This window comes from Myodes glareolus, chromosome 1 (genome assembly GCF_982192425.1).
Source record: "Myodes glareolus chromosome 1, mMyoGla1.1, whole genome shotgun sequence".
Lineage (NCBI taxonomy): Eukaryota > Metazoa > Chordata > Mammalia > Rodentia > Cricetidae > Myodes > Myodes glareolus.
The window spans coordinates 15,327,692-15,397,962 of NC_142026.1; the positions used below are offsets into that span (position 1 = coordinate 15,327,692).

The following is a 70,271-nucleotide window of genomic DNA, read 5'->3' on the forward strand; positions in this document are numbered from 1 at the left end:
GCATTTGTTTTCTGATTCCTAACAGTAGCAGAATTACTGCTATGAAGTGGTAATGGAATGATCTCATGGTTGGGGGGTCACCACAACACGAGGTCACCTGAATCAACGAGTTACAGCCTCAGGAAGGCTGAGAAACACTGAGTTAGAGGCTGCATGCTTTAACTCGGTTGTTTCATTTATTCCTTGCAGTACTCCTTGGGAAAGGTACTAGAATTATCACCCTGATTACAGAGGAGGAAACTGAGCTTCAAAGTTTAACCTGAAGCGCTTTCTCCTAACTATAGGAGTCTGAGCCTTCCTAGTGTGGCTTCAGAACCCAAGGCCCACATTCCCACTCCTCCTCCCTTTTCTTTGTGTCTTCCCATCTTCTCCCCTCAGGGACCCCCACCCTGTTTCAGGAGCGCCTAGAGCCACACTAGAACCTGATGTAGCATCCAGGAAGAAGCACGGGTTAAGATTTCCGGGGAATGGTGAGGACGGTCACCAGATTAAGGGCTTGGCCGGGCACTTGAAGCTTGTAGCCTTGATCTTAGCAATCCTCCTTCTCAGTCTTTCCCATGGTGATGTTCTTCATCCTTTGTGGAATTCCCAGCCAGATACCCGAGTTGTTCTTTTGTTCCGGTGCTCACCAAAGGAGGCGGTGCTAGTCTGTGGCCCAGTCCTCAGGATGGTAGGAGGGGCTATAGAACACCTCTCTGCTCATTCTTATCCCTTGTGCCCATTCTCCTGCACACTCAGAACAACTCCACATCTCCACATAATAAGAGAAAGTGTATAACTTGCGCGCAAAGTAATTTGATATGCTTCCAAAGAGCAACCCGTGGCACGGCAGAGTGCAGCAGTGTATGACGGATTCTTCTGATAATCCCTCCAATTCTTATTCCATCATATAAAGACACACTCAGCGTTTCCATTAGTCATCAGAATAATTCCCTGAATGAGATACAAACATGTATTCACCAGAATGAGTGAATAGAGACTGAAAATGCTGAACCAGTGGCAGGGATAGGAACCTTCACTTACTGCTGACGAGTGTATACACTCATCACCTACTCGGTGAAACTTTTTGACTATCCCTACTACACTGAACATATGCATTCGCCATTCCACATCCAGGTGTAGACCTATCTTGGTGACTTTTCTCACTGCCGTGACCAAATACACAGGAAGCAACTTAGGGAGGAAGGACTGATCTTGGCTTATAGTTTAAGGAGGCATACCCCATCATGGTAGAGAAGGCATGGTGTCAGGAGTGTGAAGTAGCTCTCCTCGTTCCCTTCACAACAAGGAAGCAGAGAGATTACAGGACGTGGAACTGGCTTTAAACCTCCATGCCTGCCCACCGTGACCTATTTCCTCCATTAAATCTGTACCTCCTAAGGTTCCACAGTCTTCCCAAACAGCGCCACCAGCTGGGGACCAAGTGTTCAGACACAGTGGCCTAGAGGGGACATTTTACCTTTAAGCCACAAGACCCTTTAGAATAGATTCACATGTTCAACAAATGACGTAGGACATGTTTTAGGAAGTTTGTACATTCTTGTTAAGTGTATGTGGACGCGTGTCTCTGTGTGCTGGTACCTGTGGAGGCCAGAAGAGGGTGTCAGTTCCCTTGGAGTTGGGGTTAGAGGTGGGCCCAATTCTGGTCCTCTGCAAAAGCAGCGAGTACTCTTAACTGCTGAACTCTCTCTCCAGCCTGCTGCTGGTTCTTGACAGCAATAAGCTGAAAGCTACTTATATACCTACCAATGACAGAATGGATAGGTACATTTTGGTGTTAGTAATGCCGTGAAACATACCCACTAGTAAGAAAGAATGATGTACACTACATGCTGATATCTGGGTCAATCTCACAGATAACACGGGGCAAAGACCCCCCCCCCCAAAAAAAAGACTGTACACTGTCTTTTCTTTACATATGAAGAAATAAAAAGCAGAACAGGCAAAATGTATCCAGGTTCATCAAAGTGCAGGTAATGTTTATCCTGGTGGAAAATGGAGGTACTACCTACACAGTACATGGAGGATGCTAGTTAGTGCCTTTCTTGATGCGGTTGCTTGTTATATGGCTAGCACTTTGCAAATGTGTTACAAGTTTATGATATGTGTTTTTCGGCTTGCAAATTATATTCCAGTAAAACATCTAGAAATACATCCCCCACCTTTCTGATCACTTGGTGAAAATAAAATCTCAGCGTGGGTCTGGCTGGCCCTTAGCACTCCTTATACCGGCTCACCCAGAGGAGCGCGTTCCAGCACTAGAGGCTTCAACAAGTGACAGTATCCAGCCCGAATTGTTTTTATTGTGTTTATTTTTATGGTTACCATCTGTATATGGCTATCCTTACTGGGTTTCCATTTATGGTAATGATATAGCGTTTCCATTTGAAATAGCCTCAAGTCAAGAAAAAGCGAACTAGCTTCCATTAAAAATTACGTAAGTAATAGTACAGACGGTGCTTAGTGATGGGAAGCTGTAAGAGGGTGGGGTTTGGACAGTGTTGTTTAGTAGAAAGAAAGCAGGGATTAGAAGGGGAAAGCCAGTCTCAGCTTGTCTCCATCTCTTCACCAGTCCACACTGCCCTGCAAGCCGAAGAGCGTGTCATTTACAGGGGCTTTCTGAGAAATTTAAAGTAAGGAATATTCCAGGAACAATGGTCAAAGCAAGAGACTAGGAGTAGAGACTTTAGTATTAAAGCAGAAACAAACACTAGTAGAAATGAAGGTAGAAACAATATTAGTAGACACAGATATGATTATCGAGTCTCTGTGTGGCAGGCAATGGTGGAGGCTCTAGGCCTTGGGCAAAGTAGTGGAGAACCAGAAGAGCCAGTAAGTTGATTTGATGCCATGGTCAAGCCCCTCCACTTCTTTAGGTTTCAGCGGATTCAAACACAGCTTAATTCAAATACAGGGGTGATAAACATCTAAAGGCTTGAAACTGTAGGAAAGGATCATATGGATTTCTTGGGACCTTAGGAACCGTAAGAACGGTAGGAACTGTAGGAATTGTAGGAACTTGGAATCGTAGGGAAAGTATCACATGGAACACAGAGGCTGTGTTCCCAACTGGGACTGTGACCAAACCAACCCATGCTTGACCATGACTGTGCCAGAAGATAATGTTTTTTCTTTTTTCTCTTTTCTTTCTTTCTTTCTTTCTTTCTTTCTTTCTTTCTTTCTTTCTTTCTTTCTTTCTTTCTCTCTCTCTCTCTCTCTCTCTCTTTCTTTCCTTCCTTCCTTCCTTCCTTCTTTCTTTCTTTTCTTCCTTTCTTTCCCTCCCTCTCCTCCTTTTCTTCTTCTTCTTCTTCTTCTTCTTCTTCTTCTTCTTCTTCTTCTTCTTCTTCTTCTTCTTCTTCTTCTTCTTCTTCTTCTTCTTCTTCTTCTTCTTCTTCTTCTTCTTTCAGAGACAGGCTTTCTCTGTAGCTTTGGAGCCTGGAGACTGTCCTAGAAAAACTCATTCTGTAGACCAGGCTGGTCTGGAACTCTCAAACTCACTGAAATCCTCCTGTCTCTGTCTCCCGAGTGTTGGAATTAAAGGCATGTGCCACCACTGTCCAGCATGACCACAGAAGATAAAGACAAGAATGCACACACTTAGTGTACACCCAACCCACAGATGTTTAGCTGCTCCTCACCTTAGCACACCCTTCCACAGGCCATCAGATGCAGGGTGAGGGTCACCGAAGTTCACTTTCTTAAGCAGCAGGTTAGGCTGTGCAGAAGTCTTGTTCCCAGCCCTCCCCTCTCCTTCCCTCTCCTCCCCCTCCCTCCTTTCCTCCTTCCCTTCATTTCTTCTTTTTCTTTTTTTTTTTTAGAATTTATTTTTATTTTATGTGCGTTGGTGTTTTGCCTGCATGTATGTTTGTGTGAGGGTGTCAGATCCCCTGGTCCCCTGGAACTGTACTTAAGGTAGTTGTGAGCTTCCACGTGGGTGCTGGGAATTGAACCTGAGTTCTTTAGAGGAGTGCTCCTAACTACTGAGCCATCTCTCCAGTCCCCTCCCTCCCTTTTTTTCATTAATAGAATTTTGTTAGGCAGTGCCGGCTAACTTTGAACTTGGGATCTTCCTTCTTCAGCCTCCCAGGTCCTGACCTGACCTTGCAAAGGTTCACCAGGATACCCTGTGTCTTGCTTCTACAATGGCTGCTGACTCCTTTTAAAAAACTCTGCTAATTCTGGTCATGAATTTCCCTTATATTTTACAGCTTGTATAAGGAGCCTGTGTTGGCAGGCTGGTCTGGAGTAGGACACGGAGGTTATGGGAGTCAGAAAAGGTCTGAGACGAGGGTGCTTTTGGGGGTGAGTATTTGGGGTTGTGCAGGGTAAAGCTACTAACATGGGGATTAGGGGAAAGGCACCAGCGATGAGATTTCTAGAAATTCACAGTGGCTCATGTCTGTGAGCTCAGCACTCTGGGGACGAAGGCAGGAGGACTGGGAGTTCAAGGTTGTCTCTGGATGTGCTTGGATAATCTTTCTTTTATAATTTTTCATTTTCATTTCTGATTAAATGATACAATTTTGAGTAAACAGAATTCAAGTATATTATTAAAATGGATGGTACTTATCTTTTTTTTTTTACAACCCCCCCTTTTTTTTCTGAGATAGGGTTTCTCTGTGTTATCCTAGCTGTTCTGGAACTTTCTCTGTAGGCCAGCATGGCTCAAACCAAGTGCTGCCTTCCAAGTGCTGGGATTAAAGGGGTGAGCTACCACACTCTGTTCATTACTGCGTTTTAGTGTGGCTCGCCTAGCAGTTTGCTTTAGATGTCAATGGCACACGAAGGTGCCGAGTACTATTTCTTCTCCAAGGGGATACTCCGTGGGCGAGGCCAATAGGAACATATTCCAAGGTAGGCACAAGACACTAGGACACCTGGAGACGATGTGCAGGAGACTCTGCCAGCTTTGATCGCTTTCCTAGGGTCTTCATTCTGTATAGATTCCCGTTGTTGTCAGAGGTCCATCTCTCTGCTCAAACACTGAGGCTGTGTCCCTGCTACGCCCCAAATTAAGCCAAATCTCAACACAATTAACTGATTTTCTTGCCAGTTCCCCATCTCCCCAGGGGTTTTGATCTCTGGCCAAAGTGACTTTCTAGTCTCACTCTTCCATTTCTGCGTCCTCATTTTGGCTGGTCGTTGTGTTGAGTGCCCCCTTACCAGCCCTCCATCTCCCTCTATGGAATCGCCAAGCTTTAGTTTCGCACACGCGCCCGCCCGCTTCGCTTCCATCTGAGCAATCCTCTTCCACAAAGGTTCCTACGATGGCTAGATACTTACCTTGCCCAAACTCTCTCCCACAACTCTTTTGCTCCTCATTTCTTAAAATTAGAAATTTGCCTTCTAGCAGGCATGAAATTCATGCCCCTTTGGGGCCCGGCAGACTTAGGAGCAAATAATGCTGAATTGAACGAGATAGGCTCTGAGCCTTAAAGTTAGTCAGGATGGCTTTGGAGAAATCTCATGAGGGAAGGGAGACACCCACCCAGCGAAGGTCTTTAAGGTCACAACCCTAGGACGTGAATGAATAATTAAGGTCCCGTCCAGGCTGGAACGGAGTTTGGGGGCAGCAAGGCTGGGTGATTCAGTCAATTGGAACAATAGAGGTAGCCACTCTTTGTCAACTCTCTTACCTGAGCGAGGGCTTCAGCCCAGCGCTAGGGCTTTCGCTCACACCTGGGGGTCTAATCTGACCTTTACGAGACCCCCTTCAGTGGGTGTGTCTTCCGACCTTCTTGGAGCAGGGGTGGGGGTGGGGAGAGAGTGTGTGTAGGGGGTGTGGTGGGCAAATACAGCAGGGTTTGTGGATCGTGGTCTGGGTGTCTCAGAAATTGGAGGGCTTGGAGGTGAGGCGTGGGAAGGGAAGAGATTTGTCAGGTACCGGGAAATACTTCGGGTTTTTATTCGTATCCGGGAGCTCTGGTTTGGGAAACTGAAGTTGTTGCTAGGAGGTGCTAGGACGAGCCTGATCTAAAAAGACCGAACTTCCTCGGGACTCACTCAAGGTCATTGTTCCTAGCAACACGAGGACGGCGGGGAGCCGGTGTGAGCGCCGAAATCTTTAAGGTCAAGACTGCCTTTGTGTTTCCCCAGCAGTCAGTTCAGAGCCGGCCACGTGGGAAGTGCACAAACTAAGTCCTTCCAAATCGAACTAAACTGAAAGACAAGAGACAAAAAGCACCGGCACTTTCCCACTCCACGCCGATTCTACCCACGCTCGCAAGTTATTCTTACTCTCTCGGAGCGGACGAGCCAAGGCTGAAGGGTGCAAAGCCCTGGTCACAGAGCAGTGGGGGACCAGCTTAATGCCCTAGTAACGTAGGGTGGGCTAGTGGGCGTGTGCGCAAGCACGTGCCCGCACGCAGGAGTGCCTTGGGGGGAAGGGAGTGGTCTCTAAAAGGGGGAGGGGAGAAGGCAGGGGGGGGCGGGGAGAAGCAGGCTTTTTAGGACCCGGCAGAGACGGGGGAGGAGGAAGAAGGCAAGGAGGCGTCCCCCGCGCTCTCCAGGACCGTGCCACCTGCCCGCTAGCTCACCTCACTAACGCTGCCCACAAGCCAACATGCTGCCGAGACTGGGCAGCCCCGCGCTGTCGCTGCTCCTGCCGTCGCTGTTGCTGCTGCTGCTGCTAGGCGCGGGCGGCTGCGGCCCCGGAGTGCGCGCCGAGGTGCTGTTCCGCTGCCCGCCCTGCACGCCCGAGCGCCTGGCCGCCTGCGGGCCCCCGCCCGACGGGCCCTGCGCCGAACTGGTGCGAGAGCCCGGCTGCGGTTGCTGCTCCGTGTGCGCACGGCTGGAGGGCGAGGCATGCGGCGTCTACACACCACGCTGCGCCCAGACGCTGCGCTGCTACCCCAATCCTGGCTCTGAGCTGCCCCTGAAGGCGCTGGTCACCGGCGCGGGTACCTGTGAAAAGAGTCGCGTGGGCGCTACCCCACAGCAGGTTGCAGGTAATGCGGACAGTGAGCACTAGTTTGGGGGCGGGGGAAATCTTTCAGCTCAGCGGGATCTCCTGGCTAGGCTAGCAGCCCTCACGTGGGCAAGGAGAGTCTGACTGGACCCTGGGACTGCTGTAGACGAGAAAGAGCCCAGTCCTTGATCTGATCCAGGGAGACTGTTGAGTGCCAGAACCCGAAAGACAGGAGGGAGACTGGAGGTTGAACAAGAGGATTTTGATGGAGTAAACGAGGAGGTGTCACCACGGTCTTCCCTTGGTGAAAGTGACCCTCACCTCTACTCTGGCGGTACTTAGTGGTGAGGAGAGTGTTGGTCAGATCTAGGGGCGGCGGGGTGGGGATGGGGGTTGTAGGAACTTGAAACTTATTTAGAACACATGTTGAGTCACCGACCACCGGTCGAATGTTCCCCGATGGGAAAACTACTGGGAGGCGAGGCCACCGGGCGCAGGTGATACCACAGAAGGTGAGAAAGGATCGCGTGGAGGGATTCTTCCTTCTGGTATTGGGAGGTGAGAAGAAAAAGACTTGTGCCTTTTAAAGGGTAAGGTTGCACGTGGAGAATGGAGGGGGCTCCATCTGTGTAACTTTAGCCGGGTCGCCAGCTGCATTCCGGCACCCTGGCAGCCAAGCTGAGCATCTGGGCCTCTCAGGTCTGAATGTTGGAGCAGCTTGGGAGCCTGGAAGAGACAACTCTCAACGTGGGTGGGTGTCACACCCTACCTCCTCCTGAATCTAGGGAACTCTTCCCATACCACAGAGTGGGGAAGGTGGGGTCCTTTGTTAAGGAGCCCCTCTTTCCCAAGAAGTTAACTTGAGGGACACAATCCGGCTGCGAGGAATTCACTTTTTTTCTTCTTTACAAAAGCCTCCTGCCCTTTCGGTCTGGAGAAAGTTGTAATTGTTTTATTTTGTCTTGGAGACAGTGCTGAATTGTGCCCGCTCTTCGCTAGTGTTTAAGAGGAGACCGTGACCAGTTTCTCAGAGGTGTTGCTTTAAAAGAGAGAAAGGGAGAAAGAAAGGAAGAAAAAAGAAAGGAAGGAAGGAAAAAGTACAAACACGCTCGCCGCTTTTCGATTTCTTTGTGCGCCCCACTCTTTCCCTTGGTCTGCTTATCGCTCCGCCCCGTAGAGTTAGAGGTCAGCTGAAGTCTTCTAAGCCTTCTAGCTGTTGGGGGCATTTTTGACCTTGAGTACGGAGTAAGGTGGGGCTTCCTCTGATTGGAGTCCCAGGGTTTCATTCTTCTTTCTCAGCTTGCCTTGGGATTAATCCTTGCCTCTTGCTTCTAAGTAATTAAAAAAAAAAAAAAAGAAGGAAAAAAAATCCATTCTCCATGCCCCCCCCCACCCCCGCCACGACCCCAGCATCACCTTCCTCCGCAGAGTAACCCAAAGGCCTTGCAGAATTTTTCAGGTTTTGACCATTTTATTAAATCGTGGTGTACTTTCCCCTCATGGTCTTAATACCCCCCCTCCCCCCAGTCGCTTTCATTCTAAGCCTGAAATTCAGCCTTTCTGCTTCCCAAGACAAGGTTGGAATCTCTCGCAGGCAACAGATGTGGCAGCTTCCCTGGGTCACTTTTCCTTACAGGAGGCGGGGGTGGGGTGGGGTGAAGGGGGTTGTCAGGGGAGCTCGGGGACAATGAGGTGAGTTCATGGGAAGAATGTCACTCTGGATTTTCTGCCTGGATATGGGCGTCTCTTCCACCAACTCATCCCAGCTGCTGCCTCAGCCTTCGCCCAAGGGACAGATGCCTTCCACGTTTCCCTCCCGTGTTCCCGTCTGGAAGAGGGGGCATTAACCAAGGTAGGGGTTGGGGTGGGAGTGGGAACTGGAAGCTGGGTAGGTCAGGTACTCTTGAAAGCACTGGTCGGCAGAACTGCAGGGCTGTCAAAGGAGTCGTCCGGGCAGGAGCCCGGTTTTGCAAGGGTGTCTGGAAGAGAGGCAAAGATAGACTTACTTCTGGGTCTGTGGGAGAGGCTTTTGAGTTGGGGCAGGGACCAGGGACTCTGTATGGACAATGTTGAAGTCCCAGTTGTAGGGAGGGGATATCACACATGGTCCCGACAGATCTTAGCAATGAGGGACGCTGCCTCCCCACCGTCATTCACCCATCTCCCTGCTCGGAAGGCTGAACCACCCGCCCCCCCCCCCCCCCCCCCCATCACCAGCATTCCTCTTTGAGCAGGTTGCTTTTGAGAATTTTAAACATACCCTCTTATTTCCACGCTGCGCAGCCCAGCAGTTCCGGCTTTGCTCTTAGCTCTTTTGTCTTTGTTCCCAGGGACTCGGGCTGTATTGCTGGCTTCCTGGGGGATGGCAGGAAGGCAGGGGGTGGGGGTGGGCACATCGGAGGGTAGAAGTGGCTGGTGGTGATCCTGCATCCCAAGAGGTGATGGGCTGGGCCTCTTTGGTTCATAGGAGCAGAAATCAGGCTGGGAAGGCCTGAAAGAAAAATGCAAAGGGAGCTCCGAGGACCAATGCAAATCCGTGCTTGCTTTCTAAGGGTATCGGAGGGAATAAGGCATTAGGCAGGAGAACCTAAAGAAATCTCTGGGAGTCACAGACTAGGGGGTGTAGGCTTGGGCCAACCTAAACCCTTTCATAATTCAGGCCAAGCTGGTTCCTCAGCATCTCCCCTGTCTCCTGTCCCCCATCCCTCCCCCCCTTTCCCGGTTTCATACAATGCAGGGGATTATACTGAGGGGCGGGGCCGCCCTAGTGGCCGTCTGGCCTTTAGCACATATAAAGGTGCTATAGAGATGTTCAGTCATTTAAAGTCCCAGAGCCACAAGGGCTGGCCTGCTGATAGGTGATGAGCAGGGAGGCCTGAATCTTCAGCCACTGAGGGGGGGGGGGGGCTGATTTACAGCGACTCACTTGGGCTTCCAGATCAAGGGGGAGAAAGCCGTGGCACTTCTGGCTCGGAGCACTGCTTTGCATCTCGTCTTGCATAAATTTGCATACCGAGTTCAAAATGGTAAAACAGACTCCGCAATGAGTGGGACTCACTGTCTCTGCTGATTCCTAGCACCGCCTTCCACCTCCCTGTCCCCGAGACTGCACCTCGCTGAGGGCCATCGCTGAGGGCCACCGCTGAGGGCCACCGAAGGGCAAGGGAGGCACTAACGGGCTACTGCTGGAATGTCTGGGGACTCCTGGAGTTGGTTGGTTTGGGAACTGAGCAGGATGTGCCTCTGTGTACCAAGGCAGCAGAATCAGGGCAATGGAGGGGACCAGGAAGGCACAGAACTGTGGCCTTGGCCTGCCTTGGCCCAGGAGCTAGGATTGGAAGTAGCTTTGACATCAAGTCTTTGTTCCGAGTTTATTCCTCACCTTCTACAGCTGTCAGAAATGTTCCTGCGTAGTTTCCTTTGTGTGACAGTGATGACCCAGTTCCTCAAGAGGTGGAAGGAAGCTTGAGGAAGGACAAATCCTGTGGACTGGCAGAGAGAGTTTAGTGGAGTAGTAAAGGTGTCTACTACCATAGCAACGAACTTGACACTTGGAATCCACGTAAAGGTGGAAGGACAGCCTACTCCATGAATGTCCTTTGACCTTCACACATGTGCCTTGACATGTGGGTCCGCCTTCCCACATACACAATAATAACAAATAATAAAAAATTTAAAAAAGAGACATTGACTGGGCAGTGGCAGGCAGCACATGCTTTTAATCCTGGAGGCAAAGAGGGAGGCAGAGGCAGGCAGATCTCTGAGTTCGAGGCCATCCTGGTCTATAGAGTGAGTTTGAGGACAGCCAGGGCTACACAGTGAAACCCTGTCTTGAAAACCCCAAACCAACCCACTCTCCTCAAAAAAAAAATCCCCCAAAACTTTGTGTGATAACTCTGAAGATGTTATAAACTTCCAAAGCACTTTAATCAAATAGGGTAAGGCTGCTTGAAATTAGAACAGGTGGGAGAATTGAGAGGGAACCCATTGACTCCATTTATGAGAGGCTTCTCTGTGGAGTGGCTCACAGCCAACTTGGATGGTTGAGTTTACCAGCGAGCCAAAGGAAGAGGGAGGCGAGGATGGCTCACTGTCCGTCTACCTTATGCTACCTATTCAGGCAAAGCATTTGCTGAAGACAGGGAGGGGTAGGGTGTAGGGGTGGGGCAGCTCAGCGAAAGTAACCCTATAAAAATATTCTGGGGCTGATGAGATGACTCAGCAGATAAAGACACTTGCTATGCAAGCCTGATGCCTTGAGCTCAGTCCCCAGAACCTAGAGTGGAAGGAGAGAACCAGTCCCTTCAAATTGTCCTCTAACTTCTAGAGCTGTGTGGTGGCACCCTGCCCCCAAGAATAGCAGTAGTAGCTGTGGTTGTAGTAATTTATAATAATAAATTTATATATATAAATTTATAATAATAAATGCCTCAGATTGCTCGGAAGCAGGAATCCATCCGCTCAGCGTCAGACATTTCGGGGCTGACTTGGAGAGGCCTCGCGATCAGGTGAGCTTCTGGTTGGTCCTCAGGGTGGCTCTTCACTGTTTTAAAAAGTCAGACGGGTTGCTAGTAGAACTGCCAGGAAGCTCGGAGAACGCTTCCTGCTGATGGAGTGGAGGAGAGGGTAAGTCACACTCACACAGAAGGAAGGTAGGGCCAGCACTGCTAAAGGAACCGGAGGAGGGCAGACACCTTTAGTTCATTGGTTGGTTCGTATACTACAGCCATCTACCACTGTGGCTGCATTTAGCGTTTGCCTTTTCTGTTTCCAGCTCTTTCTTGCCTTTAGGCTGTCCTTGAAGTCTCTGTAGCTCCCCTTCCCCCACCTCCCGTGATTGTCTCTTCCTGTGCCTCCTTCACAGCTGGCCCAGCTGGAATGCTTGGCTACATGGTAAGTAGGTGGATACTGTTCAGAAAAAGTAGCATGGGTAATCCATTGGTCCCAGCCTTCTTCAGCTCCAGTCCGAGGGAGGTGGAGAAGATGACCGAGACAGGAATGTTGAACAAAATGCAGATTCAAAATGAAAGGCTGACTGTAGAGCTGGCAGGGTTCAGAGACGGGACTTCCATGGACAGGGGACATGGCACTTTGCTCCTAAGGGCGGGTAGTGCGGCTTTTCTAAAATGGAGGCAAAGGGGAGGAAGTTACAGATGCTTCACTAGGGAACCCGAGATCTGGCTGGCAGATGTTCCAGGCCCCTCAGTTTCTCTTTGTTATCTCTGGCTGGCGTTTTCCTGAGGTGGCAGGGAGCCATCAAAGATGGGTCAGCCCCTCTTGTGGCCTCATCCTTTGGGTCCAGTTTCCTTCATCCCCCTAGGGGAGGGAGTTATGGGTTTTGTTTTGTTTTGTTTTCAAGACAGGGTTTCTCTCTGTAGTCCTGGCTGTCCTGGATCTCACTCTGCAGACCTGGCTGGCGTCACATTCACCGAGATCCACCTGCCTCTGCCTCCAGAGTGCTGGGATTAGAGGTGTGCATCACCACCAACCAGCTAGGGAGGGAGTTTTCTGTACTTTCATCCTAGGTGCCTTCATGGGCTCAGCGGAGGGACCGAGTTAAGAGCTAACATTTTTGTTGGCTTTCTGCTGCTGAACCGCTCTACCTCTGTGGTCAAGCCAGGGTTGGGCTCTTGGCAGAGAAATACTTCTGAGCCTATGGACCACAGGCTTTGTTCCTGGATGCCTGTTGCATGTAGATGACAGGTAGGTCATAGGACACCACGACTGCCTTTGGTGAGGGAGAGGACATTTTAAAACCATAAGGGGCCAGCATGTGATGAGTGATAAGATAAAGAAGACAGAAGGGTCACACAGTTTCTGGAGAGAGATGACTGTGTGACCAACAGCTTCTGGGGGAAGTAACCTGGCGTTTGCTTTCTAACTAACCTGGTCCCAATGCAAGCGTCATGTCTAACCGTCTGTGTGGAAGCTGGGTTTGATGGCACGTGTGCGGAATCTCAGCACTTGGGAGACAGAGGCAGGGTCAATCCAGAGTTAGAGGACCATCTTGACTACCTTGTGAGTTCCACGACTGAAAACCAAAACCAAAGCCACAAAAAACTTGTGAGGAGCATGGGCTTTTTCTCGGAAAACAGGTTGTGTTAAAAATGGGGATGATTAAGTTTTGTTAAAAATGATTTCTTTCAGGGTGTGTAGATTAGGCTAGTTGTGAGTGTATATTAGGCTAGTTGTGACCATTGGGGTGTCACACACATTAGTTTGTGTCTTACCCATAATTAGTTGTCATACATATTAACTGACTTAATCTTGACCAGTGACATTTTTGCTGTTTTGTTAGCTGGCCCTTAAAATGAAGGCCAGACTGGACAAGTCAGGTGGGCTGCTCATTTCTTAAGGACCCAATCCCACATGTCAGCCGGTTATCCAGATGTGAGAGGTTTTAGTCTCTTTGAACCTGTTTTCTTACGTAGATATAAATCTGAAATTGGTGGTGCTTATGACCCTCCTGGGTTACCTTGCATGGGTGTGTGTCAAAGTAGATAACACAGCTTGGCATAGTTGATGCTGATTATCTTAAGGAGGCGGAAGCAGGAGGGTTGTAATGAGTTTGGGGTTTCAAAACAAAATGTTTTAGTTCCTTTTCTAGTTGCTGTGATGAAATTCCGTGACAAAGCAATGGAGCGAGGGCAGAGTTAATTCTGGGCGGGTTTAAGGGTACAGTCGGTCACAGAGGGGAGGTCACGGCAGCAGAAGTACAACATTCAGGAAGTCGAGGATGAATACTGTCCTCAGCTTGCTTCCTCCTGTGATACAGTTAAGGATCCTAGCTAAGAGAATGGTGCCACCCACAATGGGCAGGTTTTTTTCCATGTCTATTAAGTTGATTGAAATGATATCCTTCAGGCGTGCCTAGAAGCCCATCGTCTCTCATTTGATTCTAGAGCTCATTGAGTTGACAAAGGAGACGAGCTATTACACAAAACAAGACAAAAAAAAAATCAGCAACAACAGAAAAGTAGACAACGCACGTCATGCCCAGTGCTTGCTGTCTGGTGTTAGTGCGCTTGATTTCCACCTCCTCACCCAGAGGAGTTAGTCCTGCTCTCTCTGACCTGTGTTCCCTGGGCTTGAGAGAATCCTTTTGTGGACCGGGTAATGAAACTGCACTTTGACGCAATATAGAACCAGCTGAGAAGAAATGGCTTGCATTTCTTCTGGGTGAGCTAAGCTTTTTGAGCGCATTTTGGGACCTATGTCCAGATTTCTGGGACTGACCGTTCCAGGGCTGTAGTTCACACTTGACAGTGCCCAGAGTACAAACCAGAGGGACAGAGATGACCCTAGAGATTGGACTCTTAGGTTCTTGCGCCAGCTTTTCTACTCATTTAAGGGTTGAGTCCTGCCTTCACGCAGTCAATCTGGGTGCTTAGCCTTCCAGCTGGCAGAGTTTGGAAGACGGGAACATAGCTGGAGTGTCACTGGGCAAGGATGGTCATGGTGGGATGCCCTTTCTCTGCAAGTGTTCCTCACGGGAAGCTGACTGGATACAGCAGAGTCAGACACTAACACAAGTCCTGCACTTAGCACGCATAGGTGTTTTCAGGGGCATGCAGGGAAATAGACACGTTCAGGTCTGGTGTCTCTGAGGCTAGGGTGCCAGGAGTTTGAACATAATCCTGGCAAAGAATTTGGATGTTCCCTCCAGTACAGTGTTTTCTTACTACATGGCCTCCAGAGCTGAGCTCACTGCTGAGACCTGACTGCTGCCTGTCAGTTTTCGGGGGAAGAGTGATTCTTAAGGGCATGTTGGCCCGGACAGGACTTTCTGAGAACTGGGGCCTTGCCTGATGTTTGAAGGAAGCCTTCTGAGTGGGAGCCTGTATGTTTTCAGACAACTGTTTTTAGGCACCTAACTGAGATAGGCCTCCAGGAAAGCAGGGGTGGCCAGCACATACTTAGGTTGGAATCCAGGACCCTGGGGAATCTGGGGTGGATTAGACCCTGAGGGCCTTCAAGGTGGGGATGGTTGTGAGACCAAGGGTATGTGTGGGGCTTCGGTTTCTCCAGCACTCCTCCCACAATGAGCAGAACGAGGGATTTTTTTTTCTTTTTCCTTTTCTCTAGTGGAGAATAGACCATCCCCCATCCCCTCCTCCTCCTTGGCTTCTAGCCCCCTCCCCTTCTGTTCCTTCACAAAGCCAAGGAAGATCTGGGCTGGCTCAGCCCGAGTGTCAGTCAGGACTCAGAGGGAGACCTTGCTCAGAAAACTGGCTTTCCGGGAGGGTGAGCAGTATAGTCCAGTACAGTTAGACATTTTTTTCCCTTTTTTTTTGAGGAGGGTAGGCAGTTGGAAGCCTTGAAGCCCTTCTGGCTGTCTGCCCCATATCCCTTCCTGGCTGTCGGGAAGCAGGGCAGAAGTGAAGATTTGGGGAGAAGGGAACGGGTTGGCATACCTCCAGGTGCTGGGCAGAGAAATTAGCCCACAGACCCTGGTGGAGTTGGCTGGGAGTGAAGCCTGGTGGGGGGGCGGTTCTAATTAGTGGACGGGTGTAGGTGTGTTAGCCTATGTTCATTCAAGGAACTAAACAGAGCCAGGATGTCGAGGAGGGAAGGGGGCTGGGGGCCCTGAAGGCCTTGGCAGGTTGTTGGAGCTTGGAAGATTAGAGGAACCTATTTAGTGTGTTCATCCTGGTGGGTTGAAAAGATGGGGGGGGCTGGCTTCCAGCTGGCGGGGTCCGAGTTAGACTGTGGGGTGGGAGAGAGCTGGTAGCCAAGGTACCATCTTGGCGGGCAGACGCTAAGTCCGGGACAGTTGGGAACGACTTGCTGCAGACATTTCCTTCCCCAGCTCAGAGTCAGATGAAGAAATCAAGGCTGCATTCTGGGTCAAGTGCCAAGGCAAACCCATGGCCCTGGATTCTCGTCCTTATGCACAAAGTCAGTGGGGTATATCCTCCTTCCTGGAAAAGTTCCTTTGCCCTGGGCGGCAGTAATTAAGGGATAATGTCTCAAAAATGTTCCTTTATGCAGTTCCCCAGGGAGTTTCTTCTGGATGGAGATGCCCAGTCTCCTCTGAGTGCTGAACTTGCTTTTTGAAGTGCCCAAAGCCAAGAAAAGATAGAATAGCATCCCCCCCCACCCCCCGGTATCCTGAGACCGTCCCCTGTCACTGGTAATGCTGACTGACGGTACCAGCAGCTAACCGTAGGAGAGGTGCCAGACAGGGTAAAGGGTCAAGTGAGTTGGGCTTCCTGGATCGGAAAGGCTTTTGTGGTTGAGTGAGACCACCTGGCATATTAACTGATAACCCTCTTCCCCGGAGGTTGAAATGTCATGGTTGTCTTTCCTTTCCTTAACGATGAGAAGGCATTCTGAGGAGTTAAGAGCTGTGTAGCCCAGCAACCTGGGTTTAGTTTGGGCCCTGTCCCTGATAAGGTAACTAACTGTGCAGCAGGCCAGACTGTGAGGGGGGAGAGGAATCCATCAACCTCTTGTGATTGTTTGATAATAAACGGAGTTATGTGTACAAATGACGTAATGCAGGCACTCCAAGAATCATATGAAGTTATGCATCCTCCGATCTCTTCTTGCCCTATCAGCTGAGGTCAGGAGGGAGTCAGTGCCTGTTTAGACCAAGTCTGATTGGTCATCTCAAGAACTCTGATGAGTGTAACAGGGGGTAGAGGTGGGAGGTGGGGTGGGGCTGGGGAGCTGGGCTCAGTAGGTAAAGGCACTTGCTATGAAAACTCTAGGATCTGAGTTTGGATCCCCAACACCCACGTGTTAAAAGAAAAGCTGAAAGGAGCCACAAGTGCTTATAGCGGGGGTGGGGATGGGGAGTAGGGGTGGGAGGGCAGAGATAGGAGGGTCACTGGGGCTTGTTGGCCAGCCATTCTAGTTGAAACCCACCAAGCTCCAGGTTCAGTGAAGAAACCTGTCTCGTCAATAAGAAGACAAAGGAGGACGCCTGGTGTCGCGTCTTGTTTGGCAAAGCTTTCAGGGAATCCAGAGCTTGGAGTCTCTGAGGTTTTCCAATGGGCAGTCATAACCATTGACATCTTCCCAAACTGTGATTCTTCTGGTAACTTGATGGCCCAATGTCCCAGAAATGAGGATTCTTTTTAAAATTACTGTTAGTAGTAGTAGAAGTGTGTGCACACGTGTGTGCCTGTGTACATGCATGTGTGTGCGCCTGTGTGTCAGGCAGAGGAGTTTGCATGTGCCATGGAGCACATGTGGAGGCCAGAGGACAACTCCGTAGAGTTGATTGTCTCCTTCTGCCTTTATGTGGCTTCCGGGGATCAAATTTAGGACACCATCTTGTGCAGCAAGTATCTTTACCCGCCGAGTCATCTCATGGGCTCCGACGCGAGAATCCCTGTTTACGGCTCCATCCCTTGTCTCTAGTTTGGATTGTTGCTCCTTCACCCCAGAGAGCACGTCGAGGAGGGTGATGGATGTGATGTAGTGTTAGATGAGTCACAGATCGTGAAGGTTGAGTTGAAGCAAGAGGGAAGCACGGTGACCTATTTAAAGATACTTATTTATATTCAGGACACTGGCGTGCTGGTTTGAGAGTGTGGCTGGCAAGCCTGGACATCCTTGCAGGTCTTCAGTTCTTTTTGCTTTCTCCGGGTTCAGTGTGTCAGTGTCAGGGAGGAGGCCCTCAGGAGAGGAAGGAGGTGGAAGAGTGGCCGGAAAGGTCAGTAGGTATCGCTTTCTTGGATCAGGACTCTGGGAGTCACATCATCAGAATCAAGTATAGGGGACAGTGGCTTAGATATAGGCCCTAGAAAAAACACGTGTTCCCCCAGTCTCACGCTGTTATGGCTCACTGCTTTTAGTTTACCATACTTGCTGCAGTGGAGGCCTAGACGGTGTGGTGTTAAAGAGAACAATGAAGTAGAAAGGTACTCCAGGGAAAGACATGGGATGCTGGTACCATAATTAGCTTTTCTAATCTTTAAGTGACAACTGTGTACACACCGCACTAGCTAACAGCCTACTGCCATCCCACCTGGACCACAAGAAAAATAGTTTAAAAGTTAAATATTGTCCAAGTAATGAACTCAGAAGAGATGTATATGTATCTAAGGCAGTTATGAGCAGGAACCCAGCCTTTGATCAAAACTCTTGGAAGATCTTCTTAAACAATGAGGTCCCTTTACAGAGACAATCCACCGTAGAGAGTCAAGTTTGGTAGGAATGGCTTCTTTGGTCTGGAGGAAGAAAGCACACGATCTTCCAGAAAGTCAGACTTCTCTTCCTCCTGCGGTGATGTAGAACTTTTAAATTTTTATTTATTTATTTATTTATTTATTCATTTATTTATTTATCGGGGTGATAATTACATCACTTCTCCCTTTCCTCTCATCCTTCAAACCCTTCCGCATGGCCACCTACCCTCTCTGCTCTTACACGTTCATGGTGCATGTATGGGCGTTCCTTAATATATAAAATCTGCTCGGTTCCTATCAGGTTCCTCGTGTGCTTTTCAGGACTGACTAATTTTATTGGATAGCCGGTTGGTGCTCTCCTCCCTGGGGAAACCATTTCTCCCCTCTTGGCATCCCTTAATTACCTGCGGTTCTTCCCCTAGGTTTGAATCCTCACGAACCCTTGCTCCTTCCGTGCTAGCCCAGATGTGAGAATTCCGTTTCAACCATAAATGTATATTTACCTACCGACTTTTGTGCATTGCAGGTATTGTTAGGTCATTAATCACATGATTCCTGAGAACTTTCCCACAAATCCTTGCTGCTGTTTTACCCTCCTTTATCTATCTGCACCTCCACCCATCCCTAATTGCCTCTGTGTTTTTTCATTTCCTCCTTCAGATCACCTGGGCCCTGCTTGTCCCTTCTCTATTGTTCACCTCCCACTACGGTCCCTTTTTATGAAGTATACTTTTTAAGCCTCTGGGAAAGCCGAGACCAAGCTAGTGCCTTTGAGGCTTCCATCCTTGAGAGAGGAAGTTGAGTCCACGGACTCACTGAATTTCGTTTGTCTTTCACATGTGTTGCGTTCACGCACGCGGGCAACGGTGGCCGTGTTAGAGTTCTCGTGTGAATTACTTCGCTGTGGCTGTGGTAAGATACCATCCAGAGGGATGAGTGTCGTCATGGCGGCGAAGAGACAGGCCTGACAGCTGAGTTGAAAGCTGAGAATCCCCTTTTTAACTGCAAGCATGAAGCAAGGACACTCAGAGTGGCTGAAGTCTTTTACTCTCAAAGCCCTCCTCCAATGACGTGTTCCTCTGACAAGGGCAAACCTCCTGAACAGTGCCAACAGCTAAGGACCAAACATTCAAAAGCCAGAGACCCTTGGGGGCATAGCAAACCTCCACAGCTCAGTCCTCTTCTACCACATGGATCCTGTGAATTGGACCCAGGTTGTCGGGCTTGGTAGTGGGCCCCTTACCCACTGAGACCCGTATTCCTCCTCACCCTCACCCCCATTTTTGTCAATAGAGTAGACCTCACGTACTAGGAAGGAAGTAGAGTTGAGTTACTAGGGTACTTTGCCCAGTGACATCAAGTGGCTCTGCACCTCCCAATAACCACCCTATCCGTTCTTCTTACTCCTTCAACGGCCCTCCTAAGTCGTCCCGGAGATGGTGTTCCCCACTTCCCTGCTATTTGTCACTTATTTTTAGTCTTTCTTGTGAAATTCCAAGTTAGGTAATTATCTGGATCTCTCCTCTTACTTGTTTTGGGGGGGGGGGGACAGAACCGCTCTCTTCCTACAGCCCCTTGGACATCTCTCCCTCTGCATCTGCCGAGCCCTATACCACTGACACCTTGGGCTGTGCCAGGATACACTTGACTCTCTTCTCTGAGCTGAACCATCTTCATTTTGTTCTTCTTGGGCCATTGACCCTCTGCAGCTCTTTCTGCGTCTTCCCCGACACATCCTTTACCTCTCTGTGTCACAGAGAAATGGTGAGGGGCCCATGTGGAGACTTATTGGTGGGCCAACCTTACTAGCAACATTGCGCCAGCCAGTGAAATGGTGGTGATGCCTGCTGCGTCAGTGAAGGCCTTGTCTAGGGCTCCCCAAGTTTGTCCACACCCTATTTAAGATAGGGGAGGAGCGGCTGGCGGCTGTCTTTGGGTCACTATTGCTGTGATGAAACACCATGAGGAGGAAGGGGTTTATTTGGCTCACACATCCTGAGACACAGTCCATTGTGGGAAGCTGAGACAGGAACTCAAATCAGGTAGGAACTGGGAGGCAGGAGCTGACGCAGAGGCCACGGAGGAGTGCTACTTATTGGCTTGGACCTCATGGCTTGCTCAGTCTGCTTTCTTACAGAACACTCAGGACCACCGGCCCAGAGGCAACCCCCCCCCCCCCTCACAGTGGGCTAGATCCTCCCCCATCGATTGCTAATTAAGAGAATGCGCTACAGGCTTGCCCACAGCCTAATCTTACGGAGGCATTTTCTCAGTTGACGTTCCCTGTTTTCAGATGACTCCAGCTTGTGTCAAGGTGACAGAAGACAAGTGAGTCCAGTGGGTGAAATGACTTATGCATATTTATCTTTGCAGTGCTAGGAATGGAACTCAGGGCCTTGTATATGCTAGCAAGCACTCTGCTACTGAACTAGGTATAACCCTGGCCCAGAGAAATGACATTTTTTTTTTAAGGCTAGAAATAATAAGAAATATAAAAACACCCAGTCTACTTCCCAAAATTGTGAATGCTTAATTCATCTGTTAGTATATAGTACTTAAATAGTACCTTTTGGTTTTTTCCCAAGATAGGGTCTCAATATGTAGCTCTGGCTGTTCTGGAACTCAGTATGTAAACCAGGCTGGTTTCCGACTCAGATCCACCTGCCTCTGCCTTGAGTGCTGGGATTAAGATGTGCACCATCATGGCTGGCTCAATATAACTTTTTTATCTAAAGAGATTTTCACATATATGATGAATGGGATGAATGGCTAATATCCAAATTTTTGTGTGTATGCAGGTGTGTGTGTGTGTGTGTGTGTGTGTGTGTGTGTGTGATGGATGATCAATATTGTCCAGGTTCTTGAAAGTAAATTGGGAAAGCTTGCTGTGTTGGCACACACCTTTAATCCCAGCACTCGGGAGGCAGGGGCAGGCAGATCTCTCAGTTCTAGGCCAGCCTGGTCTACAGAGTGAGTTCCAGGACACCCAGGGCTACACAGAGAAACCCTGTCTTGAAAAACGGAATAAAACAAAAAAACAACAACTACAACAACAGAGAGAGAGAGAGAGAGAGAGAGAGAGAGAGAGAGAGAGAGAGAGAGAGAAAGAGAATGCTGTAGTTAATTTCTTCTGTCAGTGTTAGGTTTTGAATCTACTGGTGTTCACACAGGTGAAGGCTCGTCTTCACGGCTACTCTGTGTTACTCCTTTATGCCACCTTATCTATTTTGTGTTTTCATTTGCCAACTGTAGCACCTTCTGATCAGGATGTTACTAATTTACAAATGCAGATAGTTGAACAGTTTTTATGCATATACTCTGTGCACAGGTAGAATTTGGGAGTCAGGCACCTTCTTTTCGTCCCTGTGGCCTCTGGTCCAAGCGTATGCTAAGGCACACGCTCCTCGCTCGGGCCTTTAGTCACTGAGTCACTTCGCCAGGTTCCTGGATGGTGTGAGTGACCTGGAGGAGAAGTGTCCAGGACTCACGGGAAGACGTGAACACTGATAGTGTTGTTTGACATCTTGATATCGGTTTCTCTGGCTCTTCAAGGGCAGCTTGGCTTGCCGAGCCCCAGAGGAGCTGGGCTGAATTTGAGTATGTTTTTGTTTTCTCAAACTGTCTGCCTCAGCTCTGACCCTCCGCAGGCCTTTGCGATTCCAGGAATGAACCCGGTGTTTATAAAGCAGCTCTTGTGAGTGTGCACAGGCAGGGAGGCTCCTGGGAGACTGTGCTTGCTCAGGGGGAGCCTGCGATGACACAGCAGTATGAAGGCATGCTCTAGAAATCTCTGTGGTGCCTGGCCAAGGAGGGCAGCCCCTCTGCGTGCGTGCAAGCATTCATGGGTCTCGCCACAAACCCGGGAGCCAATGGCGAGAAAGCTTGAGTGTTTACCCGAGGCTTTCTTGCTTCCATAGAAGAGATTTCTTTTTCTCCTCACCAAGCACTTCAAGGAAATCCAGCAGAAGATGGAACCCTGGAAATGCCAGTGTTGGAGGGTTCTTATTTTAACAGGTTTCTTGGTCTTAGCCCCGGCTTGCTGCTTCTGGATCTCCAGGGCTTGGGTCCAAGACTATTTTTAGAGGTTTCATATGATCCCTCTGTGTAGTTGCATTTGGAAACCATGACCTAGTCTAACTCCCTGTCTTACAGATGAACGATACACTGACGCCAAATCCGGCTCAGCACCCCGCCTGGCCTCACTCACGGCACCCAGGGTAGCAAACTCAGGGTCAGAACCATGGCCCTCTGACTTTGAAGCCAGCACTGCTTATCCAACCGTGCTAGAGCTGAGTCAGGCTCTGGAGCTCAAAGACTGGTGATGAAGAACTGAGGGATGGAGGGGACTCCTCAGCCAAGCAGTCGGTGCTCTGCCCTCTTTCTTTGCATTGCTCTCCCGTGCAAGGAGAATGGCGTGTGCCTCCTTAGCTTTCCCCTTGATAGTATCTCCCGAACCCTTCGCTACTCAGCTGGGCAGTAACAGGCCATAGCTGTAGGATGCTTCCCGAGGCTTGTGGATCAAAACACTGGCCCAGCCATTTTCTTCCACAAGCTTGCTTCTGAGAGAAGGGCCGTCTGTTGTGGTCTGCTGGACAAGGAGACATCTTCTAAAGTATGGTGGTGGTGCCCAGGAGATGCCAGGCTTTGCTTGATTGGCTTCCATTTTGGGGGCAAAAGGGGACAAGAATGAAAGTTAGGACAGAAGCCAGATGTCAGCAGAGGGTAGGTGGGCCTACCAACCCAGAGAGGGTCATTCACTGCTTAAACTAGTCTGTGTTCTGGGGACAAACGTATACCATGACAAACATCGCTTTACATCATTATGATTCAGACCCCTCATATGCCATTTGGAATTCAGAAACACTTGATACTTTTCAGAATTCAGGCATCTCTGTGCACCATTCTGTATCCAGGCATCTCTGTGCACTGTTCAGAATTGAGCCACCCCTGTGCGCCATTCTGTATCCAGGCATCTCTGTGCACTGTTCAGAATTGAGCCATCCCTGTGCATCATTCTGTATCCAGGCATCCCTGTGTGCTGTTGTGGATTCCAGAGCTAGAGGCCACTGTTGCCTGCTGTCCTGGACCTACTGAAAAAAATGAAGGGAGAAAATACAATGTCACTTCAAAAGACTAAGGTCTTCAGGTTAAATATTAACAAACGAACAAATGGCACTCCGTTTCTTCTGGCTCCCTTACTTCCTGTAGCATGTGCCAGGGAACAGTTGCCATGAAGGTAAGCGTAGTGGTAGCGATCAGCCGTCCAAAGAGGGCGTGGCTTCCAGTTTTCACTGACACGGTCTGCTTTCTGTATGTACTGGACATTTACCCACGTAAGCTGGGTGCTTCTGAATCCCCCACCGTCGTCTTCCTTCCCTCTTTGCATAAATTCTGTCAATAAAATAAATTTAGACAAGTCCAGTCTTGCCCAGAGACTTCTGTTTAGCCGCAGAGAGCTTTGCTATTTAGCCACATATTGGATTTAAGTAACTAGCCAAGACATATAGTTCTGTAGTAGAGTGTGCAGCTAGACTGGGGGTACCATAGCCAGAACCACAAACGAAGAACGAAACCAAGTCATCTACGTTAAACTTCCACCCCATGCAAGAGTCTCCTTGAAAACAAACATAAAGCAAATGAATAGGCCCCTGTTTCTCTCTTCCTGCAGTGTGTACTGGTTCCCAGAACTGCAGAAAGGGAAAAATGAAAAGCAGGAAACATAGAATATCACCCTCCTCCGCCCCCAATCAAACTGACGAGGCTCGGGAGCACTTGCTGCTCTCACTGAAGACTCAGGCTGGATTCCAGGCACCCACATTATGGCTCACAGCAATCTGTGACTCCAATTCCAGGGACATCTGAAGCCCTCTTCTGGCACCTGCAGATAGCTACATGCACACACTGTCCTGACATACACTCAGGCAAGACATCCATGTACATAAAATTAAGTGAATAATAACATCTTAAAATAAAAATGGAGAAACATCACAGCAGAGAATATTGGGCACTGTCTTCTAATTTGTTTTTTCCAGGTATTTGATTATTCTATTTATAGATATAAGCTACTATCCCCCTACACGGCAGACAATCTTGTATTTATGCATTCGAGAAACAGATTATCAATTTATCTTGTATAAATCTTGATTTTTCCCCCCATGATGAAAGTTTGAACGAGGAGAGTAATAAAATGTTATCATGTTAGATCGCAGCCATGATTCCCACTGTCCTGAGGTAAGAGTCACGAGATCAGAAAGATGAAAGGGTTTAGCCAAAACAATGGAAGAATGATGTCTCATAGTCTGGAATTTGATTGGCTGGTTCTTGGGGTGCTTTGCCCTGGGTCTGAAAATGAATTGTTTGTTGCCATGGTTATTAGAGAAGTTGTCTAAGGAGGAAGAAGAGGAAGAGGGCTAGCGTATGTCCAGGTTAGGTGCATTGTGGGAGAGACTGACAGTAAACGGGCCATGCGAATTTTGTGTCCAGTCAGGGCAGAGTTAGGAAAGCAGCCAGCACTCAATTCTTGTGCTCTGATGTGCGAAAGCAGTTCTTGATTGGGTCTGGAAGGCCTGCACCTGTTGAAGACTGGGAGTCTTCGCGTCAGTGGTGCCTGAGCTCCCAGAGCCTGAGATCACCATGGGACAGAAGACTGGGAAGTAGTTTAGAATAAATACAAGGCAGGGAAGCAGAGGACTAATCGATCTCCTAGGCAGACAGTGACGGCTTGGAGGCCAGGACGTGGTTTTTGATCATACCCAGGTAAGGACCAGGGCCAAGTATTCAGAACAAGAACCCTGGAGGGATTGCTTTTAGGTTCTTGGGGTTTGTTTTGCTAATAACACTTTAGGATTTCCCACAGATCATGAACCATGGGTTTCCAAGGGGAGCAGTGGGACCCTCCATTCAGGGCTCTGACTTTCTTTATTCCATTGCCTACTTCTCGTCTCTTTGGAAAAGTTTTACTTCTTGTATATTATTATAACTGTGAAATTCCATGCTTCCGTGTTGACCCGTTTCCTCAGTTGCTGTGTTGGAGGGAACAGCTGATTTTTACCAACCAATAGGGAGACGTCTCAAGTCCCTACCCCTTACCTCAAAGGCTGAAGCCTTTTCCACCTAGATCTTGGGGGTGATTAAGAAATGTTGCCTGTAGTGGCCTCTGGACATAGCCTGCTTAGCTGCATGTATAAGTGATTGCTTAATAAATACTGCCCTGGATCTAACTCTCTTAGGCAGCAAAGAATGCAACTTGGTATTTTTGTTCTGAGACAACATTCCATCTCTAGCAGAAATTCCTTCCCTATTTGGAATGTTTTTTCCCGTGGATCACTTCTGTAGCCTATAAAAAAATGTATGGCGGGGGGATGCTTGTTCAGGTGAGGTGGGGGCCAATCTGGAGAAAAAGCGTCTATGAGTTCACCCAGATGCTCCCATCATGCTTCACTCTACTCAACATGAACAGTTCTTAGGGATCATTCTAGCAAGATCGCGAAGCTGGAAGCCAATCACTTTCTTTTTCAGGTTATCAGCGGAGGCACAGAGAGCACATGTTACTTGTTCAGGGCTTCAGTGCTGAGTGGAAAAGATGGACTTAGTCAATCAGACTTTGGCCTTGAACCCTTGAACCTCTATGGCCAAGGATGGTAAGAAGGCAGAGGCCTTTCTCAGCCTACCAGCCTTTGGCCAGCCTTTCATTCCTCTCCCCTGGGCTCCTGCTTCGTGATGTATTTACTTGGGTCCGGCAAACTCTTCCAGAGAAAGAAATGGATGTCCTGCTGCCTCTAAAGGGGCCTATGTCAACAAACCATGCCTGTGGGTTTCCCCATCTTATTGGCATGTTTGCTAATATTGGCAAATTGGCATGGTCGTGGTGAGATCAGTAAAGGAAGAGTATGAAACATACCCTTGAGTCCAGATGGCCCCTGTGAGGGTGGACAAACTGGCTTTCACCTTGGGGAGGCTGGGGACCTCTCAGGACAGGAAGCCAGCTAGCCTACCGGGAGAGAGCTGCCCAGCTGACCCTGCTCTTCTGGGGTCTGGATCCAACAAGGATCACATTAGGATGCTGCATGAATCTTAGGCCTTTTCACCTTTGTGGGCCCCTCCATAAAAACATTTTAAACTGATAGCATCTGACCTTATAATTGCAAGCATATCAGTATTTTATGTTAAGATTTTTTGACTTAAAGAGCAAACTTTTTTCTTCTGACTCTAATATGAACAAAAACATGTTCTAGGCATCTCCATCCTGTGTCTACTGTGTCTAATGGACAAGTTTTCCCTGCCTGACTCCAGACCTGAGTACCCAGCATTTGAAAATACCCCTCTCTTTGCAAATATGTCTCCAGTGGGTGTTCTGGGCATTCAGTGTTGGCTTCACCTTGGAGACTCAGTCAAGGGATTCTTCGGCTACTATCTGTGGTCTAAATGCCCAGGAGGGCTTGGACACAATAGGTCCGCAAGCTGAGTGCTCCGGATGCCCTGGTGTAGAACAAACCTCCTGATTGCTTTTGGATGCTAAGGCACCTCAGCAGCAGGTACAGCTTTGAACACTGGTACCCAGTACTGTCCCTGGCAGGGAAGAGCTGCATCCTCCCTTATTGAGAGCCGTCTAGTTTCTAATGACTCAAATACGGCAGTATGCCTTGCCTTTTGCACTCAATTCTGTCTCTTTCCAATTGTAGTACTGCCTCGGAGGAGGAACTCTATACTGGTTCTCTGGGAACTATGTACCTTGCCTCAGTGTTTCTATAGAAGTGCTTTTAAGAGTTATCCCATTTGGGGATAGGGGCTATAAGGTTTTTGAGTGAGAAATTAAAAGCTGGGCAGAGTGATGCAAGAGTTGTTGGAAAACACCCATTGTGCATACACCTAGATTTTCCTGGGACTCGTGGGCTGTGGCTGGACTGACAGTGCATCCCCCTGGTTGCAGACCTGACCCCACAATTCCCATTCTGTCGTTCTACCCTGGAAAGACATGAATCAGCCGTCTGGGAGCTGTTTCTAGAGTCCCCTGCATGCAGTAGGTTCTAAGACAGCCTGGGGAGACTGAACGGCTATTCAGATGCCATAGCAGGCATCTTGATTATGTTTCATGCCTTGTGAGATGCTACACCTACGAAGTCCAAGCTATCATGCATAGTTCCTGTATTGGGGCCTCTCAGTGTAATGTGGTGCAGCACACAGGTAGATGTCCAAACAGAGCAACAGCCAGTGGGATTAATACCATAGCTGTGTACGAGCCTACGAGCCAAAGACTATGGAGACTTGCTATCAGAGAGGAATGAGCAAACAGAGAGTGCTGGGACCTGGTTCTAACTGCCTTATACTACTCCCTTGCCAACTCTGCCACGGCCCAGGATGCTTATGGTAGGAAATTTTAAAACTTCAGCCCTGTTCAGACGATAAATGAAGGAGAACTTAAACTTGGGGTGGTTGTGGGTGAGTCCAGTAGATTCTAATGGACCCAGGGATGGCCTATGTCCATTCTGTGTTGAGTTCTGTGGCTGTCTTCATCCTTCTGTGCGCCTTTGTTCCAGCTTTGGAGGATGAGGGCAGAACTGAGGATGCCTCTCCCATTTCTCTGGCGTCACACAGCTGGAGTTCGATCGTGGCCAATCACGTGGCCTCTGAGCTCCATGTTGTGTGTGAAGGATGGGGGATACCAGTGGAACCTCCATCTATTTATCACTGCGCTCAGATGCCCCACAGCAGCAGCTTCCGGGGAGGAATGCATTAGTTGGGGTCATAGTTTCAGAGGACTTCACCTACCATCAAGGGGCAAGCAGTGCCAGTGGGTGGCAGCTTGGCACATCCCCGTCGGAATCTGGAAGCAGGGTGGACCATAACCCTCAAAGTTCCACCCTCAACTCCCCTCTCCCAGCCTGGCTCCACAACCTCTCTCAACACTGCCACCACCTGGGGACCAACAGTTCAAACACAAGTCTGTGGGGGGAGCATTTTGTATCCAACCCATGATATCTCCGAAAGCGTTACCGTGAGACGGAAATGAATAATCCAGCTAAGCTGTGGAGCATGGGCCCTGGACATTGTTGTCAAGTCTTCTCCCTCATTGGTACAGCCACCCTCCTAGAGGTTACGGTTCCGCAAGCCCCCTCTCATTGGGAAGCTGCATCTGGAAGTGCCTCCTCTCTTCTCCGCAGATAATGGTGATGACCACCCCGAGAGAGGCCTGGTGGAGAATCACGTGGATGGGACCATGAACATGCTGGGAGGTGGAAGCAGTGCTGGCCGGAAGCCCCTCAAGTCAGGCATGAAGGAGCTAGCTGTGTTCCGGGAGAAGGTCACCGAACAGCACCGGCAGATGGGTAAAGGCGGCAAACACCACCTCAGTCTCGAGGAGCCCAAGAAGCTGCGGCCACCTCCTGCCAGGGTCAGTGGAAGACTGGGATCTGCTGGAGGGAAGAGGGTGTAGAAAGGGGGAGTCCGTCACACTTGGGGAGGCTATCACACCATGTCCAATACACTCCGCCACGAATGGACAAACAAAAACCTAACAATATCTTTGACATATTTGATGACCTGTGAGCCACATGGCACATCTGTCTCTAAAATGGATTGCACGTGGTTTCTGGAAACCTCTCCTAAAATCTTCACGTGTCCGTTTGACTTTGGAACACTGGCAGGGAAATATCCACAAGTGCAGACAAAGCTTGCTTCTCCTGGGTTGTGACGAGCTTCTTCCCAGTTCAGCTTTACTATCTGGGCAAATGACCCTGGTTAGGGAATGGAGCTTGGACTATTGGTTAGAGTCTCAACTTCAGGGACAGCATTTGATGGGCTGGGGTATAAATTGTCTAGGGACAATGTCTGAGCTGGATTGGGCTATGGCTTGAGATACAAATTCTAATCTTTCAACGAGAGCCTACTTTGACTCATTGAAGCTGTTTCCGGAGTTATAAGACTTAGATGTCCACAGCATAGGACTTTCTGGGCGGGAAGGATGGCACAGTGGGCTTGGCCGCCGCAGATGCTGCCCTACTAGCCGTTCGGTGTTGAGGGAGTCTGTGAGACCTGTCTAGTGCTAGTGTTTCGTGGGCTCCTTCTTCTCACCCCAGGTGTCCATTTTGCCTTTAGACCCCTTGCCAGCAGGAGCTGGACCAAGTCCTGGAACGCATCTCCACCATGCGCCTTCCAGATGATCGGGGCCCCCTGGAGCACCTCTACTCCTTGCACATCCCCAACTGTGACAAGCATGGCCTGTACAACCTTAAACAGGTGAGTGAGGGTGCCAGCCTCGGCCGGGAGGGCCCGCGCTCAGCTCTGCGCTCTTGCTGTGCCTGCTTGTGATCTCGGAGGCTGAGCCAGGATGCAGGCTTCTGGAACCGAAGGAGCTTGTGATCTCGGAGGCTGAGCCGGGATGCAGGCTTCTGGAACTGAAGGAGCTTGTGATCTCGGAGGCTGAGCCGGGATGCAGGCTTCTGGAACTGAAGGAGCTTGTGATCTCGGAGGCTGAGCCGGGATGCAGGCTTCTGGAACTGAAGGAGCTTGTGATCTCGGAGGCTGAGCTGGGATGCAGGCTTCTGGAACCGAAGGAGCGATGCATGAGCTTTCAGAGGCTTCCGCCCTTGGCCTCAGGCATGTCAGGGCCCACTCCACTCTCTCAGCTGCTTTCTGTCTGTACGTGGTGTCTGTTGGGAAGGAGAACCCCGGAGAAGCGAGGGAAGTAGGTTCCAGGCCTTGCGGTTCAGCTTTTCCCGAGAGCTGATCCCTGGGCCCTCCTGAGGCCGTCACTTAATGGGTTGGGTACGAATCTACGGCTTGCATTTTTAAGATGCTGCCGTGTGTTGCTGATGGTCCATGAACCGTATTCTTAGGATCCCCAATTTAGCCGTTGACCAGATAGCCTCTCTGATAACCTGGTTATCTTAAGAGATAGGAAATTGGAGATCAAGTACTGAGAATCTCCTATACACAGCAGTCTGTTCATTAGCAAGGGTTAAGGAAGTTGAAGTAAACTCCCAGGATCCTTTGCCCTCCTGCTTCTCCGTATGTAAATGTCCTTTTAGGTGGTCCGCCTCTCACTTTCTCCTCCGCCTCACAACTGCTTATGGGGAAGAAGAACCCATGCCTTCTCTTTAAGAAGGAGGAGAAGGGATGGGGCAGGAGTTGGGGTGTGGGAGGGGGAGTGGAGACTGAACTGTTAGTGAGCAGACCACGATAGACTTGAGGGCATGTGGGATTGTCCAGGTAGCTTAGAGAAATTTAGATGCCAGGGTATAGAGACAGAACTCTCCTGGTCACCCTAATGACCAGTCAGGGTTCTTCACTTAAGGAATGGATGTGTGGAGCCAGCAGCTAGGATACAAGACTCTACTCTTCTGATTTAGGTCCTGCTCCCTCAACTCCTTCATCACGAAGGCATCTCCCCCCCCCCACCCCCCCCCCCCCCCCGCTGACGCCCCGTGTGATACCCGCATTAAGAGCTGTTTGTATACCTTTCCCTCCAAGTGTAAGCTAATTGCATCAGTTGGAACATGGAAGAGATAACGAACACTTCTAACGAGCCAACAGATGCTCTGCTGTACCCCATGAGCCCCTAAGTGCATTTCCAACAGTGGTTACTGAAGTTTATATGACAAGATCAGACACCCTGGGTCGGAACACTCCAAGTGTGGGTCTCAGCTCTCTCCTTGGGAGCTGTGAACAAGTCACTGAACCGATCTTTGCTGCAGTTTTACGGCTGCCAAGTGGGGACGTTAATGGTGCCTGATACACAAACTGGTCGTGAGGATAATGTGACTGTAGATGTCACTAGACTATAGATGCGAGTCTGTCGGTGGGTGGAATATCTTGCTCGCACAGTGCCCGGCACACACTCCACCGTGATGTGACGGTTTTCCTCTCACACCATGGCTACACTCTCTCTATTCTGGGCCTCCCACTGGAGCTGAGCCATTTCTTGATCTTAGTGTCTCCAACAGCCCTGGTGATGGGCACAGCCTGTGGGCCTGCAGTATCCACGTCCTTCTGCAGCTTGTTGGCCATGGAACATCTTAGGGTCACCTGTACCAGGAATCTGTGCCGTGACAAGCTTGCTAATGCTCACTTAGAGCAGGGAAAGATTCCCGTGCAGTAGCCCTGCTCCTGGGAACTGGCCAGCTCTGGGCAAGTAAAGGGAAGGGGGAGGTGGTGTTTGGGGAGAATCTTCACATTTTACTCTTCTCACCCCGCAGTGCAAGATGTCTCTGAATGGACAACGTGGGGAGTGCTGGTGTGTGAACCCCAATACCGGGAAGCTGATCCAGGGAGCCCCCACCATTCGGGGAGACCCTGAGTGCCATCTCTTCTACAATGAGCAGCAGGAGGCTGGTGGGGCTCATGCCCAGAGGGTGCAGTAAAACCGCAGCTAGTCGGTGCCTGGCTCCCCTACCCCAAACACCGGCAGAAGCGGAGGGTGCTTGGGTTATGGGTAGGGAGGATTTCTCACTTTTGACACATGTATTTATATTTGGAAAGAGACCAACACTGAGCTCAGAAGCCTCCCAGCCCCCCCTCCAGCTGCAAATAACCTGGACCTCCATTCCTGCTTCTCTTGGGAAGGGGAAGGGTGGCGCTGGGGGTGCTGGGTGCAGGCTTGGGAATGGGGAAAGAAATTTTTATTTTTGAACCCCTGTGTCTCTTTTACTTAAGATTAAAGGAAGGAAAAATAAAGTGTGTGTCTTGCGTGTGTCTTTTGGGCGTCCCTGGGGAGCAGCCTTAGAAGCAGGCTGAGCCTCTTGTACAGCTTGGCCCTAACACCTGAAAGCACAGGAAAGTCATTTTTCCACCAAACCAAGGGACAGGAGAAAATGCTTCTGTGCCCAGATTCAGGTCTGTCATGGGACCCAGGATTCTGCTGTTTTCCACCCTCTGGACTGCTCTAGCTGATTGTTTAGAGGAAGATGGGTGGTGGGGGGGGAAGAGCATAGTATCTTCTGTAAGTGGAGATTGCTCATTTATTTTCTGGCTTCCCAGACCCAAATGATCACATAGAAACTTAATTGTGACCGAAGAATGGATAAGGAAAATGTACATTTATACAATGGAGTACTATGCAGCAGAAAAAATAACAACATCTTGAAATTTGCAGGAAAGTGGATGGAGCTAAAAAAACCCCATCATTTTGAGTGAGGTAATCCAGATACAGAAAGACAATTATTACATGTTTTCACTCATAAGTGGTTTTTAAACATAAAGCAAAGAAAACCAGCCTACAAATCACAATCCCAGAGAACCTAGACAACAATGAAGACACTAAGAGAGACTTACATAGATCTAATCTACATGGGAAGTAGAAAAAAACAAGATCTCCTGAGTAAATTGGGAGCATGGGGACCTTGGGAGAAGGTTAAAGGGGGTAGGCAGGGAGGGGAGCAGAGAAAAATGTAGAGCTCAATAAAAAGAAAAAGAAACTATTAATTGCAATACTGTTTGGGCAATGGCTCAAGTATATTTCTAGCTAGCTCTTATATCTTAATCCATTTCTATTAATCTGTGTATTACCACAAGGCTGTGGCTTACTGGGTAAAGTTCTAGGCATCTTTCTCCTTTGGCAGCTACATGACATCTCTCTGAATCTGCCTACTCTCTATCTCTGTTAGGATTTGCCACCTGGCTTTATTCTGCTCTGCCATAGGCCAAAGCAGCTTCTTTATTAATCAATGGTAGAAAAACACTCATCGTACACAGAGGGAAATCCCACATCATCTCCCCTTTTCTGTCTAAATTAAAAGGAAGGTTCTAACGAACAGTAAAATTACATATAACAAGACAGGTATCAAGCAAGAATTATAGTTACAATATTTCTTTGTGAGTCTAAAGTTTCATATCTAATTTATTTTTTATCATAACCAAGGAAAATTATAACTATCTGTCTTTAACTCCAGCAAAGACCCCAAAAGCATATAAACAGGAAGTGCATTGTAAGCAACTTCCAAAACTCTATAAAGTTGACAGAGACATCTTGCTGCCTGGACAGTCACCCAAAGTTCTTCTGTAACATTGGGGCATCTATCTTCAACCTACAGGCCTGTAGTATTGGGCAAACTTTTCCATGAAGCAGGGATTTGAAAGACTGTTTTGCCAATATCGGCAGTTTGTCAGCTACTATCTTCTGTGTCCTGTACAATGTCTGGCAGACTTTCATGAAGCAGGAATCCTGAAGGACTGTCTCACCTTCTTTAGGCAAGTTCAGCAGTCATTTTTCTGTGGGTCCTGTGTGTACAGTGTATACAGCTTACCATTAATCAGTTCAGGCTAGCTTGTCACATTGAAGGCAAATTCCATAATGAGTTTTTTCAATGCCCATCGACCTCTCGGAATTGGTGCTGGCAGAAGCAGACATGTCTCACTGTTGAGACAAATCTAAATTCTTAAAACACTGTAAATGCATAATGCTGTAGGTCTTTGAATGGTTTGAACAATACCTAGCTGAAATATATCTATATATCTAGAAAACAAATACGATGTCAAGTTTGAATATTGTAGATGGCTATCTATTAATCTGTATTTTTAACTATACATTACATTTTTAAATGAGCCGCACAAACATAATACCTTAAAAGCAGAAATACAAATGCACAATGTAACAAAATCAACCTTAAATTTGTATCAGTAAACCAAAGTCCATATCAATGTATTCATCTCTTTATCATATCCCCCTTTAAATGAAAACAAACTTTTATAAACAACCATTTTGGGAATTTGGGCATTGTTTTCTCCAAACTGCTTCCTGCTGTTTGTTGGGCAAACTATTTTTAGGGTTCATGGAGACCTTTTGGAGGGGTCTTGTTCCATCATACCACATTAACCTGGAAGGAATCTCAGGTTCCCATCCTCTGTGGAAGTAAAAGTAGAGCCTCTTTTCCAAAGTAACATTTTCTTAGACTCAAATTTTGAAGTCAAAATACTTTTAAAATATATATGTTGGCTTAGCTTAGCAGTTCATACAATGAAATGTCTCTCTATACTTAGCTCATTCACTGTCAAGAAATTCAAAGAAAACACAATAGTATACATAATCCAGACTGTTATTTTACATGGCTTTTTTTTTACTCTTTTAGTGTTTAATATTTATTACTCCTTTAATCTATGACTGTACTCTTCTCTCTGTCTTAAGCCCATGCACATTTATCCAACACTGACCCATTCAGAGGTTTTATTTATTTATTTATTTTGTCTGAATCTGACTTATTGTGTATCTGTAATCATTTTCTGACCAGGAGTGCTTCTTGAAATGCTAAGCATTGTGGCTAGGGTCAACTCTGTGGCCCTCTCTGGTGGCTCTGCCCCATCCAACATGGCAGAGGCAGGTTCATCACCTCTGTGAGCCATACACATTGCCCCAGCTCTAGGGACACAGTGGGTCTATGTCACTTTTAAGCAATTAGTAGCATGCTGCTCACAAACCCCATTTAAGTGCAGGACCTAAAAGAGCCAGAGTTAGTACTGCCAGCATGAAGCAGGAAGTCATCTCTTAAAGAAGCCCACAGTTTTTGCTGCTAAGACTGAGTCAAGAATCCTTCTTTTAAAGTAGTCGCACCTCTGCTCATCACCAGCAAACAGAGCCTATATGAAAAAAATTGTGGCTACTAAGAACTCCAATTTACTTCCATTTTTGTGGATCTAAAAGCATGATTTTTTTTTCTTAAAGTTTTTTATGAATCCATGCCCCAGATGTTGGGCACCATTTTTTAAACAGAGACTGCCCCCCCCCACTGCCCAGACTCGAACAATCACACAGAAACTATATTAATTACAACACTGCTTGGCCTATTAGCTCAGGCTTCTTATTAACTTACTCTTACATCTTAAATTAACCCATTTCTATTGATCTGTGTATCGCCACAAGGCTGTGGTTTACAGGGTAAAGCTCTGGCTGTCAGTCTCCTTTGGCAGCTGCATGGCATCTCTCTGACTCTGCCTACTCTATGTGGTTCTTCCAGCCTTACCATATTCTGCCCTGCTGTAGGCTAAAGCAGCTTCTTCATTAACCAGTGGTAATAAAACATATTCACTGCATACACTACATCAGTTTTCCTCTTTTCAGCAACCAGAAGACACTAGACACATGGTCTGCAATCCTAGCGTTTGGGAGGCTCAGACAGGAAGATTGAGAGTCAAATCTAGCCTGGGCTACACGGCCTACAAAGACCCAAAGAAAGCAATGCCAATACAAAAACATTGCAGATGACATTACGATGGGAGATGGGGAATGGGAAACACTGGAATTGGGATTCTCTTACCCCAGAAATAGTTTTCGACCCAGGACAAGGAACTTCACTTGTGACCCCAAGGGAAAAGCTGATGCCCCTAGGGATTGTTGCTGGACTCGGTCAGAAAGGTCACCTCGGAGTTTTCAGAAGCAGCTCCTGAGGGGCTGAATGACGGCCCCCAGATCAGCAAGTCACCACAAAGAGATCTAGATGGGTAAAGAACGCGGACAGAGGCTGGGCGGTGGTGGGGCACACGCCTCAGACAAACCTCTGAGTTAGAAGCCAGCCTGGTCTACAGAGCAAATTCCAGATAGCCAGAGCTACACAGAGAAATTCTGTCTCGAAAAACAAAAAGAACTTGGGCCGAGAGACTGGAAACGGAGTCAGAGAGTACAGCACTGGGAAAGGTACGTTTTAAAGCAAGGAATGCCCTGCATCAGCGCTCCGCTCGCGACTCTGTTTGCACCGGAAGCCCCAGGCAAGTACAGGGACTCTTCTTAACCCTTTGACGGAGGGCCGAGGGGAAGGCAGGTCATCTTCCTTTCCAGTGCAAGGCTGAGCCGGACTTCCAGTCTGCATCTGACCCCTCTGGGCGTGGAGGGGCCTTGTTAATGGCTTTGCCTCGTCTTCCACTTGACTTACCTAGCACATCTGGATGGGTCAAGGGACGCCTGGGACTTTTGGCAGATGCCAGGAAACTAGATTCCTAGAGCAGACCCCTGCCAGGAGAAAGGGCTACTTCAGGAACAGAGGGTGTCCTGCTTCCCTCATGAGTTCAAGTACAAAAAGTATGGCTACTTGCGTTATTTTCCTGAGGCCCTTTTTGCTCAGCATCAAGGTTGCTTCTCAACCCTGGGTTATGCTTCCCTGTGTGGGAGCGTTTTTAACCTGGCCCTAGTGGGGGTGCTTTAAACATCAAGGAACAAGGCAATCTCCTGGGGAGACTGCTGCCAAGCAGGGTACCCGATGGGAGAGCTTCTGGGAGGTTCCCCGGTCACCCTTCTGCTTTCAGGCCCTCAGTCACCTTGCCTAGGTTTTTCGCAGAACGTTTTGTGAAAAGGGGCTTGCTGTTCCACAGCCTGCTCTACCTGGCGCTAGTCCTCTGTAGAAAGGGGGCTGTTTGGGTGGATTTGTCTGTTGAGCGCGTCCCCTGATCTCTTGCTAGAAGGCCTAATCTTTTCAAGTTTAAGCCTGGTCCTTGTTAAACGCTGAGGCAATACTGCCGCCGTGTGTCAATATGGGAAACTGCAGCTAAGATCGCTTGGCGCTTTAAATGGAGGCGCTGTCTCATAGAATGTATTCCTGAGCCCTCCCACAGACTTTCTGAGTTAGGATTTGTGGCGGGAGTGAGAAAATGTGTGTATACCTCGTGTGCGATTTCTGCTGGAAGACTGATGACTTAATTTTCAGGGCCTGGGACAACTGAATATCTAAGGTCTCTTGTTCCAACATTGCTAGGAACTTTACGACAGTAATAGAAAAGCAGTCCACCAAAGCTTGGTGCTCTGGGTGATGTCACAGGTAGATGACCATGAGACTGGCCCTCTTCTATGTCCTCTAGGCGTGCGGACACCCTGCTGCAGCTGCTGCATTTGCTAAATGTGTCTTCGGCATTAGCTACCTGCAATGTGCTAGTTAGAAACATGGACTGCTATGGAAAAGAATTTGTTTTGCCCTGATTATGAATAGTATGACTTCGTGCATATTTATAACTTCCCACACCTTTTCAAACCTCACCTTTAAGTACTGGGATACTCTCTACAGCAAAGAACAGCTTGCAGAATAGAGAGTCCTCTCTCTCTCTCTCTCTCTCTCTCTCTCTCTCTCTCTCTCTCTCTCTCTGTGTGTGTGTGTGTGTGTGTGTGTGTATGCATGCATGTGGCATGTGTGTTTTCTAAGGATTGGGGTTCAGAAAGAGGGAACACCACATGGGAGACCTTCAACCCTAAACTGTACTTTAACCCTGAGCCCTGTTCATGGCTGAGGACCAGTGTGGCATTGGCAGGGTGCAGGCAGAGGGGCAGCTGAAGAAGAAGGCTGTGGGGGAACCTAACAGGAGGGGTGTGGGTATCTTGCTGGGGGATGTGAATTTGGGACCGGAAGCTGGAAGATAAGGATGCCAAGGACCGGCAAGATGTGTTTAGAAAGTGCACTGTGCCTGGGAAGGTCACCCAGGAGAGTGAGACATGGAGAGGAGGGGTGGTGTGGGGTCCAGCAGTCGGTCGTGAACAGGACCCAAACCAGGACTAGGGAAGACAGTGAGAGCTTCTGAGTTCAGGGTTACCAGGGAGCGGCTGATTGCTGGGATCCCGCATGAGGAGCTAAGTGGACCTCTGGGTGGATGTGATGACATCATTGGAGACAAGGACGTTCCCAAGACTTAGAGTGTTCTTTAGTGGATGGAGGCAGAAGGAGGAGATGAACAGGGCAGCAGAGCTACGTGATCTTGAACCCGCTGCCACACCCTGTGGCTGAGTATGAGAGACTGTGGCGCCCTGGCTCCGGTTAAGACCGTAAGTGTGCGGGTGAGTTGCATAGTCTGACTGTGCCATGTGATTGTGACTTCTGATCATGAGTTATGTAGAATGGCCAAAAGGCAAATGGCTAAATGTCCACAGGCTGTGAGCGGGGAGGTAGAAGATGGGGGTTATAAGGGTCGGATAAGGCCCTGGGGTGGGGGACGACAGGAGGAATGTGGAGTGGGTTAGGGTCCTGAGTTCTCAGGGAGACGAGCCCCAAGGAGGAACAGGTGGGTGGGAAATACCGGTTCCTGCTTCCTTCAGACGTTGCATGGGCAATAGGAAGGTGAGCAGTTTCTCAGGGAGAAGCTTGAAGACTGTCCCAGGTGTCCCCCCACAGGCAAGTCACGCACCGTGTCCCCTGCCCCGGCACCTCCTGGCACCTTCAAAGCTCCCGGCACCTCCTTGCGGCACTCCCTGCGCCTTTCATAGTCCATTTTTACCTCAAACGCAGGGTTTGGGTCTCTGGCTCTGTGACGAGGACGGCTGAGAGCCTCAGGGAGACTGTTGATGGCCTCCAAAGGACCAGCGTGCAGTGAGAAACAAGGTCCCACTTCCACGTGACTGCAAGAACTGGCCACCAGCGCCTCTGAGAGTCTCAGCGTTGAGCTGGGACAGAATGGATAGCCCACCACCTTCATTTCCCTAGCAGTGTGGTTCCTGCAGTATACGGTTAATGACCCACTTAAGGGACCGTGAACTGCGCTAATATCTTTGAGACTATTAGGGACCATGGAGAACCCGGCAAAGAGTTCAAGGGCTGAAAGATCCTAGAAAGGAAAAGCCACAGGGAAGCCACTGTTAAACCTGAGTGGTCAGTTCCGAGTTTGCATTTCCCCTGGGCATAAATAGAAGTAGGGGTGCCTGGGAGGAGCTGAAAGCACAATTCACCTGGGCCAGAGGTTTCTGTGCCTTAAGAACTTGTAGGGGACTGGAATAAGCGACTGAGGAACATTCTGGAAACGTCTTCCTTAGCATCTTCTTCAAGGAGAAGAGAATGGTGATTTGTTTAAGGGTGGGTTAGAATACCGCATTTGCTGACAGTGATGGAGATTAAATTATAGTGACCACCGTAGAACACGTGTGCTCATGGTTCCACGTGTTCTGGAGCCTCTCAGCAGCACTGTAGGGTTTAATCCATGGTACCAGGGTACAGAGTTCAGGGAAGCGGCAACTTAGAATGGGCGCTATCTATGAGGACTGGCTTTCCGCCATTTAGGGACCCTCTGGAGGACACACAGGTCCGGATCCTTTGTCCTTCCCCTCCTGTTGGCAGCCTGGGTTCTCACAGAGCCCTCTGCCCCAGGAGGAAGGCGACGCCAGCTAACTGAATGCATAACTTTATTAAATAAATGCTTTGTCAAGACAAAAGACAAAGATCAAGGAGTAACATAAATTATAAGTTGAATAAATAGAATACAGCGATCCTCACTTCGCAATAAAATGTGAGATCTTCCGGGTTTTTCTCTTTTTATTTCCTTAAGTACAATACGCTAGACAGGAGTCGAGCCCTCCCACATGGGGGGATTTCTCTCCACGTTCTGCTCGTCACAAACTGGTTTGTTGCTTTATTATTTTTTTTCATCCGTTTCACCAGTAAAAAGCATAAGCATTTTTTTTTAAAGTTGAAAACAAAAAGGAAGAGAGATCAGAGCTATGGTGTCTGAACAGAATACTACAAAGACCTATATGTGTTGTGGTTATTGCTGTTGTAAAAAAAAATGAAAACAAACGAAAAAACCCCAAAACAACCGGTAGACGTCTCGGAATCTGAAGGAGTCTTGTCTGAACTGTGCTATCCGGTGACAGGCTACTACTGTGTGACGGTGATGGTGATGGAGGTGGGCCAAGGCTGGCGCCTAGGGACCAGAGAAGTGGGGGGGATGGATGCAGGGTGGCAAGGGGCCCCTTCCCCTCCGACCCTCCACCTTTCTTTCCTCCTATTCAGAAAGACTTAAAAGAGGAGGCCGGAGTTTGGGAAGTGGCTGACGTCTATACTCCATTAGAAAACCAAGAAAGTATGTTGAAAGAGACAAAAACCTAAAAGGGAAAAGGAGGCAGAGTAGGAATGGTGCAAGAATCCTTGCACTTTAGTGGTTTGAAAACAAAGACAGTACGACCCCCTAGGCTCCCAGTGCTGAAAACCTCACTCTCTTCTCCTGCCATCTTTCTCTTGAAACCTGGAAGGCTAGAGGGTCTCTTCTCCTTGGCTCACTCCTCTCAAGCTGTGGCTAGCCACCAAAGCCCTCTAGGGGTCTAAGTGAGCACAGAAGGACTGCTACCCTGCCTGGGAGGGGCAGGGGGTTTGGAGGTTGCCATAGCAACCTGATCTTCTAAGGAGCTTGGTGGTGAGGGTGTTCCCATGGAGATAGATGGTGGTAGGAAAAGGATCTTGGAGGGAGAAGAGGAGTGACCACAGAAGGTCTCCTCACCTCCTGTGGGGTAGATGTTCCCAAGCCTTGTCTGTCTAGGCCTGGCCGTCAGAGAAACACAGAGTCTTCTCTTCCCCAGGTTCCCTGCTTTGTTCTGGATGGGCAAAGACTGTCTGGGGTGGAGAGTCGATCCGGGCTAGGCCTCTCTCAGCTAACCTGGCAGGAGTGGGGGAAGACAGCTATCTTTCTTACTGCTTGACTGAGGCATTTGTCAAAAGAGAGGGGAAGAAGCCTTCCAAGGGAGAGCGGGGGTAGGGACAGCAACACTTAGACCTGTGGCTGTGGTCAACCCAAATTAGAGGCTCCTGGTGGAGCCAAGGGCTAGCCTGGAGCCAAGAAGCTTCTTGCTCAGGGCATGGTGGGATTATTGCAGGCCTGCCTTCTCTCCCTGTAACGTGGAGAAGGTCAACGCTCTTCTCTCCGTGACCCCATTTCTTTCTCTCTTGGGTTCAGCCAGTCCTCCCATTTGGAAGGCTGAGTTCCATCTGTCTGTTAAAGGCAAGCCTCCGCTGTGGGAGAGATTAACTGTGCACACATGACTCTCCCTATAAGCAGTAGAGAGACTCCCAAGACTCCCAAGGCTGAACTGGGCAAAGCCAAAGTGTCTGTACGACATCCTCCATCCGTTGCTCACAGCATAGAGCCCATGGAAGGGGCAGAGGCTCATACAAGGTCCAGCAAGTAGTGGGGTGAAGAGACACCCCTCTCTCAGGGAGGGGAAGGTGAGTAGGCAGTTCCTGGCTCAGTCTTTTCTTAGGGGCAGGGGTACCCCACTATCTGCTTTGCAAATCCCAGTCATATGACTGCTCAAGATCCGGAGAATAACGGCACAGAGAAGAACACCCTGGAGAAGGGTTAGGATACTGGCCTAGGACATACTCAAGTGTGAAATGGGGGGCTGGGGACATTGTGCGGGGAGATGGGTGCACTGGCCCTGCAGGTCTGATAAGTCCTTGTATTGCCATCCCCATCAGGCCCTTTGTCTTATGAAGATCAACTACCTCTTCCATTCCCAGCCAACCGTCCTGTCCAGGCAATAGGACACAACCCCTAAGCTCCATAGCTGTCTGTTTCCCACGAGCCGACGTCGTTTCATTTCTTTGCTGCCCCTTTTTGTTGCTCCAAGTTCGGCACTAGAGGGGGCCATGCTATCAAGAAAGAGCAAAGAGTTGTGTCCACAGCAAAAGAAGGAGCCTCCTGTACCAATGTCCTAGCTCCCTCTCCTGCCGGTCTGTCTTCAGTCTTCGAGGACAATCCTAAGCCACCCCTGTGTTGAAGAAGTCAGCGGACAATGAAATCTTCCTTGGATCACAATCTGGCTGGCCAATGACAGCGGCCGTGACGATCTATGCCCGATGGCTCTATGCCATCCTCCACCTGAGAGAGGATGTCTTGCTGGGGCAGAGTCGACGGAGTGCTTCAAAGAATCTTCAGTCTCAGTCCCTTCCTGTGGGCTAGAGTTGACCTGAAGTTGTGGTGTCTGAGGCACATCCTTTGGCCCTTCAAGTCTCAGTCAGGCTATCGATCCTCATTTCCATCCTTGCTTCTCAAGTCTAGAGCCTGCCTCAACTCCCCATCGTTTGAGCTCTGGGATTGAATTGAGTTCTTTTCTACCTCAGAACCCAACCCCTCTTCCCCCATTTTCATCTCAAATTCCGGAAGGTTTATTAGCCAGGAGAAGCCAAGGGAAAGTCTATTGGTATTTTCCTCTTTCCATCACTTTCCTGTTCCCCCAGTCTCTGCTCCATCTTCTAGCTCTCTCTGTGGACACCCCAAGCCCACCCCCATCGCCTCATCCTTGGCCATCTCTCATGTCAGTTTCTGATCTGTTAGCCTGGCATCTGAGGGAGGCTTTCAAAATACAGTTCTGAGCAGGTAGAAGGAAAGGCCTGGGCAGGCCAGTGGGGGAAAGGGAGATCTGGGGGCCTTATGTATCATGGTGTGTGTCAGTTACTTCCTGAGGGTGGTGAGGTTGACACGGGATGACTCAGGATGCATATTTGATGCACGATTGGGTGCTGGCAGCTTTCTGGCATGGTGGATCCATTTAAACACTGGTTGGGAATCATGAGAAGGTCTGACACGGTGTCCCATAAAAGAGCCAAATTTGTAGCTCATGGGGACCCAGGAGCAGGCAAAGCTACAGTTCTGGCTTGTGTTAGTTGAATACGGATTTTCCCAGAATGAGGAAGGAAGATCTCCAGTGCCCTAAAGAAACTACTTTGAAGAGGTAATGCAAAACTTTGAAAGAAAAGAAGAGGGGGAAAAACGTAAAGAGAATAGATTTATATGCCTATATATGTCTACATGGAGTCTTGCAGGTAAGCACAAGCTCCTTTGCTTTCTCCGCCTATCATCTTCCTCCACAGAGGCTGCTGGGCCAGCTTTGAGTTTAGTGAAATCAAGGGCTGAAGCCCCAAGTTTCTGAATGCTTGCTGTCACCCTGGGAAATCAAGTCTTTCCAGTGTCAGGGGCAGGTACTGACTTCTAAAAAAAAATCTCCATCAAGAGTAAAATTTGTACACATATTGAGTTCACTCATTCACTCGGGGAAAAGCCGATCGGCAATCACTCAGTTTCCTTTGTTGTCAGATTGATGGAATGCATTTCAGTGTTTACGAATTTGGGGGTGAAACCACCTTGCACTGGTAAGAGAAGGGACAGGGTCTAACCATCCCCGTAGCTGGCTGGAGGAAGCCATAGACCCGAGAGAGAGGCACTGATACATTTTGTTGTTCCTTTTCTCTCCGTGACCAATCAAACCTGGCTGTCACTGAATGCCATACTTTTGAGTGTCCCTCTCTCTCTCTCTGACTTCTGATCAGGGCTGGAAGTGAAGGGCAGATCCGGCCTGGCTGTGGTGTCCTTCCTTTCTGTCTCGCTGTGTCTCTTTCTCTCTCTGTAACCCTATCGGTCACTCGCTCTTTTCTATGCTTTCTTTCCAACTCTCTTGTTTTTTTCCAATCCCTCCTGTTTTTTTCTTGTCTTCCCTTCTCTGTCCGTCAACTTGCTTCAAAAAGAAATACGTTTTCGGGGTTGGTGTGGGGAGTGTCTCCTTAGCCCTTGCTAGAGATTCCGAGGTCCTCAGTTTCCTCAAATATATATGCGTATATATTTCCCCTAAATGAGATGAAATGAGTGTGGCGTCCTGGGGTGGAGGGAGGCGCTGGCTGGAGCTGGGGCTGGGGGTAGGAAAGGGGGAGGACGGGAGGGGACGCGTCACTCAACGTTACTGCTGTCGAAGGCGTGGCACTGGAAATCCCCATCCACGTACTCCATGCCCGGCAACTTCATCCCGTACTTGTCCACGCACCAGCAGATGCCACGTTTGCGGCCACGGGAAGGCTTGCACTGGGGAGAGAGGCACCGGCAGTGAGCTAGCTGTACCCTGAGGCCCCCTTCTTGTCTAAATGTGTTCCTACACTTGAGAATTGAAAGGGGTTACACCCTTAGCCAACTCTTGAGGTTTTGGTGTCTCCACCGCGTGGGGAGAACCCCGAGAAAATTGTTAGTTCGCGCATCCTGCCCGGAGTTGGTCTTGCCATCTCCCGTTTGTCATTCACTTGGGGACCACCAACCTCACCCTTTCCAGCGATCATCAAGAAAGGACCCTAGCCGTCCAAACAGGAAACATTGCTCTGTGGCTCTATCGCGTGCCAGACGCAGCTTAAGAAGGGTCACGTGACAGGAATTCTTTTAAGAACTTTGTTGGGATGCACCACTTCTTCCTCCCCATGGGGTGATGGGGACTGCTAGTCTGCACAGGGGCTTTAAATAACTGGGGCAAGGGGGGGGCGGTCACAGCTAGAAGTGACAGGGTCAAGATAAGCCCCAAGGAGATCTAGTTTGTAACTTAATTTAGATTAGGGGTCCCCTCTAGGTTTGTCAAGGTCATCCAGTTAGAAATGGAAAGGGCTTGGAGTTCCCTCCAGACCCGCCAATCAGAAACGCCAGAGGTGAGGTCTGGGAGCCTGGTACAGGGGCACGTACCTGCTTTCTCTTGTAGAATCCTTTGCGGTCGCAGTTGGGCAGGTACACAGCACGGGGCACCATGCGTGGACTGGCTTTGAGCTCCTGCAGGGAGGCTTCCATGTGTCTGCGGCAGGGGCCCTGCGAAGACAGGAGGGATGAGAGGGCTGGCGTGACTCGAGTGGAAACCACTTAGGTGTGCAGTTCTATGGCTCACGGTGGCGTCCAAAGGGACTCTGGGAGAAAAGCTATCACCTCCATCAAAAGCTATTCAAGCTGTTTCTTCTTCCCCACCTGCTGGTGCCTTGGTTGTACAGTAAGCCTGTGTGCAGGGCTTTCCCTGTTTCTTCTTTCCCGTTTATCTTGCAGGTCACTCACCCTCAACTTTTCTACCCTTCCAAGTAATGAAGACACAGGCTGTACTCTCAAGGCGCGCTAGGATAGTGTTCACTCTCTACCTGGGACCGGACAAAGCTCTAGGGGTCGTTACCTCGTGTGGCTCCACTGTTATATTAGGTACTTTCTTTGAAGAACTATTTCTGTTTCCACCGACTTGGATCAGCCCTCAGTCTGGATAAATAAACTCAATTTCTCAAAAGCATCCTCCCAAAGCCTCAGTTGAGCCACCATGACCGCATTAGGTCCTTGGATTGGTCTAGCCTATGCATCCTCTGCAGCCATATATGTTCAAGTAAGGTGCAGGCGGGACCAGATTGTGATGGTGGCCAGGGCAGGGAGGAGAGAATCCCTCAGACTCACTTGCTCAGATTCCTGTCTCATCTCAGGCGCAGGGACGACTCTGGAGTGGGCAGTGTTCTCTGCGCCTCCCACAAACTTAGACTGGGTCAGCTTCTTCCTGCGGTCCTTCTTCACAGCCTCCGCCTTCAGCTCGGATATGCGAGTGTGCTTGGGCCGGAAGACTTTGGGGGAATAGGTCTCTTCAGCCATCTCGGAGGTGGTGGGTTCCTCATGCTCTCGAGAGTCTCTCTCTGTAGGGAGAGGGAGTCAAAGAATCAGCTTCTGAGGCTAGAGAGCAGCGTCTAGAAGCCAGGACGTTTGGACCTGGGTATCTAGGGATGGGAGGAGCAGAGGGTGGAGACCGTGCTGAGGACTGAGAGACAGGAGAGGCAGGAATATGGGCCCTGGAGAGGTAAAGTAGATGGAACCCAGAGGCCTCCTCCGTCCACACCAGCTCCCAGCTGGCTCCATGCCATGCTCTGGGCCCCAGGAGGCTGGGCATCACTCAGCTCACTGAGAGGGGCCGACAGCTGGCTGGGGCCACACCAGCTATATATAGGAGCAACTTGGTGACAGAGTCTATACTTAGCTGACTTATGACCTTTAGAAAAAAGAAGTAGGACTTTATTCACGTGTTTGTTATTCTGTTAATGCTGCCTGCCTGGACCATCTCAGGACATATTTCCAGTAAGTTCTTTCCTCGTTGGTGTCCACCATTTCCCTCTGAGCTCCCTGACTTTGACTCAAGGGGTTATGAGTTGGGGAGACCTTAGATCGCAGTACCCAGGTGGTGTGTTTAGGGTGACCCACAAGACCAGATGTAGGGTCAGAAAGGAATGGGGGTTCAGACTCCATCGCCTTTGCTATTCAGATACTCAGAAAGAAGAAAAGGCTTTGGGATAGCCCCCAAAATAATAAAATAGGGCAAAGGAAAATCCATAACCCCCCCCCTCAGATATCCAGAAATGATGACAGCTAGGTGTCTCGGATATGAAAGAGAAGGGAGAAAGAATTCAAGGAAGTTGGGATGAGGGGAAATTCTTAAGAAAAGAAGAGTTTTGGAGATACTGTTGGATGCCTCCAGCTCCCAGCCCAAAGGAAGCTCTGGTGTGAGTGCGTGAGGGGAGGCATCTGGAGATGGTCAGAGAGCAGGTGACCCCAAACTCCCAAGCCTAGGTTCCTTGGCTTGCCAAGTTTAACGAGCCGGGCATCGATTCCTGCTAGGAGGAAACCGCTAGAATTTTTTTTTTTCATTGATCTAGAAGATTTCACTGGGTCGGGAGAGGAAGAGAAACAGCTTCTGGAAAGGAAGATGAAGGGCCTGGAGTACGTTCCAGTGCCGGGCCCAATCCAGTTCAGCGTGGGGATTTCAGCCCCTCCCCCTTTCTCAGCCCGTCCCTCTTTCTCAGTGTCTGACTTTACTGTATAAGAACCCGTTGGGATGGCTAATCCCAGGCGGACTGCCCAAGGTGGCGTTTAGTATTCTGGGGATTAAAGAGGATATTTTGGGGTGAAGCCAATTTTTTTTGACTGTGAAACTTGGGGACAGGAGGAGGCGTGTCCAGTCTGCAGTCTCTGAGCGATGGAAAAGTAGAAGCGGAGATCTTTCCTTAAGGGCTTTAAAAGACTTTTGCAAACTCTGGGCCTCATTAAGTCTGAGCTCCTGGGGGTGCTTACGCTCCCCCAATTTTTCAGGCTTCTTGCTTTTGAAGGGCAGGCTTAAAATTTGGATGTGCCTCCCACTTTTTGGTGCCACTTCACCCCACGAAAGCTAGAAACCGATTACTTAGGCAGTGGGAGAATCGAGTAGCAATAATCAGGGTCTTATGGTCACCTGTAGACTCCAGAGAGTCAGTGGGAACTTGGAGGCAGACCAGAGCAGAGCCAGAAAGATTAGAGGGCTGGCAAGCAGGCGTTGAAGTTGGATGGGAATGCCAGCACCTGGCTCAGCTGCCTTGTGTCCGAATCATAAAGAGGATTTTATTTTGGGAAGGTTTGGATTTTAAATTTAAAAAAAAGAAAAAGAGGTCACGGGTCGCTTCACTAAGAGAAAATAGACTGAGGTTGTGGAAAGGATTGAGATGTGGTACAAGAGAAAGTTTCCGGGAAACTACCATGGCTTTCAGAAACAAGCAGGGTTATACCTCCAAGTGGCCAGTAGGTGGCGTACGAGACCGAGAACCCCTCCCACTTTTGCAGGGACTACGCAATTTGAAAATCTAGCCCTTGGGTGTCTCTACTTCCTGCTTGTTTGAGACACATCAATCCCTTCTCCCTTTTTGTGAGTCCCCAGCATGCACTGAAAAAATCGGGGGATGGACAAGGGAGAACTGTGCCGGAGTGGAGGACAATGGGGGCAAGGCTCGTTTGTGTGTCCCTCAGTTTCTCAATCTGTGACTGGAAGGTGATCCAGGGAAGAGAAACACAGTCCAGCTCCCTTCTCCCTCTTGACGCCACTGGGAAAGGTTTCTGCAGAGGATGAGAAGTGTGGGGTGCTCAGGGTCCCCTTCCCAGAAGTCACTGCAGCAGAACTTTTAATTTCATGATCTGTTCCAACAAGTAAGAAAGGGTTTGTGCTGGCCAGTTTTTATGCCATCCCAGTGTTTTTCCTGGGGTCTGTTCTGAGTCTGCTGTGGCTCTAGCCCTATGTCCTTCAGGCCAGCTTTGTAACGTGCCTACCTGTCACACTGAGTTTATTTATTCAGCTTCCCCTTCCCATCACTGTGGTACCAAACCTCTCCCTGTGGCAAGGGACACACACACACACACACACACACACACACACACGCACGCATGCACGCACGCGTGCACGCTCGCACCCCTGCTCGCACACTCGCACCCAGACACACCGCTGTTCATCACATCCCAGCAAACACACAGTATCTCTTTGGGAGCAGGCCTGGTTTTAAGGTTGCAGAGGTACCCCAGGAAGGGCAGAATTGCACAGAGCATTGTCATGCACACACCCAAGCTCAACTTCTCTAAGACCCCAGCAGCCAATGCTTTCTTGCAGGCTTCTGACACTTCACCAATATAAGGAGACACATTCAGGGCTTCCTGGGACTCTTGCGCTAGCTCCCTGTGTGGGCTGTAAAACCTGGCTTCTTAAGGGAGCACAGCTTTGCCCTTTAGCTTTCTCTTTCCTTGGATAATAGTCAACAAATACCTTTTTAAGAGCACAAGTGAATCTGCCCCCAAGGCAAAGAGATTTGGGGTCTAGAGGCACTTCTGTAATAGAAATGGGGCAATCTATAGTTTAACGACTGCTGTGGGAGGCCGTGGCAGTCATGCCCCTGCCTCTGAGCATGATTACCTTGCTGCAGGGAAGTGAGGAGCCAGGCAGTGTGACTGAGGCTTCTGTTTGACTGGGACTGTGTAATCCGGGAGCCAGAGCGGCTATTTAAAGGAACAAATACCCAGAGGGCCTCAGTTGGTCTCCTCACTTTTCCAGTGCCCCACAGGCACCCGCCGGCTGCTACTGTGCTGGACCGTGCAGATACAGAACACTTTCATCATCGCGGTGAGTTCTACCAGATAGTACTGGCCCAGGACACTGCGTAGTGACAAAAATAGGCTACACGCTCTGCCCTCGGCCCCCCCCCCCCCCCCCGCGCTTGCCTCGTCTTGTTTCTCAGCTAATAGGCAGCCTCCTGCTCTCTGCGGCAACAGGAGAATTGTGGGTGAGCCAGAAACCGGCGGCACATTGTCCCCCAAAATGTTAGACGTGTTTTGGTCTCCCCGAGTCTGACTGCTTCCCAGCTGCAGATGGAGGATCATTAGCTCAGTTGAACCGTGTGAGCGTATTTGCATACAGGGAAGGGGGAGGAGGGATTCTGGACAGAGACCGGCCCACAGCCGCAGCTGCCTGGCCCCAAATTCTCTCTGAAAGATCCCCAAGACACCATTTTCTTTTCCACTGTGGTCAGTGATACAGGCTGTGTCCAGGGATTTTAACAATCAGAATAATGAACTGAACTTCCAAGAGGAAAACAAACACAGATAACTGTATCCTAAGGTGGGAGGAGGGCCAGCAGGGTTCATTTAATTTCAACCTTAAATTCTGAAATAGTTTGCTGTTTAAGTATATTTGAAATGACATACCATAAACCTTATGACCCAAATAAATACATCTGTGTATATATATAGCTACATATATGTGTATAATATATTACATATATTTATATAATGACACTTAAACAGTATCTAAATTGAGGTTTTTATATTTCTCCCTTCTTCCCTCTTCAGTCCCTCCCTTCATCCCTCCCTCCCTCCCTCTCTCTCTCCTCCCCTTTACCCTTCACTCAATAAACTACATACTCAAAAAAAAATTAAAAATAGTAAAAACTGTGGCCACTGGAAAATTAAACATTATGTATGTGGCTTGTATTAGATTTCAGTTGGATGTGCTATTCCAAAGACTTCCGAAGGCAACACACATGTAATGGGGAATAGAGAACTGCCATAGCCCTAATGCTACAATTTAGAGTTCAAATAACTGAAGCCTATATAAATTCACAAATATAGAGATCACATGGGGCCTGTTCTGAGTGACATTCACTCAGGCCTAGGATTTGGCAGGGAAAGGCTGTCTATCTGACAGTTTAGGCTGAGGACTAAGCGTAAGATCACCTATTTGGTGGAGCCTAAAGGCTCAGCGGGTAGGTCCTGCTGGGAAGATAGGCTAGTGTCATTTGCCTACCTCCCCAGCAATCCCAAAGGGAAAAACTTCCTCAGCCTCTGGGCAGGTTTGGATGCATATTGGTGTCACCTCAGATTAACCTCAACCCCCAGCTGTAACCTCTCAGTCAAAGGCTGGCCTGCCGAGAAGCCTGGACATATCTGGTTTGCGAGTGTTTCTTTATCAGCTTCTTTGGTGGATGATCCTTCCTCTTTCTGATGTAGAAACCCTATAGTAACTTCTGTCAACCCCGCCCCCCCACCGCTGGCATCCTATCTTGAGTCTTACTATCCTGTTTGCCAGTCCCAGTAAGCCCTGTGCCATGGTTACCGTAGGCCTGGTTATCACAGGCCAGGTTACCTTGGGCAGTAGACCACTGAGGTGCCATGTTCTCCAGAGAGAGAGGCAATACAGGCAGCCACAGGGCGGCAAGGACCTGCCTGCCACACCAGAAGAGCTCCTTGTATTCAGGAAATGAGGTTTGGCCCACAGACCTGGAGGCTGTGCTGAATACCATTCCTCCAAAACCCTACTTGCTCACTTCCTCTGGCCAAACCACTGGCCTGAAAAAGGGGGTGGAAGAAACCCTGAGACCAAGAAGGTATCAGAGACCCCACTTTTGGGTCACTCCACTGCTTCTCCAGTCCACAAAATAGAGCGCTCCCAAGTGGAGGGGTTTTCTTTCACTTTCAGAACACCTACCATTGGAGGGTAGTAATGGACAATGCTAGCCTATGGTCTGGGTTGCAGGTTAGACCAGGCCTAGGCAAGAGCCGTAGTGATGACCGAACAAGCCAGAAATAGCAAGACAGAGTGCCACAACTCCTAGGGAGGAGCCGAGTGCAAGTCCTGACCACCAAAGATCTTGTCTTAGGCAAGGGGCTTCCTGTTTCGGGTCCCAGGGTCCTTATTTATAAAGTGAGGGCCTTGGCCAAGATGGTAGCTGTGAGCTTCTTCCAGTGTTAATGTTCTTTGGCTAATATCCAGATAATTCCTGGAGAGATGCTAGGAGACAGTTAAGATTCGTGGCCAGGCAGGAAAGCATAGAAATCATGCCTGGGGAGGGAAGCAGACATCTCTGCTGGCTTCCTTGGTTAGCTGCTGCGTTACTTCTGCAGACATGTGGCCAGTCTTACTGCCTTGAATAGCCTGCCCGGCTTGGAATTTAAGGACAGCCCTTGAGAATTGCTGCTTTTGCCTAACTGGTGAAAGTGCAAGCCACAGCTGAATAAAACCCCTTCCCCTCGCCTGTTTGTGGCTCCTGGTAACCATCCCCCCTCTGGAGGGGGTGCCCCTTGTTCATACTTGGTTTGTATGCCGCCCTTCCAGCTTCTGAATATGGTGGCTCTGGAGAGTCAGAATGCCTTCTTTAAATTTTACTTTTTCTCCACATTAACTCCCTTAAGGTTACATCGGCATTGACTGTTCAAGTACAAAGTGAAAATTCTTTGCTAAATCCCCCTTCCATCTTTCTCCTCCTCTCTGAGACCAGGACGGAGTGCATAGGGATTCTTGCTTTCATGTCCTCTGCTCTAACCCTCCAGTGACCTCTGGCTGGAGGGTCAGCCTGGCCCTGGCCTGTGCAGCTGCAAGCCTGTCTGCTTGCTGAAAGGCTGAGAACTAAAACCCCCTGCCCACAGGGGATGCCTCAAAGTTTGGGGAATGGGAGAGGGGGCAGGAGAGGAGGATATTGAAGGGGGGAAAGGGACTTGGAAAGAAAAGGAGCTCCCCTGGGCCAGCTGTGCTGGCTGCTCCAGGCCCTGCTGACACAGCAGAAAGATGGGGCAAAGGCAAGCAACGTCAAGTTCAGCACGGTTTCCAGCTCTCCCTCCGTTCTGGTTGGCCTCAGCACAGCCAACTCTCACAGACTTGCTTCAAAGGGAGGGTGTGCTGTGGGGCAGGAATCTGGCTCTCTCAATTTTCTCAATTTGGTTGAGCTTGGTCAACCCAGACATGGATTTGGCCAAAGAGCCTTACTCTGGATTGACTTCAGCGTGGCATCTGGACCAGGGTTGGCGCTGAAGCCAAGCTGAGTTCATTTTCATTTGGGTGATGTCCCCCTCCCCTTTCTTTTCCAGAAGCACGTTTTATGTTTCTCTTTGCCTTATTTCTCAATGACAGAATTGATATTCACAACCCTCTGCTCCCTGCATCTCAGATTTCAAGTCTCTAGGAGCCCAGGAGACACTACCCAGACCCTAAAACATGCTGGGCTCCCACCACCAAATTCAGAGACCCGTTCTAGACGCTGCCCTCAGAGAAGCCTGAACCTTCCTTGACCCACTGAAGCTCACTTCTATTTATTTCCCTTGGTCCTAGAAACTCTTGTCTCCCTCGTCCCTTTAGCCTCACGCACACTGCCCTCTGTTTCTATATATCTCTCTGGCCAGGCGAGCTCTCAGCAGCGGGCGATCTCTAGGCCACGCCCTCTCCAGTTGCCAAGCAACGAGCCCAGCAAACCGCTAGTCTCCGCCTGCCTGCACTCGCCTCCCTCTCCCGAAACTTTGGCTGCCTGCCACCTCATTCTCCTCCGCTCCTCACTTCTCATTCTAGAAACACACTGTACTGGGGGTGTTACATAATGCAAATAATATATGAACATATAATATGTACTTTTGGTTGCATACCAAATAAAAATACATTATATGTATATTATAGCGTTCACCCGCGGGAGAAGAGGTAGGTCCAAGCTCACACTACTCAGATTTCGATGGTGGGGGAGGGAGCCTAGGGAGGAGGAATTTCTTCTAAAGGACCCTGAGGACACCCTCCTCTCTTCACTACCCATTTTCCTTTCTTTAAGAATGACATCATCTTTAGCGTTTTAGGGATCCAGCTAATGGCTCTCGGGTTGAATGATCTTCCGAGAGCTGGTTCCCCATCCGGGAGGAAAGCATCAACTTTCGCAACTGTGGATAGCAGCCAGGGCGCAACCGCAGCCCGCTAGGCACCTGCCTGAGGCGGGTTCGGATCGGAGAGAAGCGTCGTGGGCCAGGGCAAGGAGAGGGGCTGCTTTGGGTTGGTTGTTGAAGGTGGAGATTGAAGCAGCTGCAGAGAATTCTAAAGAGACCTGGCGCGGAAAAAAAATTCTGTGTGTGTGTGTGTGTGTGTGTGTGTGTAAGCGCGCGCACGCAGGCTCATGCACTGCGTTGGCTTGGGAAGTTGGATGCTGCCTCTCTGCTGGGCTAGCATTTGCGCTCGCGCGTGCGCACACATCTAGCCCAACTACTCCCTATCAGTCACGTGACTGGGCAAATAAAAGTGGGGCCGGGATACTGCGGAGTCATAACTTGCGCACTTGGGCTGTGATGGGCTTGCTAGCCACAGCTCTTGTCTCCAAGCCAGGTAATGGATTCCTACCGTTTCGGCGGGCAGGAATGTAATAAAAAATAACCCGGAAAAATCTGTCTCTAGGGCTTCCGCGGTTTGTACGTCCCCCCCTCCCTCTCATGATTCAACTTCTTGGCACAGCCAAAACCTGCACTTCCCAGGGAGAGATGCTGAGCTCAGTCCTTAGGTCCTTACTTTGCATTTTAAAAAATTTAAAAAAGATTACAAAATTCACGTTGGAGTGCTTGTGAATCAGGGAGGACAACAGGCGGTGAGAAGGCCTTTGTTTTCATTGTAAGGAACTGCACCAAGTAAGCATTTAGCTAAATTTTAATTTCTCAAGGAGAAAGTCAATAACTGTTCATCTCTCCTAGTCCAGATTTTGTGCATAGCTGATCAAGTAATATATATGTACATATATATTTATATACGTATATATGCACATATGTGAATATATATGATCAGATAACTCCCCAAAGAAACCTAGCTTGAGGCAGAACTGTTCTGACTGAACAAGAAGCTCTGTCAATCATTTAAACCATAGACTCCGGGCACACAGAACTTGGAGGCGGGGCAAGAAGGGGCGGGGCAAACGCAATGGCGACTCCCCCTGCACGGTCTTTCTGTCTCTCTCCGCCCCTCGAATTTTGCATTCTGCGTTTCCAGGCCCCCTCACGCATTTAGCCACACTCACTTTCAGTCGGATTGGTGGGGGTGGGAGTGGGGGTGGGGTGGGGATGCTAGGGTGGAGTGGAGTGGGGAGAAAGGGAGGGAGGATGGCGAGGGCAAGCATCCACTGGGATCCTGAGGACGTCTTCACCCCACACCTCCCATTATCTCTCAAACCCATTTTCATTTTATTATCTTAGGTAAAATCTGAATTCAGAAGGGGGAAAAATCATTAGGTTCAGGGACGAATATTCAGCACTGAACACCAAGCCCATTCACCCTCCACCCCACACCCCGCCCCAGCACTTCTGTAGCGGTCATTCTCTTCCTGGGAGGAAAAAAGAGACACGGTTTACAGTCTAATGTGTTTTGTCATTGATCATAATCAATCATATCAATTCAAAAACAGCAAGTGTACATGTGGGTGAAATCTCAACACCTCTACCCAAAAGGCATGAGTTACCCAGATGTAGTGTGTGTGTGTGTGTGTGTGCGCGCACACACACACACACACACACACACACACACACACACACACGAGTGCACCCCTGACCGAGTAAGTGGAGGGATAGATAAATCTAGATGCAATTGGACGGGGAGTGGGGCTTGGAAGGATCAAGATAGAATTAGCTCCAAAGATGGGTAATTCATCTTTAGGCCCCAATTAAAAAGACCTTTTTAACAAAAAGATTTTTTAAAGTTTAGGGAGAAAAGTATGGGGGTGGGGTGGAGACGGTTGGTCATTTAACCTGTTCTTTTTCAGAGTGGCTGCACGGGATTTGGACTTTGAGATTCAATAGGAGCTCGGAGTCAGGATAGCCACGAGTTAGGCGTGGGGGAGGGTCGGGCTGGGGTGGAGGCTGAGCTCGAGCGCAAACTGCAAGAGGCTGGGTTAGACAGACGCCTAGGATAGCAGGATCTGCCAGCGCTCCAAGTCCGAGGTGCAAAGACCCACCCCATCTATTCCCAGGAGTTACCCGTGGTCTAAACCACTTGCTGCGCAAAGCGCGCGGGTCCCAACCTGTTCCGGGTCCCCACCCGTCCAAATCCCCCCACCCACTCTCCACCCGTGTGCCTTGCAACTGGCACACCAGGATTGCTCACCTATCTTGGTTTGCTCGCTATAGCTCTTTTCGCTGAGGCAAACCCCGCGGCCATGCAGCAGGGCGTGCAGCGGCTTCTCCTCATCCTGCCGGGGGAGGCAGCGCAAATCTTGGGCACAGCGCTCAGTGTAGACGCCACACGACTGCCCCTCCGCCAGGGCGCAAGTCATACAGCAGCCGCAGCCGGGCTCCTTGACCAGCTCGCAGCCCAGAGGACTGGGGGGACACATGGACAGAGCTTTCTCGTCGCAGGGCTCACAGTGCACGAAAGAGCCAAGGCCTTGAGCCGGCCCGGCACAGGCGGCCAGCAGCAGGAGGACCGCGCTGAGCACCATTTTCTCCGAGTCTCGCTTTACCTCGGGGCGGGGCAGGAGAGCGAGAGTGCGTAGAGAAAGGGGCCAAGAGGGCGCCCGGAGATTTTTTTTTTCAAATCTCTTGCAGGTAGAGCAGGTGCCCTCCCCCAAACACTTGCAAAATACGAGGCAAGGAGGATTCAGGTGCCTGCACGCAAGTCACAATTGCAAGGATTAAAGACTTGCAACAGGTTGGGGGTAGAAAAAAAGAGGCGCGCCAGGTGCACGCAGAGTGAGCGGAGACCGAGGAAACCCCTAGGCGGGATCGAGTCAGAATTATAGGGACGGTGGGGGGCACAGAATTGCTCACCCCAAAGCAACAGAAAATATGAGCTTGGAGGCTGTGGAAATGGGAGTGATGAAGAAAAAAAATGGATTTGGCTTATTTTTTTTTCTTGTTGCTTAAAATCTAAAACGCACCCCCACTCCTCTCCAAGCCTCCGCTGCCAGCTGCGCCGCTGCCGCAGAACAGGTAAGAGGCGTTGGCGGCTGCCAAGAAGATGGGGAAAATGTTGAAATCAAGAGAGAGGAAAAAAAAAAAACCAGCAAAAACCCAAACCTCACCAAACTCGGACCCTAACACCTCTGGTCTCCCACTCAGCCACCACCGCTTCGGAACCCGCAGGTTCTGCGTGAAGCCCGGAGAAGGGTGCAGACCGAGGACGGGGATAACGAAAAGGAACAAAAAAAGGAAAAAAGCCCACACAGCTTTGCAGCTCTTTGCTAGCTCTTTTTACCCCCCGGCAGAAGTTTCCAAAGAGACTGCGGGCTCTGGTCGAGCAGGCGCTTTTAAAGAGACGGCCCCTGGCTGCCAGCCAGTTGTAGCTGCAATCTGAGCTCCCCAACACCCAACCCATGCAAGGATGCCAAGGAGCTTTGCAGCAAAACTCACACGGGGTGGGGGTGGGGAGAGGCCTTCTAGACACACGGAGGCTCCCCTTCGCTCCCTGAACAGTGCCCTCCGCCCCACGGAATGCACGAACAGGGCTTGGGGGACAGACAGGAGATCCAGAGAGCAGGGAGAAGGAGGAACAGACGATAGCAATCTTCATGAGCTGGCTGAATACAATGGAGTGGCTGGGTTCACCCACAACTAGCCTGGACACTGGCTGTTAGGACGCACATTTTCTTATTAGCCATGTATACCCTCCCAAGAAGTCCTTTCCAACCTGTAGGGGGAAAAAAGCGTCTTAAGTGACCACTGAAGGTTTGTGTGTTGTTTGGGGGACAGGTAGTGAACACTAGCCGGTGAGGGACATCGAGATGAATTTAAAAAGAGGGGGAAGGAGTGGTGGGGGTAGATCCCTCCCTCATCAAAAGTCTGAAAAGGGGATTAAAGTAAGAACTTTGGTGGAGCACTGATTTTAGTTACATTCGGTGGCCATTTTCCTTCACCTATATAGCTGGCCAGGGAAGCTCATGTGTGTGTCTGTGTGTGTGTGTGTATGTGTGTATGCACCCATGTGCATGTGTGTTACATGCACTGTCAAGAAGGGGTACCCACCCAGTTTTGTTGGGAGCAGTGACTGAGACAGAAAGAAACGCTGCGGCTTGTTGGCATTATCTGGTGTCTAAGGTGTCCTTCCCATGGACACCTTAGATGCTCGTTTAAGTGGAAAGAAGGTAGACCAGAGATAATCTTGGGGTTATCGAGGGGGTATTTTTGTGGGGTTTTTCTTGGAGTGATTGGGTGCCACACTGCAGGAAACCTTGTCTTAAGGTTAATGGGTGCAAAGGAATACAGCTCAGGGATATACCGTGGCAGGACCCTGGAACCTGCTCAGGAGAAACCCTGACCCAGGACCTCACTGTGCTGCTTGAAACCCCAGAACTCCGTTGGCACTAGGGACCATTCTTTCCTTAGGAAAACGAAAGAAAACCTAATCTTTGAAAGAAGGGATGTGATGGTCTTAGCTTATTTTGAAAGTAAGTTTGACCTGATCGGTGGGCTCTAGACTGCCCACCACAGACCAAGAAGAAATGGTCAGGTGACCATCTCTGGGGAGTTCTCGGGGAGGGGCTCTCCCCATTCTCCAAGTCCCTTTCTTTCTTGCTATGCGCTCTATTCTTCTTTTAGAAAAGGGGCTGCATTTCATGAATTTTGCCACTAGACTGCACCCTTATCTATGTTAAGAATTCTTCCTGGAGGGCGGCTTTTGAGAAAATATTTTCCTTGCTAGCTCCGTTTGGGAGCATCTTGCCCAGTGCCGTTCACACTCCCCAATTCTGATCCATGTTCTCAATTCTTTTTCCAAAAACAAGCCTGAAGTCTAAAGTTTGTGCGTTTGCACCTATTGCCAAAGGAGTATTAGGTGTTGGTTAAGAGAGGAAGGAAGAGCTGTGGGCAATGACTTACCAAAAAAAAAAAAATGTAGGAAGGCTGTTCCAACTGCTTATCTCTGCTGTAGGAGGGCTTGATGAAGCAGGGAGCAAATTAATGTTGAAAAACTGGGTTGAGATATTTCAGAAGCAAAAGAGATCAACTGTTATTTTCTCATTTGAATCAAGTTCAGGCATGAAGAGTGGTAGGAACACGAAGGGCACGGTATGAGGATGGGATCAGATCAGTTACATTCGAGGTAAGTCAGAAAACTAGGGTGATTGTTTTTTGAGGGACCATAAATTACCCAGTTCCTGTCATCCTGTCCTCTCAAAAGGTGACCTCCAATGATGAACCTTCTCTTTTCTCCAGCTCACTTCTTATGGCCGGAAAACACATTGTGTGAAGGCCAGGAAAAGAGGAGGCGATGGTTCATAGAGAAGACAGGTGGGTAGAGAGCAGAAAGAAGAGACAGGGTGGGGAGCAGGTCCTTGGGCAGTGACAGGGAGATCAAGGGAAGATTCTGGTGGGCTCATGGGGAGAAAGCAACTAAAGACTGTTAGGCAACCGTTTTGATCTTCACTTCCCAAAGGGCAGAAGGAATTCAGAGACAGGCACTGCTATTCAAGGGCATGGGCTGGGCTCTTGAGTGGAAAGAGGAGAATGAAGATCCCTCAGCATCCTGGGATTGTCTGCAGGGATTTTGTCCAAAGAGAGGAGACTGATGAAACAACATTTGTGCTCACCAGTCCATATGCGACATTTGGTGAGGAGGGTGTTGGGGGTCAGGCATATGGGCCTCCTATGATTCCGTTCTCTCTGCCTTCTATTCCAGAGGCTCCAGGCCCTTTACAATTGCTTTCAGAAGATAGGAGTGGGAATTGGGAATTCAGAAGATAGGAGGTGGAATTGGGGGGCAGTGAATCCCAACAAGTGTCATCGAGATGGCTAGCTTATTCTAGTCAGGTTTAAATCTGGTTCTACACCCAGAGACACGGACTTAATTTTGCTGCCATGACCTCCCCTGCTTGCATATAGCTGAGCTCTGGAAAGCCTCTGTGATCTTCTCGGAGATGCTGGAAGTTAAATCTCATCCACCGTGTTTCACCTCCTCTGGGATCACTCTCTCAAGAATTAAGCGATGATTAGAACCGAGTTTCCAGAACTACGAGTGAATGAAAGATTTTTGTTGTTTACCTGGACAACTTTCAAAGGGCAGAGGGCACTTTTTAGTTCATCAAGCTTCCCAGACCTCCATAAACTGGCTGTTTCTGGAAGGTCTTGGCGGGATTTCAAAGCAAGGATGATGCCTGCTAACAGGTTTGGGAGAAGCAAGAGAGGCTTGTTTACATCACTGGTTCCATTTTCAAGATCTGGCCACTGACACATACAAACCAGAGCATGCTAGGCCACTAATGCCAGTCACATCTGGATGTCACTCTAAGGTAAACAGGCACCAAGCCCTCAAGTCCCTCCCCGGGGGAGAAGTTCAGCAGGATTGAGGAGTTGAGGGCAAAGGAGTTTCTCAAGGCTGCTTTGGTGTAATGACATCCCTGAAGGCTAGGTGGCAGAACAGATACATCGTTGAAAACATGCCTCCATTTCTTCATGCAGGGGAAGAAGAAGCAGAGGCTAATGAAAGAGTTTTAACAATGGAGTTAGATGCCCAGGAGAAGCAAAGGCTTGCAAGAGGGACATCCTTGCATACCTACACCCTGTGGGTACATTTATATGCAGACAAGCCTGCCCACTGCTCTTGGTGTTAACACCACACCAACCTGAGCGACAGAATCATCCATGTCCCACTAGCGAGAGGCTGGCTCTCCATGTTTTACCCTGGAGACAAGGTCCCTCCAAGCTTGGACTGTGGTGACTTTGTGTGCATGAACACAAGCCCTAGAACTTCTCCGATGAGTAATTAGAAGGTGATCTCCATCAAAGCGCATGGCACTCCCCCTCCCCCCCCTTTACAGTCTTTGAAAGGTTAACTTGCCTGTCTCACACAGTCAAGACAGAGACGGTCACAGCCATCTGCTCGGAACTCTTTGCCATTGTGACTGGGGACTTTCTCAAGAATGACACGGTGTTGCAGGGGTCAGTTCACCTGCCTCACCCTCTCCCATCCTCATCTGGCAGATGCATGCATTCCTTTCAGATAGCTCTGTATCCTTTTGCACAGCGGATTTGTAGATTTTATGTGACATTTCTTATAGAAAAGACGATTATCTTGCGGGTCAAACCACGTGCTGCTTTAAAGTTCAAGTTTTATAGCAAGGCTCGCTGTAGCCAGCCACTTAACTGGAGTCGAGATTGACCCCGAGGCTGACTGTGACTCACAGTGATTTGTATCCCTATGTGAGCAGTATATGCATTCACGGTTTTACGAATTAATGTTTAGAAGGCCCTGGAGCAGATCCAGGCAGATAGGGGCAGAGCAGAGCTCCATAAATACAGCTTGGGCCTGGAGCCCTCCTGTCTTCTCAGATCACGGGATCTGGCGTGTTTCTACAATGGGCAGCTCAGAAGCCGTGTTAATTTTGGAAAATGAGATTAACCAGGAAAAGTGATCCGTTGTGACTTAGAAGACAGGAGGGTGGAGAGGCCCTGCTCCAGCGGGGAGAAAGAGAAGTGGGTAGGGAAATGGAGTGAGAAGGGAGAGACAGAGGGTTAACTGCTTGAAACAGGTTTAATGTGATGAGCTGGAGCTATGAAAAGGCCAAATAAAACTGCAGAGCCTGGTGGGGTCTGGGCTTCATCACAGTTCATGGAGGGAGGGGAGAAGGGTCAACACACAGGGCAAATTTGTGTGAACTGGGAGAAGATGGCCTTCCTCCAGCTACCTTTGTTATTGTCATTGGAAAATGGTTACAAGGCAACAGATGTCGAAGTCTTAAACATAAATTCTGGGGACTGGAGAGATGGCTCAGCCCGAGCTGCTCTGACAAAGACTCTAAGCTGGGTTCCCAGCACTCATATTTGGTGGCTACATCTCAAGGGGACCCAGTGGCCTCTTCTGGCCTCTTCAGGCACCACAAACACATGCTGAAACCCCCACCCATGCACATTGTAATTAAAATAGAAATAAGCCTGTAAATAAAATAAGTTCTGACTCTTGTTGTTAGCCTTAAAATTGTACACACCTTAAATTTGCACAACTGTGCTAAAGTCTTAATCCCAGCGCCAAATTCTCTTCACAAGTTTTAAAGAAAACTCAAGTCAACAACTCAAACAGCCATTTTAAAAATCAAACATTCTAGAACAATGCAATAAAAAAAAACCCAAAACAAAAAACCCACAAACAGAAGGGAAAAAAACCCAACAAAACACTCATTTGATGCTGAGGAAAGATTGCAGGAAAAGATTAAACCTTCTTTTCCCATAAGTAAGCCAATTTGCTTCTGTAAGAGCAGAGAACTAGGTCTGCAGTAAAGTCAGTGTGACTCTTAACACACAGTAGTCTCTATTCACACCACTGTCAAATCCACCAAAAATGTAAATAAAAGCAACCAACGCTCCCATTGCTGCAAAAAGTAGAGACAATGCTAATTTAGTATGTCGGCTGTTGTTAGGCTGAGGTCTTGCTGGAAAATAAATCAATATTTGTGATTGTGACTTACCTGTTATTGTTTCGTGCACAATGGTTAATGTCCTGACTGATAATTTAATCCTTCAGTTACTGCTTAACCCCATATGCCTTATACCATAGTTTTTGTTGTTTTTTGTTTTGCTTTTCAAGACAAGGTTTTACTGTGTAGCACTGGCTGTCTCGGAACTCACTCTGTACACCAGGCTGGTCTCGAACTCACAGAGATCTGCCTGTCTCTCCCTCCTGAGTGCTGGGATTAAAGGCATGCACTACCACCCAGTCACAGCGGTTAGTTTTGAAGCCAGTTTGCAATACAGAATTTGGTTATAGTCAAAATTCCTTCTGGAAAACCCCTTAAATCACGTGGGAAACAAAAGCCTCACCTTTGCAACCTGGCTCTGTGTCACCCAGGCTTCACTCGGCCCTTTCCCACTATCTCAAGATACTGACCATGCGATTTGGGTGTGTGGTGTGGCTTTGATGTCTCTGGAAATGGAAAATGTTCTTCTATAGCTAGATTAGAAGACCATCCAAAATGATCTAAGGTACATTCAGTTTTCAAGGTGACTAACAAAATGATACACAGATGCACACCTCAATGCGTTTCAAAGAATACACCTATAGACTCCGTTTCTCAAATGTGCGTCATGCCTCCCCCCCCCACCAATGGGTTCACGGAACTGAATGTGGGGTCCATGAGAAATGTGGCAATAGTAAAAGTGCAATGATGAAACATTAACTCAGAATCAAATGTGTAATGAAACCAAGGTGCTTCTGGAAGTACTTATTAGTACTGCATCATGGGACTTCACCCGGGCTCTGCTGAGCATGCAGCACGCAGTCTTGGCATTGTATATACTGCATTGTCTCACACACCAGTGTAGACTGCATGGGACTCATTGGCTCAGATTCGAGACTTCTGTGCAGTAAGACACACTGACTTCACTGACTTTTCTTACAGAAGCATAATGGCTTAATTATGGACGGGGAAGACTTCATATTATCTACGAGTCTATCTTCAAACGAGTGCATCTTCAGATTGTATTTTGTTAGAATGTTTAGTTTTAAAAATGACTGAGTTTTTGACTTGGATTTTTTTTTTAAAATGAGTTTTGGGTTGGGATTAGGAGAGAATTTCTAACAATTTCTGAAATGGCCGTAAACATACTTCTACCACGTTTACTATGAATTTCTATGAAGTGGTGGTCTCAGCATTTAGAATTGCAAAGTAAAAATTTTTATCAACTCTGAAAAACATTGCAGATGCCCTGAGTCCTTTGGTGTCAAGCGTTAAGATTTAATTATTTATGTAAAAAGTGCAACGTCTGTCTCATTTCTGTGTAGAGTTTCTTTTGTCTTTTATTACATTTCACTTGGTGTGTGTAGTTCATGGAGTACATGTGGAAGTCAGAAAACAACTTGTGAGCATTGGTTCCGTCTACAATGTGGGTACTAGGGATGGAATTTAGCGCCTCAGTCTTGGCAACAAATTTCTTTATCTGCTGAGCCCTCTTATCAGCCCACTTTTGTCTTCCATAAAGAGTAAATCATGTATATGTCAAACAATTACTTTAAAATGCATTTTTATGACTTGTTTTCAGCAAACATTTGATTTGTTTACTTATTTTATATACCTATGTACTCAGGCAGAAAGAGGGCATGAATTGTTTCAGGGACTGTGCTGTGCACTGAGAGGGAACATGGGCACAGCTTGCATTCCTTACCCTGACGCTATCTCCAACTGGTAACCACACCACTCACTTGTAAAGGAAAAATTAGTTTTCTCCAACGGAGTTTCACTGAGTATACAAACTATACTTGAGGGCAGGCCTCACCCCCAGCAGTAAATGGTCAACACAAAGTGAACTTGGCAGTAATTTTACATGTCTATCATCTCATGAAGCTTTGTTTGGGCATTTTTTCAACCTTACAGATCTTTTGCATATATATTGTGGTTTCCAGTTTTGTGTTTTTATGGGATTTCTGTGTGTGAGTATGTGTATGTCTGTATCTCTATGTGTTTCTTGTGTCTTGTCTTTGTTTCTTTCCCCTCGTTTGTTTAGTTTGTTTTTATTGCATCTTATTATTTTTTTTTTTTAGATGGTTGTTTTCAAATGAGAGTAAGAAAAGTGTGGGTTTGGGGGGGAGGTGGAGAGGATCTGGGAGGAGTTAAGGAAGAGGAAAACATAATCAGAATATATTGTATGAAAAAAAAATCTGTTTTCGATTTAAAAAAGAGAGAAAAAAACCCTGTACTGTAGAACACACTGGCTTGAGAAACAGCCGTCCACTTGCTTGGTCACTGATCAGAGATGGGCAGCATGCGCGGGGTAGTCAGTGACTTCTTCCCTGGTTCCAGGTCATCGATGTCCCTAACAGCACAAAGAATACAAGATCCAAAGCCAAGCTCCAGTTTCTCAGACCCTTGAGCTTCCCAGAACCCCAGGAAGCCTATCTTCATCTCCAACTCCTGACCTACTGATGGGACTGTGAAACTATTCAACTTAATTGGGCAATGAACTGTTGGACTTTTGAACTATCTCAGAACTTTTCCCCTGGGAGCTTCTGTTAGGCTGTTCACTGACAAGCTGAGAGGTGGACTCTTTGCCTGATTGAGAGAGACACAGTGGACAAAACCACAGATTGAACACATGTATGTAACATAAACAGCCTGTGCTATTGGCTACTGTGGACTCTATCTGTCTGTCTGTCTGTCTATTTACCCTCTACCTAACTATACATATATCTATCAATCTATCTGTGTGTGTAGGGGTCAGAGGTATCACATACAGATGAGACACCATGGAGCCAGGAAAGTTGGCTACCAGATGGATGGCGAATGAGTATTCTACACAGCATAAACATGACTCTCTAAAAATTTATGCTTCTGTTGACTTGGAAAAGATAAATGAAGCAATTGACCACCAAGCACACACCATTAAACTATAAACATCTACCTTATCCATCTATTCATCCATCCATCCATCCATCCATCCATCCATCCATCCATCCCATCCATCCATCCATCCACCCACTCACCCACCTATCCAAGGTTGAAAAGGCTGAGAAGAGACAGACAAGGCATTTACCTAGTTGGGGAGGACTTAATGTGGAAGATGGGTTTTCCCCCTGAGCCTCCAACTTCAACTATTATTTTTGGTTAAAAGATCTCAACCTTGAGAAAGTTGAAACTGGTAACAAAAACTGCAGTATTGATTTATGCATTTATAACACATAATTTTTGTTAGAATGGATTCTATGCCTACTTTACATTTTAAAAAAAAACATACTCTAAGAGCCAGGGAGATGACTCAGTTCATAAAACACTTGCTTTGCAAGTGTAGGGACCTGAATTCTGGCTGCGCAAACCTACATAAGCAGCTGGGTCTGGTGGCACATGTCTGTAATTGTAGCGATGGTAGAATGGAAACTGGAGGCGGGCAGGTCCCTGGAAGCTCATGTTAACTAGTGAAGTTCCAAGTTAACGAGAGACCCTAGCTTAAAAGATGGAAGGCATCTGAAGAATAATATCTGGAGTTATTTCCTGATTTACATATGCATATGAACATATGTGTCTATCTATAGATACAAGTGTACCTGCCCATATAGGAATACGTAGAAACATATCCACACACAGAGTATATTGCAAAACATCATGCAGAAAGCTCGGTCATCATGTCATGGTTGCCATGTCTCTTGGTTGTATCACTTTCTCTTGTGCTTAATTTAATTTTATCCATCACAGCCTTAGTGGTAATATAATATAAACTTCATATATTCTAGTATATATCTATTCTTGGTCTGTGGTAGGCTCCCATTAGGACTGCATAAGTACACTCTGACATTTGTATGATGAAACCGCCTAATACGGTGTTTCTCAGACGACATCCCCATTTTTAAGGGACGCATGAGACTGTATGGTGAAAATGTGGTTTTTTAGCTCCAGAGACAATGTTATGTCTGTGGGCCTTCTCCCATCTTACACCCTAAAGTGCACCCAAGCAGCTAGATGTGGTAGTGCAGGCCTATAATTCCAGCTACTTCAGAGGCTGAGGCAGGGAACCTTCAAGTTCAAGACACATTTGGGCTACTGAGTGAATTCAAGTTCAGCCTGGGAAACTTAAATGAGACCTCATCTCTTTTCGTGGTGGAATGATTTCCTATTGTATGGAAATATCCCATTTTGTTTATTCATTAATCAGCTGGGGGAAATGCGATCTATCATTTTCTTTTTGTTTGTTCTTTTGTTTTTTGAGTCAGGGTTTCTCTGTAGCTTTGGAATTTGTCCTGGAACTAGCTCTGTAGAACAGGCTGGCCTCGAACTCACAGAGATCAGCCTGCTTCTGCCTCCTGAGTGCTGGGATTAAAGGTGTGCACCACCACTGCCCGTACTATTTTTGTTTTTTGGCTTTTAAGAATCATGCTGATGTTGGGCCATGCATCTTTAATCCCAGCACCTGGGAGGCAGAAGCAGGTGGATCTCTGTGAGTTCGAGGCCAGCCTGATGTACAAAGCGAGTTCCAGGACAGTCAGGACTGTTTCACAGTGAAAGCCTGTCTCAAAAAAAAAAAAAAAAAAACCAAAAACAAAAACAAAAAAAAACAAAACAAAGAAAATCATGCTGGTGGAAGAGATGCAGGTGGAAGAGATGGCTCAGCAGTTAAGAGCACTTGCTTCTCTTGCCAAAGACTTAGGTTCAGTTCCCAGCACCCACATGGTGGCTTACAAATCATCTGTACCTCTAGCACCATGGGACTGGTGACATCCTCTGGCTTTTACTGGCATCAGGAATGTACATGGTACATATACATACATGCTGGCAAAATACTCATGCACATAAAATAAATAAATGCATTTTAAAATTTTTTGGGAGAGTCATGCTGCTACAAACATTTATATATAAAGTTTTGTGTGGATTTTTTTTTTTACTTCTCTTGAGTGACATACCTGTTGCTGGTTTATGTGGCATTTAACTCTGTTTAACCCTCTGAGGAGTTGTCAGACTGGTACTGACTGGTTTGTGGCCAGCAGCAACACCTTTGTGTTTTTCCTGGAGCAATGTACACCAGGATTCCAATTTTCCATGTTTGCCAATACATTATTATTTTTTTATGATTGTCCTATTGGGTATGGCACAGTATCTCACTGTGATTCTGATTTATATTTATCTGCTAAGAATCTTTTCATGTATTTATTGGTCATTCAGAAAGAAGTCTACTTAGATCCATTGTCCTTTTAAAATTGCGGTACTTGTCTTTTTGTTATTTGAGTCATATTGGGGTTCTTTTAGATTATGTTTTCTCATCTTTCTACCTACTTCTGTTTGTCATAAAAAATTTCTCAGATGTCATTTTGATTGAGCATCATTTGGGTAAATGCCTAAGAGTGGTATTGCTGGGTCTTGAGGTAGTTTGATTCCCAATTTTCTGAGAAACCACCATACTGATATCCAAAGTAGTTGCACAAGTTGGCACTCCCACCAGCAATGGAGGAGCGCTCCTTTGCTCCACATCCTCTCCAGCATAAGCTATTATTGGTGGTTTTGGTCTTGTCCGTTCTGACTGGTGTGAAGTTAGAATCTCAGAGTTGTTTTGACTTGCATTTCCCTGATGAATAAGGATGTTGAACATTTCCTTAAGTGTTTTTCGGCCGTTTGATATTCTTCTGTTGAGAATTTTCTGTTTAGATCTGTATCCCATTTTTTAATTAGATTACTTGGTATTTTGGTATCTAATTTCTTGAGTTCTTTATATATTTTGGAGATCAGCCCTCTGTCTGATTTGGGGTTGGTGAGGATCTTTTCCCATTCAGTAGACTGCCTTTATTGTCTGATTGACCATGTCCTTTGCTTCACAGAGCTTTCCTTTCTCTCAAGTTCTCCTCCCCTTCCCTTTTTCCCCTCCTTCTCCCCTTCTGTCCTTTCTTCTCCCTCCCACCCCCACTCCCGATTTTCTCAGGAGATCTTCTCTACTTCCTCTTCCCAGAGGGATCCATGTTTGTTTCTCTTAGGGTTCTCCTTGTTACTTAGCTTCTCTGGGGTAGGGGACTACAGGCACGTTATCTTTTGCTTTAGCACGGATATCCACTTATGAATGAGTACATACAATGCTCATCTTTCTGGGTCTGGGTTACCTCACTGAGGATGTTTTTTTTCCCTAGCTCCATCCATTTGCATGCAAATTTCAAGATGCCCTTGTTTTTGTTGTTTACTGCTGTGTAGTACTCCACTGTGTAAATTTACCACGTTTTCTTTTTCCATTATTTGGTTGAGGGACATCGAGGTCGTTTCCAGGTTCTGGTTATTACAAATAATGTTGTTGTGAACATAGTTGAACAAATGTTCTTGGTCGTGATGGGGGAAGAACAAAGACAGAGAGCAAGGAAATAGATATCTTGATTGAGGGAGCCATTCATTATGGGGCTAGAGAAACCTGGCACTAGAGACGTTCCGAGGAATCCACAAGGATGTCCTCAGCTAAGATCCTAAACAATGGTGCCAGAACTGGACTTGCCCTGAAGTCAGATTGATGACTGTCTTAAATGTCATCATAGAACCTACATCCAGCAAGTGATGGAAGCAGATGCAGAGATCCACAGTGGAGCACTGGACTGAGTTCCCAAAGTCCAGTCAAAGAGAGGGAGGAGTGAGGATACGAGCAAAGATGTCAAGACCATGATGGGAACTCCCACTGAAGCAGCTTTCCTGAGCTAATGGGAACCAATCAACTCCAGCCTGACAACATGTGAACCAACATAGGACCAAACGAGGTCCTCTGAATGTGGGTGACAGTTGTATGACGGGGACAGATTGCAGGGCCACTGGCAGTGAGACCAAGATTTATGCCTACTGCTTGTACTAGATACAGTGGGGAGGGCCTTGGCCTTGCCTCAAAACAATGTGCTAGACTTTGATGACTGTCCATGGGAAGCCTTATCCTCTCTGAGGAGTGGATGGATGGGTGGGATGTGGGGAAGGTGGAGGGAGTGCGAGGAGGGGAAGGAGTGGGAACTGGGATTGATATGTAAAATGAGAAAAGATAGAGTTTTTTTAAAAAAATACATTAATTAAAAAATTTCTTAAGTACCTGTCTACCAATTTGATTAACTCAAAAGTCAACTGGTTAGGGATTGGCATTACATTTGCAAATCTTACCACCTTTGTCCTATAAGGTAGCATGAGCTCAGAAGCCATGCCATATGTCTCTTGCCTTTGTCTACCAGTTAGGAGAACCCTATAGGTCTCACCAGCACTCATGGGGAAGGAATTGTACCAGAGCTTGGGTCATCGGAGGGTTTTCTTAGAGTTCTGTCTTTCACAATGATCAATAGGGCAACTCCATTTTCATTCTCAAGTTGACCATTGGTAAAATAATAGGACTGGCCTGGAAGAAAGACTGTGTCAGTTACAAACAGATGAATGCAAAACATAGACACGGACAAAGATGAGTGAAGACTGTTGGTGAGGGAGCTACATTGACTTATTTTTCATGATTCTCAAGCTCTATAGTTGAATGAAAGTTCAAGGAGGCCACCAGCAAACAATCTCAAGCAAGCAGATACTAGCTGAGTTCTCTTTGGCACCAGGCACTTTGCTTGACTTTGTGTTACTACAGACACAAAAGTGAATGTGGTGCCTCGTTTCAGGGCACTACAATTTCCTATGGAAGAATGGACACAAAGTAGCATCCTCTAAGAGAGATGCAAGGAACTGGACTATTGGCCATAAGAGCCATTTGTGAGCTTGTGACACCTTGACTGCTGTTATATTTCTTTGGTCACTTCAGCCCCTCATCTGGTCTTCTGACTGTCCTAGAAAATATGAGTAACTCCAGAAAAAAGGTATAGATAGTTGTTACAGGACTGTGCTTTGATGTTGGCTGACATCTGGTCAACCTCACGATAATAAAGCCGCTCAGGGCAGCAGTGCCGAAGAGAGGCTTGATGGATTTCATGAAAAATTAGGTTTTCCACTTCTGACTTCCAGGGGTTATTCACAGTGTGAGGCAAGTGGGGAAAGACATTCAGGAAAATTGATGAGGAGTGTTTAGGCCAGAGCCTTCTGGAATCAGTTCTTGTCCCGAGGCTGGCCCACACTGTTCCAGCGTAGCCTGGTGCCTTTGAAGTGTGTTACCTGGATGAAGAGCTAAGCCAGCTTGGCAGGGTGGGGAGGGAGGCTGTGTGGTCTGGCAGAGAGGAGAGCACAGGGGCAGAGGGACTGAGCTCCAATCTGTGGCTGACTCATGGCACCTCTGGCCAGGAGCTGCATGGTTGGGTCCAGCTGGAAAACAGGGAAGACACCCAAGTCAGACTCTCACTGAGAAATCCAGATGTCCTTCTTGAGAACAAACAAGGCAGCTTCCCTTTCTCTCTCTGGTCTCTTTTTCTCGCTGTGTGGGTATCTAGGCTCTAGATTGTGTGTGGGTATTTCTTTTCTTCTGCTCTTCCTTGTGACTCCTCGTCCGGGCCTGATTTGGATCTCTGTTGTCCCTAAAGTTGAATATGACTGTGCTGAGTTCACAGCTGTCCATCAGCTTCATTGTGAGTGACTTTGACCTTCCTGAAGTTGATGAGAAACTTGGGTTTCCATGTCTTCTGTAAAGTGTGTCTGGGTTTCTTCTCTTCTTTTGGGTAATAGAAATGTCAGGACGTGAAAAGAATAGAAGATACTGTTCATTTGGCTCTGGAAGGGCCTAGAATTAAGAGTTCTTGCTCTGTCTGTTGTTGGAACAACTACAGACACATATTTTTTGACATAGGTATTTCTGGTACTGGAACCAAGAGGGCACAAATCGATCATTTAAAGTGAGTGCTTTGCTAGGGCCTTGAATTCTATATTTCTGCTCCACCCTTGGTCTCTGCCTACTGTTCTCAGATTGGTGACATTTCTTCCACGCTCTTGCACCTTTCCATCCCCTTCCTGTTCCTCCTTCATTAGAGTCACTTGCAGAGTAGACTGCGCTTTAAGGCTACATTTCATTTGCGTCTGTCTGCAGAGGAAGAGGTTTGTTCAGTGGCTAACTTTGCCACTGGGCAGGAGATGGTCAAGGCCAGAACTGGGCCAGAGTGTTTCCACCAACTCAGTGACCTTCATACCATTTGGGACTTCAGCTTTTTTTTTTAATCTGTAGAAAAGGAATAATTTAATTTACTGTGAAGGCTTGGAGGGGTTAAAAAACAGGCCAGCCCATATCCGAGTCTTAGCATACAACACAGTAAGTGGTTAGGGGATTCTGACTTGAAGTTCTAGTTCCTCATGGCCAGAAGCTTGACTTCTCTTCTCACAATGTATGCTTTGAATTAGTTGGGTTTCTGTTCT

At 48.2% G+C, this 70,271-nt stretch overlaps 2 protein-coding genes and 1 long non-coding RNA gene across 4 annotated transcripts; 1 reads left to right on the forward strand and 2 right to left on the reverse strand.

Annotated features, from left to right (window-relative positions):
- Positions 1–6,463: 6,463 nt before the first annotated feature.
- On the forward strand, positions 6,464–31,716 carry Igfbp2 (insulin like growth factor binding protein 2). Of its 2 annotated transcripts, none has more exons than XM_087904052.1 (4): positions 6,464–6,947; positions 28,206–28,435; positions 29,140–29,280; positions 31,239–31,716. In XM_087904052.1, exons 1-4 carry the CDS (start codon positions 6,563–6,565, stop codon positions 31,401–31,403), a joined length of 921 nt encoding a protein of 306 aa, XP_087760178.1. In that variant the 5' UTR covers positions 6,464–6,562; the 3' UTR covers positions 31,404–31,716. The 2 variants fall into 2 exon arrangements, with proteins under 2 accessions (XP_087760178.1, XP_087760179.1); XM_087904053.1 differs by lacking the exon at positions 6,464–6,947 and adding an exon at positions 8,638–8,759.
- LOC148123261 (uncharacterized) lies at positions 8,756–9,971 on the reverse strand. Its single transcript, XR_015737423.1, has 3 exons — positions 9,834–9,971; positions 9,168–9,398; positions 8,756–8,886 (listed from the first exon to the last, which is right to left on the reverse strand). It is a non-coding gene; the product is annotated as an uncharacterized LOC148123261 (long non-coding RNA).
- A 7,514-nt stretch (positions 31,717–39,230) lies between the features above and the next one.
- Igfbp5 (insulin like growth factor binding protein 5) lies at positions 39,231–55,820 on the reverse strand. Its single transcript, XM_087904071.1, has 4 exons — positions 54,698–55,820; positions 44,938–45,167; positions 44,200–44,319; positions 39,231–43,560 (listed from the first exon to the last, which is right to left on the reverse strand). The coding sequence occupies exons 1-4, from the start codon at positions 55,029–55,031 to the stop codon at positions 43,429–43,431; spliced, it is 816 nt and encodes a 271-aa protein (XP_087760197.1). The 5' UTR covers positions 55,032–55,820; the 3' UTR covers positions 39,231–43,428.
- Positions 55,821–70,271: the final 14,451 nt, after the last annotated feature.

Coding starts and splice junctions, on each gene's coding strand:
- Igfbp5 (XM_087904071.1), bottom strand. CDS start 55,031: ATGGTGCTCAGCGCGGTCCTCCTGCTGCTGGCCGCCTGTGCCGGGCCG. Junction 44,320..44,937: donor TGAGACAGGAATCTGAGCAA/GTGAGTCTGAGG, acceptor CTGTCTTCGCAG/GGCCCCTGCCGCAGACACAT. Junction 43,561..44,199: donor GATTCTACAAGAGAAAGCAG/GTACGTGCCCCT, acceptor CTCTCTCCCCAG/TGCAAGCCTTCCCGTGGCCG.
- Igfbp2 (XM_087904052.1), top strand. CDS start 6,563: ATGCTGCCGAGACTGGGCAGCCCCGCGCTGTCGCTGCTCCTGCCGTCG. Junction 6,948..28,205: donor TACCCCACAGCAGGTTGCAG/GTAATGCGGACA, acceptor TCTTCTCCGCAG/ATAATGGTGATGACCACCCC. Junction 29,281..31,238: donor GCCTGTACAACCTTAAACAG/GTGAGTGAGGGT, acceptor CTCACCCCGCAG/TGCAAGATGTCTCTGAATGG.